Below are 68,325 nucleotides of genomic sequence, written 5' to 3'. Positions count from 1 at the left end.
AAAAATTCTGTTGAAAAGGTTTATCAGTTCCCTGCCTCATCATTGACATTCAAAGAAGTGAGATTGCTAGATTACATTTCCAGTTGCATCCAAGCTCAAGGAAACTCCTGGTATCATTTGTACCATTTTTAAGGTATACACCACCAGCCCCGACCAGGGTCAGACTGTAAATGGTGCAGTTATTGACTGGACTTATGGATGGATTATATCTCAAAACTTTATCAGCCTCATCTTGATCAGTTTCAGATTTTAGTGTTCCGGTTTTCTCCTCACTTTTAGGTTTTGAAGCTGCATGCCACTCCCTTTACAAATGCCTCGCAACTTTGCCTTTTCCTAGACAGAATGAAAATAGAAATGGGAGCATAGGTCAAGTGGATGACATTTACCCTGGGCATCATTATTAGGGACGAATAAGAGATTATGTTTGCAGTTTCAGAGCCTGTGAGATGCGTTTAACAGGTGAAGCCCTAAAGCCATTCTAGTGTTTGCTGTCTTCAAAGTTGACTGGCACGCACAGAATCTTTCATTATCACATTGAGAATATAATACAGAAAATGCCTCCACACATCCTACCTCACTTCCATCCCAGACCCCAAGAAGACTTTCACCCGCACACCTACTAATGTGGTATACTGTATCAGAGATAATGGGAACTGCAGATGCTGGAGAATTCCAAGATAAATGTGCTCCTGAGATGCTGCTTGGCCTGCTGTGTTCATCCAGCCTCACATTTTATTATCTTGGTATACTGTATCTGCTGTTTCTGTTGTGGCCTCCTCTACATCAGGGAAACCAAACAGAGTCTTGGGGACTGATTTGCGGAACACCTCTGCTCGGTTTGCAATAAACAACTGAGCCTCCCAGTCGTGAACCATTTCAACTCCCCCACCCATTCCTCAGACGACATGTCCATCCTGGGCCTCTTGCAGTGCCACAACGATACCACCCGAAGGTTGCAGGAACAGCACCACATATTCTGCTTGGGAACCCTGCAGCCCAATGGTATCAATGTGGATTTCACAAGCTTCCAAATCGTCCCTCCCACTACCGCATCCCAAAACTATCCCAACTTGTCTCGGCCTCCATAAACTGTCCTTCCTCCCACCTATCCCTTCCTCCGATCTCAAGCCCCACCCCCATCTCCAACCTACTATCCTCTTTCCACCCCCTTGACCAGGGGTGAACAGGCTTATAATACTACAAGAACGAACAACTGAAATTTGTCTCTGAAGAAGGGTCCTGACCCAGAACGACAGCTTTCCTGCTCCTCTGATGCTGCTTGGCCTGCTGTGTTAATTCAGTTCTACACCTTGTTATCACAGAAAATGGAATGCTTTTCACAGAAATGTAATGATTGCCAGTACCACCATTCAGAATAAACTGAAATTGACAACAGAAAATGGATGAACCTTCAGCAGCCAGTAGGTTTCATTCATCAGACCATGCAGGCTAGAAACATTTACATTTTATTTGTAGGAGCAAATTACTGCAGATGCTGGAGTCCAAACTGAAAACAAAAAGTGCTAGAGAGCACAGCAGATCAAGAAGCATTCATGGAGAGAAAGCAAGCTAACGTTTTGAGTCCAGGTGACTCTTCAGAACTGGTCAAGTGTGGTTTGGGCAGCATTTATGCAATAAAAGTGGAATGGGGTTGGAGTGCTGGGGGAAGAAAGAATGTTGATAGTTCAGATTAAGTGATTGGACTGGAATGATGGCAGAACAATGGTGTGTCCAACTGCCAGACTGGAAAGAATAGTCCTGCGTTGTGTTCAATCTATTGCCAAGTCCCTTCGAGAAATGCCCACCCTGACAAGTTTTGCTATTCTCTTCAACAGGATTTCCGGTTGTCATTTTCACCATGCACATCTTCATTGCTTTCCATTTCGCTGTTGTGTTTGACAAGGTTTTTGCCAAACTCCCTTACACAGCCACGTAGGAGGCCTAGGATGGACATGTCATCCAAGGAGTGGGAGGGGAACAAAAACAAAATTGCTGGAAAAGTTCAGCAGGTCTGGCAGCATCTGTGGAGGAGAAAACAGAGTTAGTGTTTTGGGTCCGGTGATCCTTCCTCAGAACAGCATCCACACTTCTTTCAGGATTTATTTACCTTGGCTATTCACCCTATCCATGCTTCGTTTCCCTGTTCCACTGATCCCTTCATCCGCGTTCAGTAATCAACCTACACTTGCACCCTTTCCTCTGGCCTCTTACCTGCCCTTGCTTTCTTCATTCAAAACTGCTAATGTGACATCAATAATCTCAATTTCTCTGCTCCTGTCATCCAGTTTAACCTGTCCTGTTCTGAAATTGCTGCAATTTGCTCTCTCATGTCCAACCCTAACTTTGCTATCAAATCCGCTGAAAAAGGTGGTGCAGTAGCAGTCTGGCACACTGATCTTTACTTTGCGGAGGCTCAACGCCAACTGTCGGACACTTCTTCCTATCTCCCCCTGGATAATGACCCCATATCCAAGCATCAAGCCATTGTTGCCAGGACCATGACCGACTTCATTACCTCCAGAGATCTTCTCCCCACTGCATCCAACCCCGTAGTCTCCCAAACCCAGACAACCTGCTTCTATCTCCTTCCCAAAATCTACAAACCAGACTGCCCCAGTAAGCCCATCATATCAGTTTGTCCCTGCGCTACCAAGCTCATTTACTCCTACATTGCCTCCATCGTGATTGCACTGTCAAGATCTTGCCCACCTACATCCGTGATTCCTCTGAAGCCCTCTGCTGTATTGATAATTTCCAGTTCCCTGGCCCTAACTGCCTCCTGTTCACCATAGATGTCCAATCCCTCTATATCTCCATTCCCCACCAGGATGGTCTGAGAACTCTCAGCTTCATCCTTGACCAGAGGCCTGAACAATGCCCATCCACCACCACTCTCCTCCACCTGGTTGACCTCGTTCACTCTTTGAAAAATTTCTCCTTTAACTTATCTCACTTCTGTCAAGTTAAAGAACTGGTTATGGGCACCCATGTGAGTCCTAGTTATGCCCACCTCTTTATGGGGTATGTAGTACAATTCTTGTTCCAGTCCTACACCTGGCCCTGTCCCACAACTCCCTTTCTCAGTACATCAATGACTGTTTTGATACTGCTTCATTCGAAAATTTGTTCATTTTGCCTCTCATTTCCACCCCTCTATAAATTGTACATCATCCCTTTCCAGAACTTCCTGTCCTGTTCTTGACCTCACCAACTTCATTTCGGGGAGTAAACTGTCCACTGCCATTCATTACAAAGCCACTGAATCCCATTACTACCTTCACGACAGCTCTTTCCAACCCAAGTCATGCAAGGATTCCATCCCATCTTCCCAGTTGCTTTGCATGTGTTGTATCTGTTTGGACGATGCCACCTTCCAAAGCAGTGCAGGTGATGTGTCTCAGAAATAGCAAGAACTGCAAATGCTGGAGACAGAGATAGCACAGTATAGAGCTGGAAGAACACAGCAAGCCAGGCAGCATCAGAGAGCAGAAAAGTTGATGTTTCAAGTTGGGACTCTTCTTCAGAAATGGGGAGGAGGAAGTGAGCTCAAAAATAAATAGAGAGGGGGGGCTGAGGCTGGGGAAGGTAGGTAGAATGCTGATAGGTGAGTGCAGGTGGGGAGTGGTGGGGGTTGGTCAGTGGGATGGGAGGGGCAGATAGGTGGGAAAGAAGATGGACAGGTTGCATCAGGTCAAGGAGACAGAGATGAGATGGAGGTTTGGATATGGGATGAGGCTGGAGGTGGGGAGATTTTAAGACTGGTGAAATCCGTGTTTGGGTATACTGATCTTTACTTTGCGGAGGCTCAATTCCAACTGTTGGATACTTCTCCCTATCTCGCCCAGATCATAAGCCTGTCGACTTAGAGACCATTTTGTAGAGCATCAGCGTTCCATATGTGACAAACGACAACACCTTCCTGTCACCAACAATTTTAACTCCCCCTCCCAATATCTGGGTGACATGTCCATCCTTGACATCCTCCAATGTCACAATGACATCAACCACAAACTGGAGGATCAGCACCTCATATTCCGCCCCGGGAGCCGACAGCCCGATGGCCGAGAACATGGATTTCACCAGTTTTAAAATCTTCCCACCTCCGGCCTCATCCCATGTCCAACCCTCCGTCTCATCCCTGCCTCCTTGACTTGACACATATTCTCTTCCACTTATCCGCCCCTCCCACCCCACTGACCACTCCCCACCTGTATTCACCTAGGACCATCCCACCTAACTTCCACAGCAACGCCTCTATTTATTTCTGTGTTCCCTTCCCTCCCCATTTCTGAAGAAGGGTCTCAACCCAAAACGTCAACTTGCCTGCTCCTCTGATGCTGCCTGGCCTGCTGTGTTCTTTCAGCTCCATAATGCAGTTGACATGGCTTCCTTTTTCCATAACCATGGTTTCCCGCCAACTGTGGTTGACAGAGCCTTCAACCGCATCTGACCTATCACCTGTGCTTCTGCCCTTGACCCTTTCCATCACGCAAAACAGCCTGATTGGATCCGCCTTGTTCTCAATTTTCATCCATCGGCCTCTGCATTCAAAGGTTCATTCTCTGCCATTTTGGACAAAACCTGTAGAACGCCACCACCAAACACATTTTCCCATCAGTCTCCAATCTGCATTTCTCAGAGAGCGTTCCCTCTGGGAACCCTAATCCATTGCTCGACCACCAACACCAGCCTCCCTTCCAATGGCACCTACCCATGTAACTGTAGACGATGCAACATCTGCCCCTTCACCTCCTCCGTGCTCACCATCCAAGGATCTAAACTGTCTTTCCAGGCAAAACAGCATTCCACCTGAATCTCCTCCAATCTTATGTGTTGTATTCACTGCACTCAATGTGATCAACCCTACATTGGAGAAACCAAGCACAGGCTGGGTGACCACTTTGCAGAGCACCTCCAGTGCATGCGCAAGTGTAACCCCGATCTTCCTGTAGCCAGTCAGTTTAACAGTCAGTCTGTTCTTGGCATGCTCCAGCGAATCACGGCGAAAACTGGAAGACCAGCATCTTATCTTCAAACTAAGCACTTTACAACCTTCTGGATGTAATATTAAGTCTAAAACCGACAAATTGTGAACCCATTCCTTCCGTTTCTTTTAGCTTTGTTTTCTACATTCTGTGTCACCCTATGTCCCCTGTCCCCATGCCAATGGGACTGTTTGTTCTTCCCAGTCTGACAGTTAGTCACACCATTGTTCTGTCAGTCTCACATTCCGATCACTTAATCTGAACTATCAACATCCTTTCTTCCCAAACACTCCAACACCTTCCCCTCCCTCCCCCCAACTATTGCATAAATGCTTAGACAACAAGGTGTAGAGCTGGATGAACACAGCAGGTCAAACAGCATCATAGGAACAGGAAAGCTGACATTTCGGGCCCAGACCCTTCTTCAGAAATGGGGGAGGGGGAGGAGGTTCTGAAATAAATTGAGAGAGAGGGGGAGGCGAAAAGAAGATGGAGAGAGGAAAAGATAGGCAGAGAGGAGACAGACCGGTCAAAGAGGTGGGGATGGAGCCAGTAAAGGTGAGAGTAGGTGGGGAGTTAGGGAGGAGATAGATCAGTCCAGCGAGGACGGACAGGTCAAGGGGGCGAGATGAGGCTAGTAGTAGGAGATGGGGGTGGGGCTTGAGGTGGGAGGAGGGGATAGATGGAAGGACAGGTTAGGGAGGCGGGGACAAGCTGACAAAGGGTCTAGGCCCGAAACGTCAGCTTTTGTGCTCCTGAGATGCTGCTTGGCCTGCTGTGTTCGTCCAGCCCCACACTTTGTTATCTTGGATTCTCCAGCATCTGCAGTTCCCATTTTTTCCAGGGACGAGCTGGGCTGGTTTTGGGATGCAGTAGAGGGAGGGGGGATTTTGAAGCTTGTGAAGTTTACATTGATGCCATTAGGCTGCAGGGTTCCCAAGCGGAATATGAGGTGCTGTTCCTGCAACCTTCGGGTAGCATCATTGTGGCACTACAGGAGGCCCAGGATGGACATGTCATCTGTGGAATGGTTGGGGGAGTTGAAATGTTTCGGGTCTGGGAGGTGCAATTGTTTAGTGTGAACCGAGAGTAGGTGTTTCGCAAAGCAGTCCCCAAGCTTTCGCTTGGTTTCCCTGATGTACAGCCACAACGGGAACAGCAGATGCAGTATACCACATTAGCAGAAATGCAGGCAAACATCTGCTTGATGTAGAAAGTCTTCTTGGGGCCTGGGATGGGGATGAGGGGGAATGTTTAGGGGCAGGTGTAACTCTTCCTGCGGTTGCAGGGAAATGTGCTGGGTGTGTTGGCCCTGGAGGGGAGTGTGGAGTAGACAAGGGAGTCATGGCGAGAGTGGTCCCTCCAGAAAGCAGATAAGGGTGGGGAGGGAAAAATGTCTTTGGTGGTGGGATCGGATTGTAGATGGCAGAAGTGTCAGAGGATGATGGATTTGGAGGTTGATGGAGTGGTACGTAAGGACGAGGGGGATTCTGTTTTGGTTTTTTTATTATTGCGGGGAGTGGGTGTGAGGGATGAGTTGCGGGAGACATGGTCGAGGGCATTCTCGACTACTGAGGTGGGGAAATGTTGCAGTCCTTGAAAAACGAGGATATCTGAGATGTACGGGAGTGGAATGCCTCATGCTGGGAGCAGATGTGGCAGAGGTGAAGGAATCGGGAATAGGGCTGGCATTTGTGCAGGTGGGTGGCTGGGGGGAGGTGTATTCTAGGTAGCTGTGGGAGTTGTGGACTTGAAATGGATATTGATTTCTAGGTGGTGGCCAGACATGGAGACAGAGAGGTCCAGGAAAGAGAGAAAGGTATTAGAGATGGTCCAGGTGAACTTAAGGTTGGGGTGGAAGGTGTTGGTAAAGTGGACGAACTGTTCGAGCTCTTCGTGGGAGCATGAGGCGGCGCCGATACAGTCATCAATGTAACGGAGGAAGAGATGGGGTTTAGGGCCAGTGTAGCTTTGGAAGAGGGATTGTTCCACGTAACCTACAAAGAGGCAGGCATAGCTTGGGCCCATGCAGGTACCCATGGCCATCCCCCTTGTCTGTAGGAAGTGGGAGGAATTGAAAGAGAAGTTGTTGAGAGTGAGGACGAGTTTGGCTAAGCGGATGAGGGTGTCGATGGAGGGGATTGGTTGGGCCTGCAGGACAGGAAGAAGCGGAGGGCCTTTAGGCCTTTTTTTGTGGAATGCAGATGTACAGGGACTGGACGTCCATGGTAAAGATGAGGTGTTGGGGATCGGGGAATTGGAAGTTCCATAGGAGGTGGAGGGCTTGGCTGGTGTCACAGATAAGGTAGGGAGTTCCTGGACTATGGGGGAGAAAATGGAGTCCGTATAGGTGGAGATAAGTACTACTCTCTTTATACTTCAGCTCTGATGTAAAGTCATCTAGACTCAAAATGTCAGCTTGCTTTCTCTCCATGGATGCTGCCTGACCCACTGTGATTGCCAGCATTTTACATTTTATTTGTCTTGGATTCTAGGATGGGCAGCTGCTGCTTCTGTCCTGCTGAAATGACAAATGATTTGCCTTGCAATAAGCAGATTCGAATCTTCCAGTATAAAGCTCTAAAACAATGTTATTTTTCATGTATTCATTTTCTTGCTTCTCTCCAGTTCTATTAAGTCCAAAAATTAGTATTTTAGAATTAGAATTAGCCTTTATTGTCATGTATACTCAACGGGTAGAGTGAAAAGTTTATATGTCGCCACTTATAGTGCTGATTAAAGTCTGGTGTATAATTCCATCTACAATATGCCACCCAGTACCTACATTTTGGTGTTGAATATTAACTTCAAGTGGGATCAACCGTTCAATGATTGAGCAAATTACTGTTTAGCCCAGTGCAGCTCTCACTCAATATCTGCATATTATTACCTGTTAAAAAAATCTGTTAATATACTTTTAAAAGATCTATTTCACATCTTCTTGAAGCTGATAGTCCTGTGAATTTTTCTTGCCTTTCCTCATAGTCAAAAATTTGAGTTCAATGGCAAAAGTTGCTCCCTCAATTATCCAGAATATTTTACTTTTACTGTCTTTTATTTGCTTTGAAAATAGTGCAACCCAAATGTATAAAAATGAAGAAAGGACCTGAAACATTAACTCTGATCTTTCTACACAGATACTGCCAGAGATTTTCCAGCAATTTCTGTTTTTGTTTGCGTCTAAAAATGACATCCATGTCATTGCCCGAACAGAGCATTGATGTTTTTTGATTATATATTTCTTGAATCTTATAAGGTAGATCAAGTACATTCGTCATCTGGTGAGAAAAGGTCAGGCAGAAATAGCTCTACTGCATTAATTCATGGAGGACTGAATGTATGGAACACCAGGTTTGATCAGACTCGGATAATTTGATCAGTACATATTAATGTTGTGTAATAATGCGAAACAAAGATCCAGCAAAGTCATTCTCTTGGATTCGATGAAAAGTCTTGTGACTTTCGTTTTTAGAAACCTGTTTGATTTCTTTAACCTCTGACTTTTAAAATCCCTTAGTTTATGGCAATCAAGGAATTAAAAACTTTTGAAAATATCAGGACTTGTTTTATTATTGCTGAAGTGTATGAGAATAATATATTTACTATCTACAAAAAGCGTAAGATGTCATTTAACTGGAACTTGTTCCAAAATTCAATTTAGTTACGTCACATTATCAAACTAAAGAATGCTACCAAATGCTAGAAAACTGAAATAAAAACAGAAAATACTGGCAATAACCAGCAAGATTCATGTGCAATGATTATACTCATTTCCATGCATACTCAGAAACTGGCCATGCATACCTATTTTTACTTTCATAACAAAGGCAGCCCTGAAAGTGGTGGGATATTCTCTCTTTAGCGCCATTCCTGAGTGTCATTGCTGTTAATAGATTGTCTCCACATGCCTTGATCACCTTTACTTCCATACTTGCCACTGCTGCTGCGAATAAAAGATTTTCTCATTTCTGGCAGTTGTGAGTGTGAATTCTTCCAAGGTGAGGAGCCATTGTCCCAGATGCAACGTGTCTTCCACTAACAAGAATACTGACAGAAAGCTTGCTGCTTCTATCCATTAGTGCAAGCAGCGAGGTAAAAATTGTCTAAAGGTAGAGGAAATGGATGCCGAAAAAGTGAATGTGACTCTATCAATGAGGAGGAAAAGGAGAAACCAAAATATGAGCGCATTGTTAGAATACTGGAAGAGCTGAAACTAGCCTTCTGATGTGTGAGAGGAAGAAGCATCAACTGAATTGCAGTGGTCAGGGAACCTACCAGTATAAACAAGAAAGCATAGTTGCTAGCATGTGGGAAATCCAGCTTTCCAATTTTTATTTCTGTGAAAAGAATGGCTGTGATGTTTAACAAATTACCCATAAAGAATCAAGGAAGTTTTTCTTTTCACAGAGTTGACATCTAACAATCAAATTAGAACAAAAATGCAAAGTAAATAAATTTTAAAAAGTATTTAATTGTATTTAATGTGCAAATAGCAATAAATATAAGTGCAACTGTTAAGTACATTAACAAAAATTCTAAAATCTTCACATTTTTCAGTTTGGAAACAAAACTTGAAAGGAGATGATTCACATTTGGTAAACTGTTATAAAATATTCTACATAGGTTATAATTTCTCCCATCGTACATCTGGAAGAAAGTGCAATAAAGGCAACTGTTCTGTAAAACTTTGTTCAAAAAAAAAATCAAGACAAGTTTGCATTAAAATCAAATGCAAATAAGTGCTGTTGTTATAACAACTTATACTGTGCTCTCCTTGTCCAGCGTATTTATTTGATCTTCAGTGATGCTGTTCGTATATTGCTTCATTTGTTCCTCTGAATGTATTTGAATTGTGTAATGCTTTGCAAAATTTGGCTCTATATAGGGGCAAAAAAATAGTTTTGACTTAAAAATTGCAAAACTCAACTCACATTTAACAAAGATGAAAATCATCACTCATCACTCTTATCAAGCACTTCTACTGAGACTATTTCAAGTTCGCAAATTTACAGCCGTGCTTTTACCACACTTGTTGAGAATATCGATATGCGCAAACAGAAGCAAAAACCTCGGTCAGAATCTTCTCTTATACACACACTGTCTCTCAAGCACACACACAAACTCTCCCTCTCTCTCTATCTCTCTCTTTCTCTCTCTCTCACACACACACACACACACACACACACACATACACAGACACAAAGAGACAGGCGCATGCACACTCTTTCCCTCCCCCCCTTACACAAACATTCTCTCTCTCTTTCCCTCACACGCACGCACAAATATGTAAATCTTTGGGGTGAATTTGTATCTGCAATTACATTCTATTTTGTTAAAAAAAAGCACACAATGTATGGAGAGCCAGTAAACGTGTCACTTTATACATTCCTACTTTAGAAATAAAACCACTATGACTCCAAACTAAAACACAAACAGATTCTAATCAAGGCCTCAATCTGACATGCATTGTCTGACCTAAAATATCACTTATTTACACTGATGAAACCTTTAGTTCTTTCAGGGCAGTGACCCTTACAAATTCTGTATCTGATACCAGCACTCTCACTAACACCTGAAGAAGGAGCAAGTCTCCGAAAGCTTGAGTTTTCAAATTAACCTTTTGGACTACAGCCTGGTGACATGTGATTTTGACCTTTAACTAACCTGTTCAGAGATGTTATTACATTGCTCTGGAGTAGCTGGGACTTAAGCCTGGCTCTTCTGGCTCAGAGCTAAGGGCACTACAGATTGACTTCAGTCTTACTCAATAAAAATAAAGTTGATTGTGACTTCTTTCAGGATTTAAATTTTATGGAAGTTAATTTTCTCAATTGTATGGGCATGCTATATTCTAATATGTACATAACTGAAACATATTGACTGTACCAGGAGACTATAAACCCTCAAAAGTGATAAGTCTCTTTGTTTCTTATTTCCTTTCCCTTGCTATCTCTCCTTATGCCTACCATACCAGTGTTATATTTGCTGAAATTCAGACCTAGTCTTTAATCTCTTCATTAAACTGTCATCCACTGTAATCATCATCAAGTCACTATTCTTTGCTTCACCTTGCCTTTGCTTTGTTCCTTTCAAACCTTAGTGGTGTTAAAAATAATAAGTGTGATTTGAACAAATCCCATCTCTAACTTTTGAAGAATTTCAAAGAATAATCTTTTGACAAAGAATTGATCATTTGAAACAAGAGAGTAAATTCATAGTTGTTTTGGAATAGATTCCAAATTATGTTATATTTGAAATCCTATCAAAATCCTGAGGAAATAATCTTACTAACCTACCTCGACTATTATTTTCATGTCGAACATTTTCTTCATTACTTGATCTGTTTGATTTGTTACTTTCCACCGTTAAGTCGGAGTCATCATTTTCTGAAAGAAGTGAAAAAAATTGTAAGCAGTGACAGTCTTTAGTGTTATTTTTGTTTCACTATACATAAGAGTAAATTACAGAGTAAATTAACCTGTGCTCTGATTGGGGATCATGCTTGCAAAAGAAGATGGAGAAAAAGCTGCAGTAGTACAGAACTTCAGGACCATTGACTATGATTTCCTACCATCAGTGCAGGATTTATAAATCTATTCGTATACATTGTATTAAGTTTTGACAGCAAGCTGTACAGTTGAATAGTTTATCATTCTCATTGTCAGGGGATGCAGTCAGGGCCAGCAACAGCAGCTGGAGCCAACTACAGGCAGATCTATTTTTCAGCGACTGAGGCAGTAGTTTTGTTAGTGGGGAACAACAGAAAGTAAAAGATCAAAAATGTATTAAAAGCATACTTACGTTTCCTCCATTTTAAATGCTCCTTCCTTATTTTTAGCACAAACAGTTGGAATACTATAAGTAAACCACAGATTAGGAAAGCTACGAGTATCAGTAAAAGGGCACTACTCTGTTTCATTCGTAGTTTCTCTGTTTTTCCATTATTTTCCACTGTAAAGGATACAAACAAGATATAAGTTAATAATGACTAGTTGCAAATAGAAAACGTACAGACAGCTGTTTTTGCTTGTTATTTTTGTTTATGAACATTACTGTAAGCGAGTCAGTAATCCAACACCAGGGTTCTTTTATCCTTTTGTGAGCAAAAATTCAATACATTTGTGTGTACGCACAACCTCTGCAGCTATAGAACATAGAAGAATACAGCGCAGAACAGGCCCTTCGGCCCTCGATGTTGTGCCGAGCTGTGAACTAATCTAAGCCCCTCCCCCTACACTATCCCATCATTATCCATATGCTTATCCAAGGGCTGTTTAAATGACCCTAATGTGGCTGAGTTAACTACATTGGCAGGCAGGACGTTCTACGCCCTTACCACTCTCTGTGTAAAGAACCTGCCTCTGACATCTGTCTTAAATCTATCACCCCTCAATTTGTAGCTATGCCCCCTTGTACAAGCTGAAGTCATCATCCTCAGAAAAAGACTCTCACTGTCCACCCTATCTAATCCTCTGATCATCTTGTACGTCTCTATTAAATCCCTTCTTAGCCTCCTTCTCTCCGGTGAGAACAGACCCAAGTCCCTCAGCCTTTCTTCATACGGCCTGTGCTCCAGACCAGGCAACATCCTGGTAAATCTCCTCTGCACCTTTTCCAAAGCTTCCACATTCTTCCTGTAATGGGGTGACCAGAACTGCACGCAATATTCCAAATGAGGCCGCACTAGTGTTTTGTACAGTTGCATCATGACATCATGGCTCTGGAACTCAATCCCTCAACCAATAAAACCTAAAACACCGTAAGCCTTCTTAACAGCACTATCAACCTGGGTGGCAACTTTCAGGGGTCTATGTGCATGGACACCAAGATCCCTCTGCACAACTACCAAGAATCTTTGCATTGACCCGGTATTCTGCCTTCCTATTATTCCTCCCAAAGTGAATCACCTCACATTTACCTGTATTAAACTCCATTTGCCACCTTTCGGCCCAATTCTACAGTTTATCCAAGTAACTGAAAGTATATGAAATTATTTTTAAAACAATTCAGACACTGTACATTTCCAAAATAAAATTGGATTAAAATATTCAATTTTGTTTGCACATCTGGATTTAATTTAGAACTATATTTGATTAACTTGTCAAATAGTTAAAGCATGTTTGTGTACAGAGCAAAACACATAATATTTGAAGAAAAGCAAGGTATCCAGTTGGTCTATCAGCATTCACCATGTTTTTGCGAACTGCTAGAAAATCCTTTTAACTTTCAGTTTTCAGCTTGGGTGAATGATTTCCCTGAAGTATTGATCTAAGTTTTATTCGTACTCACAAGCCTATATTTTCCAGCATTGTTGGCAAAATATGAAATTTATTGGTGACTGACAAGACTCGCATCCCAATGTTCTTTCTCTAATGCATCAATGTTCTCCATTATAACGCAGCAAGCTTTTTTCAGATAGAGTGCATTCAATGTGAGAAATGGAATTCTTACAAGGCAGGCAGACCAAAAAAAGGCAGCTTTTCTTTTGCATTCATTGTGGTAGAAATGTTGCTGCTGACAACTAGTAAGTTAGACAGTCATATGGGACTGACATTCCTCAAAACCAACAGAAAAGGAGCTTAATCAACAGTTCAACACTGTGTTGTGAATATCTGTGTGATTTAACAAATAATTCTTAATTTTAGGAATTAATAATTAACAGGAAAATGTGATAAATGCAACTGAAATGCATGGATGTCTATCACATTGAAACATTTGAATTTGTGTTGTGTAAAAAGGTTCCCATAATTATTTAACATGGTCAGAAGTGATTTTTCTGGTTTGGGGTTTAAAGCTAAATTAGCTTAAAAGTATTTAGTGAACTCTGAAAAGCTGTTAAACCCAAATGCTCAGAGCTGACAATGCCATGGGGATGGCTGGATCTTCATAAGGTTCTTTGGTTTCAGTGTATCTGTGAGTTTGATGGGACATGTTGATTGCAGTTTGAAACTGCGGGAGGACTGTTTTTAGCAGACTAGGTAATTAGGACAGAAGATACTGGATGCTGTTGATAGTTCAGTGTAACTGGAAATGGGATGAAGGAAGCCCATAGCAGTACTTGCTTGGTGAAGCTGAGAAAGATTGGAGGGGAGAGAAGTTAAATGGTACCACAACAAATCTTGGTTTTTGCAAAAAGCTGAAATTGCACCATTTCATAGATCATAGAATCCCTAGATTGTGGAAACAGACCCCTCGCTCCGACAAGTTCACACCAAACCTCAGAGCATCCCACCCAGACCTATCCCCCTGTAACCACTAATCCACACATCCCTGACCACTATGGGCAATTTAGCATGGCCAATCCACCCAGCCTGCACATCTGTGGACTGTGGGAGGAAGCCGGAGCACCCAGAAGAAGCCCATGCAGACACAGGGAGAATGTGCAAACTCCACGCAGACAGTCACCCAAGAGTGGAATTGAACCTGGGTTGCTTGTGCTATGAGGCAGCTGTGTCTCAAGTTCTTGGGAGCACTCAGTCTTGGGAGAAGAGGCAGAATTACCAAGATATCAACAGGTATTGAGACAGTTTATGTTGACAGGCTGTGACAGCTAGATCTTTATTTTTCTTCATTATTTAATGTGATATGGTGACCCACAATGTCACTAATGTCTGGACGGGACATGTCGCCCTAGTTGACCACTGGAAATGCAATCTGTCAGGTGCTTGACCACAGTTTAAATTCAGCTCACACTTAATACACAATATTCCTCAATATTAGAATGTAAATTTTATATATATTGCAGATTGTTTTACTTGTAATATTTTTATAGTAAAGTTTAGTTTGTTTGTTGAAAATTTTGGAATCTTGTGGCATTTCTGTTGGTAAGTACTTGGGATCTCAATGTTTTCTACTTTCAACAAAAAAGTAATGGGCACAACTAGAGTGTAACATAAAATTTGCACTCTTGTTCAGGCTCATAACATCAGTAGTGAGAAGATTTTTTCTGACAGATAAGTTAAGTTAAGATGAGCCGGAAAGCTTTGCTTTCCAAAACCATCAAGTGAACTAGTGAAGGTGATAATGGGAACTGCAGATGATGGAGAATCCAAATTAACAAAGTGTGGAGCTGGATGAACACAGCAGGCCAAGCAGCATCTCAGGAGCACAAAAGCTGACGTTTTGGGCCTAGACCCTTCATCAGAGAGCTCTGATGAAGGATCCAGGCCCGAAACGTCAGCTTTTGTGCTCCTGAGATGCTGCTTGGCCTGCTGTGTTCATCCAGCTCCAAACTTTGTTATTTTGGATTCTCCAGCATCTGCAGGTCCCACTATCACTGATACAATTTTAACCTCACTGCAAAGCCCTCTCTGATGAAGGGTCTAGGCCCGAAACGTCAGCTTTTGCGCTCCCGAGATGCTGCTTGGCCTGCTTTGTTCATCCAGCTCCACACTTTGTTATCTTAAGTGAACTAGTGAATCCAGGCTTTGCCTAGAACCCTGTTGTGCAGTGCTGAAAGTCAAGACTCAATGAGAATAAAATTGTTCATGAGTGATAGCAAGTAAACAGCATGTTTATATCCTGATTTTATTGGGTCAATGCAAGAGAAAATGGAACTGACTGTAAAACAGATGGCTGATAATCTATTGTGCATTTTGTTTATCAGTTTAAACCAATGCAATACTCACTATAATTTGAGGATACTACAGTGACTTTAAACTCATTGCAAAATTAAATTCATATCTGTTGGTAGACACAATGTACTGTTCCAAGTATTACTCACTGTAATTAGTAGTTCTTTCTTGATCATGAAATTACTTTCAGTGTGGTTTTGCCAATTTCACATTCATGATTCTCGATTTTATAATTATTTTAAAAGTAGTTTGCAGATTGACTTACTGATTTGATTATTTTCACATTTTGCTGTGGCATTTGGGTTTCCTTGTTCTAATGGTGAATTCTTTGTTAAATTCTGTACAGTTGTAGAGTTGATAGTCCATTCTGAAAAAAAATACAAAATACACTTTTCATTAACAAAGTCAACAAAATAAAAGAACTATTGATCAAAAGGCACTTAGAATAAGTGTGACAGTAGTTTTGATTAAGGAGCATTCATGTTATGTGTAATCATGATCTGGTGTGCAAGGTTAAACTTTATTACTTCAGGATGGTATCTATAAAATAGAATTTTAAAAATTTTCCGTGTGTTTTGTGTTTTGGTTTCATTAATTATTCATTTGTTTGAATATAGCAACTTTATAAAATGGGATGGGAGACATGTTATCCAAATTTATATTTGGGTAATAGATTTTTCAATTAAGTTTGAGAAGTAAAATTGAATGTGTTACCTGAAATTGTCAGGCAATATTTACACAAAATGCAATAGCCAATAATGAGTCTTGCATATGTGACTTTTCACTGTAGTTTTCCCAACAGTCAGCAGTTAATTATGAGTAAATTTCAGGAGATATTTTCCTGAAATGAGACAGAACCTCTTAAATATTTTATCATTGATTATTTGAGGAATCAGTATGTTCAAAGGTAAATACAATAACACTTCATGTAATGTAAAGTTTTCAAAGTTTTCTGTGTGTAAGATTCCATGAAAATTTGACACATTACTAATTTGTACAAGGTAAAATCAGAAACTCAAAGAAAGACAGTAAAATATTTGCAGAAAAGGTACGAATCTCAGGCCAGAAGTTGGAATATAATGACTTGCATATGACATGTTTATCCAAAGCAGTTCATAGAGGTGTAATCAGACAAAAATTCTTGCAGAAACAAAGAAAAGATTGGGAGAGGCCAGTCAAAAAAGCGAGTTTTTAAAAGGTACTTAATCTTTACCTGTCTGGTTTGTTTTGAGGAAGGGAATTACAGAACATATGACTTAGATGATTTAAACTATGTCAGCAATGGAGGTGAAAGAGGGAAAAATGCACAAGAGTCCAGTTAGAGAAACAGAAATTTAGAAGGGAGGGCAAGACATCTTGTGATATAAACACTAGACTATAATGGAGTGAGGAAGGAGTGGATGAGTAATGGTAGCCAATGTAGGCCATCAGTGACAGGGATGATAAATGTGTGGGTCTTGATGTGAGCTAAGCTAAAGCAGCAGAATGGAAAGTGAAAATTTGGCGAGGAAAACAGTAAAATAATTGTATTTGCTTATGCCTTCAAGAGAAGGATCAATCTAATTGAGGGGGAGCTGCATTGGGCACGTGAGCATCTGGGTGTTTCCCTACAGATCTGGAGGAGGCAGATTAGATGCTGATTTTCTTTAAAAATTCTGAGTGGAGATTGGAAGAATTCTATAGAATTTCAAGACCAATATACACATTTTCATTTCCTTTGTTAATGCGTGTGGCTGTTAATTTTCACCTGGATTATTGATTTTTTAAAAATCCTCCCCACCATTGACATTAAACTGGGTTGGCATATGATTGCCAGTTTAGATTTATTGACTTTTCTAAAACATGGAGATAAATTTGCAGTTCCTCAGTTTCCGACACGACCCTTGTGTTTGAGGAAGATTGGAAGATTGCGGTCTGCACTTGTGCCGTTTCTACCATGTTTCAGTAATCTGGTACAGATGTTATCCAGGCCAAGTTGATTTACCCCATTTATGTACTGCCAGCTTTTTAAATGTGTCACTTCAGTTAATTTTACAATTACCACAACCTCCTCATTTACTGTAGGTTGTCAAAGTCCTCGTCCTTGGATACAAAGTTCTCATCTGGTACCTCAGTCAGCTGCAGCCCAGCTGGAGTATGGTGCCCAATCCTGGCATTGTACTTTAGGAACAATATGAAGGCTTTGGAGAGGATATGGAAGTGTTTTATCAGAGGGGTTCCAGGGATAAAGGTTGAGAAAAAAAGAAAGTTGAAAGGGAGTTTTGACATCTTTGACAATTTTCCTTCAAGCAGACGAGTAAGGCTAAAAGAGTTTCATAGATGTGCATATAAGCATGAAGGGTTTATGTAATGTATATAAGGATAAATTGATTCGCATGACAGAAAAGGGAGGGAACAGATTTAAGCATCAGATTGAAAGGTTAACAAGTGTAAGTGGAAATGTAGAATTGAGGTTACAATGAGATTGGCCATGATCTTCTGAATAGCAGAGCAGACTTTTGGGGCTGAATGGCTGACTCTCGTTCCTCAGTCATATGTTCACAAGTTAGATGTCAAAAAAATAATTTTACAGTTGTCTACATGTTCAAAATTAGATTAAGGTAGTTATTCACATTTATGAATATTGACAAAGTGTATTCAATCAACATACCATTTGCCTCTGTATAGTTTTCACTTGCATTGTGGGGATTGCCATAAATTGCTAAAAACATTAGAGAATTGGATTAAGTTCTGACCGTAAGAATTACTCATTTAAATTTTTAAAAATATAAACAGATAACATACAATTGAATAACTCTGCTTTATCCTTGGAGGTGTTCTGTTGAATTTCTGTGAGAGATATTTCCATGCTGGGTGTTGAGGTTAGGCTTGATTCGATCTCACTTACTGCTGGTGGGGGAAAATGGAAAAAAAAAAGGTTCAATCATAAAGAAGTGGCTCATAACATTTCTAGTATATCATTCAAGGATTAAAAGTTGTGGATTCATACATAATACTAGGTTTTAGCTCATATTCTTGGCTGTAACCCATGCAACTTAAATATTTTACTGAATTCAGTTTTGTTAAATATGCCATATTTTAGATGCTAAGCCTAAAAACTGTTTGATAAAATTGACTTAAGAGATCTGATTGCACATTCCAAGGAAGACCAAGGACTTCTTCAGTATGTTGCCTAAAACGAATTCCTTGGTCAATGCTAAGAACAGATTATTTGCCATTCATTTCATTTATTGTGCATTAGCTATATTTTGACTAAGCAAGAGCATCTATACTTCAAAAGTCTTTAATTATCCATTGGACTATTTCGGGTCTCTTAAAGATATGAGATACTAAATAAATGCAAACATTTCTTGCCCATATTTAGGTTGATTCTTTAATGCAATGCTGCATTGTTGGAACAGCTGTGCTTTGGAGCAGATACCAACTATTCTGGAAAATGTAAGTGAGGTGTTAATATCTCATTTCCTCTTCAGAACAAAGCATAGTGTTTTTTACAGCATCCACTCCTCAATCAATTGCATCAAAACAGATTTATTAAGAGTTTTTCTCATCAATATTCACAAACCATCCTGATGTGATATGGCCTAAGTAACAACAGTTATCACATTTCAAAAATGTTTGAACATGCAAAATGGTTTGAAGTGTTTAAGCAGAAATGTAAACATTATTATTTTATAACATTGTAAAATTGTTTTTGTTTCTGCTACAACTCCAGTACAGTGAAAAGTGACATCCCCTGATACTGCCAACTGGAACATTACATCAATATTTAATTACTTTGACAGTAGAAAAAACAATGCATTGAACAGATAAATACAACACTGAACACCTACAACCAAATCCAAACTAAGATGATCATCACTAATGGAATAAACAACTAGACACCGATCTTTTAATTTCAACCAAAACCTCTACCTCAACATTAGTAAATTCCTGTAATAAGAAAAAATGGCAGTATTTTTAATGCAGGGAATTAATAAGTCACAGCGTTTCTTTCATGGGATAACATCAAGAATTATGCTATCCTGCATTTAAGATGTTAGCATTCTGTCTAGGTCGTAGTAATTTGGGCATTACTGGAGTTTGCAAATAACGTAAAAAGTAACACTTGCAAGTTCAAAAGCTTAGATATGATGATTATATTCAAACAGGAACAGACATTACAGTCTGAGCACTTCAAATGTCATATCAATTTCAATATGTCCAGTATTGTAGCTCAATGGTTATGTTACTGTGCTAGTAATCCAGAAGCCTGGTTAATTAATGAGACACATAAATTTAAACCACTCAAACTGAGGATAGATGAGTGACACTCATATTGTGTTGAAAAAATTGTAATTGGTTCTGTATTTTATAATTTGTTCCTGATTAAACAATAATCTTTTATAAACTCATCGTAAAAACACTGTTATTTCAGAATCTGAATGAAAAAATATACTGTATAAATAAATCTTATTCTTCTTTTAATTGTTTTACATATGAGATAAAATGACACATCTGCTATTGATATTGGATTGATTTCTGTATGATTGATGTCATAGCTTTCTTGTTTCAGTCAAGATCATTTGATAGCTGTATCACTTTAAGTGAATTTTCCATTATAAGTATAATCCAATCCATACAGAAATAACAAGATGTGGAACTGGATGAACACAGCAGGCCAAGCAGCATCTGAGGAGCAGGAAAGCTGACGTTTCGGGTCTAGACCCTTTTTCAGAAGAACATTGATACATAGTTTATGCTAGCGAGTTTTGAGATACAGTTTATCATTAATGGGGATTTAGGATGCAATTTCAGAATATCAGAGCTGATTTAAAATGATCAGATGATAAAATGCCACATTGCAATGAAATGCCATTATACAGTAGCGTTGCGGTATGGCTTTATCCTTTTTTCATATGGTAAGTAGCTTGCTGACAGGACGAGGCAGTGTACAGAACTGTCAGCAGCCTTCACAAATGGGGGCAATAATGGGAGTGTGATCACTGTGTATGCACCACCTAGTGGTAAGTTATTGAGTAGATATGTAAAATTCTGGTAACAGGTTATCTATTTCTATCAGTAATATGGGCCAGAAAATATACAAAATAAGCATTAAAGGGCTACTGGCAGCAATGAGACAAAACTGGCTAAGTGAAAGCAGAGAAGATTGATCAGGAATTCTTATCAGAACAGAGGAATTAATTGTAGTATGCCCTCAGAGGCACGATTTGTGGCCACTGCTATTTATGTTGTAAAAGGCAAGATGTCAAAGTTTGTGGATGGCTCAAACCTGGAAATTTAGTAAACAATGAGGAGGATTGTAGCGGACTTCAGCAGACGTACATAAAACGGCAAACAGCTTCAACACAATGAATGATACATTTTGCCAGTGAAAACAGGAGAGACATTATCTACTGGGTGGTATAATTTTAAAGGGCCCTATAAATGGAGGTACAGTATAAAGTACATAAAAAAGGAATTTTGTGGAAGGAAAAATGGCCAGGTATGAGAGATTAAAGTTTTGGGAGACAGTGGAATTTGGAGTTATTATTTGAGTACAGAATGTAAGGGGATGATTTAAAAAGAGGTTCTCTAAATAATGACATGTTTTGACGGAGTAGAAACTGATTTGATTAGTAGAGGTTCAATAACTAGAGAACATAGATTTAAAATGGTTGACAAAAAATGATTATGTGTAAAAATATTGAGTTTAGTTTAAAATCTGGGATGTACTGCCTGGAAGAGTAGTAGAAGCGGATTCAGTTGTAACTTTCAAAAAATAATTGGAGATGTACTTTAAAAAGAGACATTTACAGGGCTACAGACAGACAGAAAAAAAGAATGGGACTAGTTGGATACCATCCTGAAAGAACTGGCTCAGGCAGGTGAGCTCAATGGCCACAATCTGCAGGAAAATCTTTAAACTCTTTTGGAACATCAAATGTGAACATTTCCTTGACTCAGTTTTAAACTTGCATAGTGGACATTTTTGGATCATGTTTCATAAATAATCAAAGGACAATGACATTACTGATCAATCATTTTAACAATAAATTTCTTGGTAAATATGTGAAGACTTAAATGAATTATCTGGTTATGGAATCGTTCCACAGATCTTGATAACACAGTTTCAGACAAGTGTTTTACCCATTTACGGACAATATCAACTGAGTTTGGACTGATCCATTTTCTTTGAGCCTATTCAAGTAGTGGTCATAATCTCGATAAGAATATGATTCTCACTGAATAAACCAATTAGCCTTTTTCTTCTAGCAATGCATTTCTGAAAGCTATATGCAGTATAGATTTCAGACCAGTGTCACTGAGTACCTGGTGTCATCGCCACTGGTGCACTTAAAATTAGTATAGTCCATGCCAATGTAAGAATTGCAGAGTAATGGAAAACCAGGAGGAGACTTAGTCCAGGTAATTTACAGTTCAAATCATTGTCTTTAATAGTTGCTTTGTATAACCTGCACACATTGTATATATGTGTTTCACAGTAATAACAAATACATTACCAACAGATTCTGACACAAACTGTCATTGAATAACACCAATGAAATGGGCGAGTGGATAAAGGTGTGTCTTTCCATGAACAAAAATCTCTTTTATGTGATGCTTGTGTCTTACTAAGATTTTTCAGTCAGCAGGGAAGCAATTCACTCATCTCTGTGCTAGAGAAAAGCTGCCCACAATATCTAACATTCTGTGTGGTATAAATTTAATCTTTCCCATAGTTTATTTTGTTCTGACGCAGGAAATATCTCTTATCTAGCAACAGTGATGCTATCAAGTATGTTGAGCAGGCAATAGCATTCAAAAATTCTCATAACCAGGAAGCCAGGACATCAAAAATGCTGATTGACATTCAGTTTTTAAATTATTTTATGGACAATGAAGTAAAGGTTACAATAAACACATGGGGTTAAGCGAGAAGATATCAGATAAACAAACTTTAAAAGGAAAACCTAGGGCATTTTTTTGTTATAGAATTCAAAATTAAATTTTTAAGGCCTAAGTTGTTTCATAACTGTAATTAAGCACTCAATATGCTGTTAAAATTATAGTTACATTTCGTTCAAAAAGACACCGCTTCTTCAAGGATTCTTAGTGAGTGAAATTCACATAACTCATATGATTTCAAAAGGCTTCTATTTGCGTCACTTTTAAACAGCACCTTGCTGAGGAACAGAGGACGACTGACAGCAACTTGTGGATTTCTGCATGCAACTGAGGTGCAGGTTTGGGAAGTTGCTGTCAGTTTCATATTTTTAATGACAGTAACTGCAGGCAATGTGCAGTTTCACCATCATTGCAATGACAACGTGCGGCGTAATTCTTTCAGTAGGAGAACTGGAGCTCTTTTCTTTGGCAGTGCAGTTAGATGATTTTATATTATGAGTCAATTTGCCTCAAGATGTGCAAGTTGCATTTAATCATAGATGGTCACCACACAATCAGTGACATGATATTATTGGGATCCTTTGAACATCTATACATGTGCCATCAGCTTGAGCTTGCCAGTTCTTTGAATTTTCATTGATACAACAGGTAAGCCCTTATATTGCAGACGACTCCAATATGACCCAAATCAGTCTTTAAAAATAAAAGGAACAGAGCAACACATAGAGGCTACTATTTCCATGTAGAGAAATTTATGCCAAATAAAAGCAAAAGGATGTAACAGTTTTTGACGAATACACATAATAAAGCAATTGCTCAATAGAAATGGATGAACGTAATGGCGATTTCTTACATATTTAACATAACATATTTAACAGGTACACATTTAAATGGAGATGATTAAAGAAGTAGATGTTACATTTCTTGTCACCAAGATGCTAGAACTTAGACAGTATGTTATTTCTGGATTACCTTAACATTCAGCTGCCTTTCCAATAAATGCTTTGCCTTTTTAAAGGTTAGGAGGGCATGTTTTGTTAACCTGAAGATTCAAGGAATGACATAACATCTCATTCTGTGGTACCATCAGTCAAACTGTGGGGATTGTTTTTTATGTTTTTAAATATCAGAATTAGGTGATGTCAGAGCAATGAGACAATTGCATTTCTTTCTAAACAATTTTGTTTTACTTACAAGTGGACGACTCTTCTATAATCTGGAAGGTGCTTTGTCCTGTTGTTGTTAACAATACTTCTGTGCTGAATGTTGAGTTTAGATTGGATTCTGTTTCTGTTAATGAAGAAAATGTTAGTTGTTAGAAGTCAAATAGAAGAAACTTACATTCTTTTAACAAATAATAACCTTATTTTGTACAAACATATCATCTAGTGGCTTGGTTTAGTTGCTAGCTGTCATAACTCTTGATCTGAAAGTTATAGTTTGAAGTGTGGCCTCTAGCCTAAAAGTCCTTTGCTGGAATCAGGCAGTCTTTCATTGTAAGAGGAATTAATTTTCAAATGAACTATGAACATGAGGTTTTGTTTCTTAGTTCAGATAGATGCTAAGTACCAATTGGCATGGTTTGAAAAGCAGCAGAGGTTTCAAGCAACAAACATTTGTTCCTTTAATTAGAGATTTCAACCAGTCAATACTGTTACTTCATCTAAACTGTTAGGAAATAGGATGAACGGATATTCATCTCTGCTAGTTGGTGTAATTTTGCAACAGCTGAGTTACTTTCACAATTTGTGCAGTATGTTGAGTCACTTGACATAATAAGATTTGGTATAAATGCAGTTATTGGGTTGGAGCTTCTAAGAAGTGACACTTACATATAGATTGTCCCTCTGGTCGTTCTTAGTTACAAAAGGAGAGAGTTCCACATTTCTGAACGAGGCCACCTTCAGAAATGTTGAATTGCATCACCATTCTGACAGTTTCATCATAATGCAGAACTGTTAGAAGAAGGTAAATGATAATTCCCTTTCCACAGCTGGCACATTTTGAAATTTGAAGGTTCTAATTGCACTTTAGACAGCTTCCGTCAAATTGTATGTACATTAGATAGCTACGATGTTGGGGTTCCAGGAACGTAGAGTGCCATAAAGGTAGGATGCCAAAAATTAGAGCATCAGGTGAGTGGAGTGCCAGCTGAGTAGGGATAGGGTTCCAAATGGGTTGGTATAAGGTCATAAAGGGCCAGGTAGGTGAAGTGTTTTTGGTAGATCAGGATGAAATCAGATACAGGAGAAAATTAGGTGTGGATTGAGGGAATCTGGGGTAGAGTCTGGAGTGGTGCAAGTGGGGAGTCCATCGGCAAGAGAAGAGGGTGTCAAGTCCCTAGGCTGTCAGCTTATTGGGGCGGGGGGGTGGTGGTCAGTGGATGTGGTAATCTAAGGAAGTAGTCTACAGGAGTTGTACTTGGCAGTGTGTGTGAACTGAGTATTGTATCACCAATAGTTACTTAGGGGTGAGGCTGTGTATTTAATCATCTAATACTTACAGAATAATTATTTTGTTTAATTTCATCAGAACCCTACAAATTCTCCAATGTAAATTAATACTTTGGAGTGTTCCGAGCATCGAGGAATTGCTCAGTGGAATCTTTAATTTCCTGTGCAATTCCTTCCAAGCCTGCAATGATGAGGATTTTGCAATGTCCTCAGTGCAATGTCTGTCTATGCTGGAGTGAAGACTATTTAGCCATTGGAAAGTCTGAGCCATTGTCTATAACTAAACAGAAAAGAAAATAGTGAATTATTTGCAAGATTAACTGATTTAAATAAATCCTTTTTATGTAATAATATTTAGTCAAACAAAGGAAAATTAAGATCAATTTAAATTCCATTTCACAATATTCTATTTCATGATATTAGGATTGTAAAATTATATTTGCAGAACTCACAGAAGGAGGCATTTTAAAATATTTTATATTTTTATGCAATTCTTTTTGTATTTGGCTTTAAATGTACACCATATTTTGGACTGAATATTCAGTTCAGACCGAAAATAAATTGACGTAACTTCAACTAAATTTCAGCATTTGAGGAAGATGGCACAGTAGCAGTTTCTCAAAGGCAATTAGATACAGACAATGGACAATTTCAGTCATGCTCACATACCATGAAGATATTAGAGAGAAAGAAACTATTTTATAAAATTAGAACAAAAGGGTTTTTGTTTTTTACAGAATATTTAGAATGGAATAAGCGGAAATGAAAATACTGAAGCAGTCCATGTTCAAATGTGACAAGATCTGGGCAATATCCAGGCTCGGGCAAGTAACATTGGTGGCACAAAATGCCAAGCAATAACTATCTACAATTATAGCGAATCTAACCACTGCCACTTGACATTCAATGGGATTACCATCACTATCCTCCAATATCAACATCTTTAGGATTACCATTGACCGGAAACTGAACTGCAATCGCCACATAAACACAGATGAAAGGTCTAGGTCAGAAACGTCAGCTTTTGTGCTTCTAAGATGCTGCTTGGTCTGTTGTGTTCATCCAGCTCCACACTTTGTTATCTCAGATTCTCCAGCATCTGCACTTCCCATTATCTCTGTGACCTCACTCCTCAAGGCAACATTTTACATTGCTGGTTTGGATCTGAGGCTAAATGGCTAATCTCTCTTTAGTATGAAAAGAATAAATATTTGAGATCAATATACATTGAAGTAACTTTCCCTGGCTTCTTTGACAAAAGTCTCCAAACCCATGGCCTCTACCACCTTGAAGAGGCCCATGAACACAAGAGAATGACACAGTAGGTTTTCATCCAAATAAAACCACCTCAACCTAGAAATGCATTGCTTTTACTTCATTACTTCTGAATCAAATTAGCAGAAATCGTAATGTAATAGACTATACATACAGTACAAGAGCTGCAGTGGTTCAAAAAGGCAGCACGTTCTAAAGAGCAGTAAGGGGTGAGCTTTACAAGTTGGCCTTGCTGGTGATGTTCACGTTCTCAGAATGAAAGAAAAGTCTTAACAGGAATTTCTCTAAAAAAAAACTTCCTGTAAACAACAACGACTAACTGCTAAAACTTAAAACAAAATTACCATTTGTAAGCAGCATTGAATCTTCTGTTGATGTGAGGAAATCATCTGTTAAGTAAAAAAGTAAATTAATGAGCTCACAGTTCTTCAATAAATGTCTATTTCTGCTTAAATTTTGTATTACAAGTTAGATATATACTTTACATTTCCTTTTCCAAACAGACTGCAAAATATTTGTATTTCAGATTTATTCGCGTGTCTCCTTTTTGGATTGCATAATTGCTAGTTTCTAACCATCATTCTGTCATCAACTAATTGATTTCAATAAATTTGACTTGTCAAAGTACATAAATGTTAAATGCACTTGTGTGACAAGAGGAAACATTTACAGTGGATTAAATTTGCTTTTGTGAATTACGTTCAAGACTCAAACACAGAGTTCTTGAACTTGCCTATACTCAAACAACATAGTCACAGTGTAATTTATTTGTAAATACATACAGCAACACACTGCTTATAACTGGTGTTAACAGATTTGTCCACATTTTATTGCGTACAGTTAAAACAATAGTTATGTAATTTCCATTTCGAAACTGCCTTTCCAAATTGTTAGTAGTTGTAATCTCATCTCCAAGGTAATCATATTATAAAGAGGTACAAATAGCTAATGCTGGTCAGGCTTATTAATTCTGAAATGAGTACTTTTTAAAATTGGTAAATATGATGTAAGCATTTATTCAATTGGTCCAAATAATTCAACGTGCTTAATACATAAAATTACATTGAATTGTCTGGAACTGCTATTTGTCTCTTTGGTCCACAAAAATGAAACTGTTCCTCACAACCCTCCCTCAATTCATTCTTTCTCATCCCATCAGCAAATCATACTTCTGCTTCATGTACTCATCTCATTCCTCTGAAAAACATTTTCATGTGGTAGCATGTTGTTTGTCCATGTCAATGCTACAGTCAAGAGAGTGCACCAATGCTTCCAATTCATCAGAAGGCTAAGGAAATTTGGCTTGTTCATAGAACATAGAACATAGAAAAGTACAGCACAGTACAGGCCCTTCGGCCCACGATGTTGTGCCGTGGATTAATCCTAATCCAAATATAAAATAACCTAACCTACATTCCACTCAATTTGCTGCTATCCATGTGCATGTCCAGCAGTCGCTGAAATGTCACTAATGACTCTGCTTCCACGACTACCACTGGCAAAGTATTCCATGCGCTCACAACTCTCTGGGTGAAGAACCTCCCTCTGACATCTCCTCCATAACTTCCTTCTAACACCTTAAAACTATGACCCCTCGTGGCAGTCAATCCTGCCCTGGGGAAAAGTCTCTGGCTATCGCCTCTATCCATGCCTCTCATTACCTTGTACACCTCGATCAGGTCACCTCTCTTCCTCCATCTCTCCAGAGAGAAAAGTCCGAGCTCAGTCAACCTCTCCTCGTAAAATAAGCCCTCCAGTCCAGGCAGCATCCTGGTAAACATCCTTTGCACCCTCTCCAAAGCCTCCACATCTTTCCTATAATAGGGCAACCTGAACTGGACACAATATTCCAAGTGTGGTCTCACCAGGGTTTTGTAGAGCTGCAACAAAACCTTGTGCCTCTTGAACTCGATCCCACTGTTACAGTGTATATGATATTGGTCAGTGTTTGATGGACAACAGGCGACCATTCCAATTTTGTATCTGGCTGTTGATCAACTCATACAGCTCAGGGAAGTCACACATTGGAGCTTCATTGATAAAGCCACATAAGACAGTGTACTTGACAAATAATTGTCAATTCTAGGAGGGAAGAGCATAGTTTTCGGAAGTGACATTGAGCTCCAACTGCACATGGCTGCAGTTGTGCAAAGATTTTATATAGTACCACATGACATCCATTCAGCCATCTGAGCCACAGATAGCCTTGTAGTTTTATTACTAGACTCAATCAAAAGACCTAGGTAATGTTCTATGAACCTGGGTTTGAAGTCCAACATGGCAGATGGTGGCATTTGAATTCAATAAAAACCTGGAATTACAAGTCCAATGTTGACCATAAAATCTTTGTCGATTGTTATGAAAAACTCATTTGGTTCAACAATGCGCAATGAAGGAAATCTGCCATCATTATGTGGTCTGATCGACATGAGACCCCTGCTTCACAGCAATGTTCTTGACTCTTAACTGTCCTCTGGGCAATAAAGGCTGGGCAAAGAATGCAGGCCTAGCTGGTGATGTCCATATCTGTGAATGAATAAGAAGAAGAATTCATACCCAGACCTGGATATCTGAGCCAACCGATGACAATTTCGTTTTGGTGTAGGTAGTTTAGGCCATGACAATGAACAAAGTTTAGATTCACATATGGGCTCACCTAAGAAGAAGCTCCGATGACGAGGAGCCTTTATCTGCTCCAGAAGTTTCTGCACTGCTTGGCTTTGGTCCTTCTGCCTCAATTTAACATCAGCACATTCCTTCCAACTGGATGGAATAGCACAATGACTCTTACCAATTTTTGCACCAATAGGTGCACCATAGAAAGCATTCTTTCTGGATGCATCACAGCTTGGTACAGGAACTGTTTTGCTCAAGACTGCAAGAAGTTACAGAGAGTTGTGAATGCAGCCCAGGCCATCATGCATAGCAGTCTTCTATCCATTGACTCTGCCTACACTTTCCAATGCTTTGGGAAAGCAGCCACATATCAAAGAACCCCATCACACCCTGGTCAACTCTATTCCATGCTCTTCTTCTGGGCAGAACATATAAAAGTTTGAAAACATAGACCAACAGATTCAAGGACAGCTTCTTTCTTGCTCTTATCAGACTTTTGAACAGTCCTCTCATATGTTAAAATTGTAGCTGCATTCTGCTCTATTACCCTGATATACTTATGTAAGGTATGACTTGCCTGGATACTATGCAAAATAAGACTTTTCATTGTATCTTGGTACATGTGTCAATAATGAACCAAATCAAATCAAATCACTCTGTGTATTGTAGAATCATACAGTATATAAGAGGCTCTTTGGCCCATTAAGTCTGTACTACCAAAAAGAAGTTTTCCCTGAAGTTTTTAATCAATACTTTTTAATGGCTACATTTTATATGTAGTCCTGTGATTTGCATTTTCCCATTTTATAAGTGAGATCTTTTTATTAGGTTCCTGTATTAATAGTGAATGGTTAGCAACGTATGATGTGTCATTTTTAAAAAAGAAGTAAACCACAATTGGTTTTTGGACTATCTTGACCTGCTATTTTCCTCTTTGTCTGTTTCTGGTTTCTCAATGTAAGAAGTTCATTATGGAATGAAAGGTGTGGCAATGTCTGATCATACAAAAAATTGGATTCAAATATGAGGAAATCTGAACAAAGACAAAGGAATCTCATTCACAGGATGATTAAAAAGGTGTAACAGTTGCTTGTAAACACAATGAGTTGATGGTCCATATACTATCATTCAAACATGGTTTTGAATCCTGCAATTCAACAATCTGACTGGGGAGGAAAGCATTGGAAGAATAGTGCTCAAACAGAAAATGAACGGATGGGTCCATCTTTTCATCTTGAAGCACTTAGCATGTTAAGAACATCAATGGCACAGTCCTTTATAGACTTCCACTCTCTATTGTGAAATGATATAATGACTTCAAAGTTTCGGGTAAAGACGTAAATAAAATGGGCTATAATTAATATTTTAAAATGTTAACATAATTCCTGGGATTTAGGTTTCGTCAATGAATGGACAGGAAGTGGATGGTATTTGCTGCTCCCTCCCAGCCTGATCGTTAGCAACTCCTTTATCTGTCCAACAGTCTTTCTCTCTCTTTGGGCCCTATCCTACTGTTTACTCCCTACCCCACCCACCTCTCTATATTTTGCATATAAACTGACGCTTTCCCAGCCACCATTAATCCTGAGGAAGGGTCATCGGACCTGAAATGTTAACTCTGTTTTCTCCTTCACAGATGCTGACAGACCTGCTGAGCTTTTCCAGCAACTTTGTTTTTGTTCCTGATTTACAGCATCCTCAGTTCTTTCAGTTTTTATTTAGGAAGTGGATGGTTCCTTCTCATCATAACTACAATGATGGGGCTTAATCTGCTCAACCACTAGGTGGAGCATTTTAGGAGCAGCGTTCGCTTCAGTTCAGGCAACCGTAGTTTAAGTGGGCTGAAATGAAATCTTGTGGCCTGTGGGCGTAGGACTTCTTGTTTTACCTAGGTCACCCTTGCAAACAGGAATAAGTCCACTGTGGGATGTGTGCTACAGAAATGAGAGTACAGAGCATACTAACTCTGTACCCACGAGAATGGCCAGGGCTATTTGCAATTCAGATGCATTGACACAATGGAAAATATGTGCTTTTCATAAAAAAAGTAATTTTAGTTATTGTCAGCCCAAAGAAATATATAGCAGCTGAAGACATAACTTTGTTTCATGATGTTTCATAACCATCTTCACAAGTAAAATTGGTGATACTTTCAACCACCTGCTTGTTTCTGAAAAAATACAAATGTCTGAAGGAAAAGGTGATGATATCAAGTTGCACATTGAAACAGATTGAATCTGATCTCCCATTGCTTTTAGCAAGTATCAGATAGTATCAAATTTTTCATTCCTCAGCCATGAGATGGAATATATGAAACAAATGTCTCAACTCAAAAATGTAGCAACAGTAGCTAAGCAACTGTGCACTTACGGGCACTGAAAAGCAGAGCAGGGCGTGCCATTGTCCCATTCTCTAAAAGGAGGATAATCACTAAGTTGCTGCCATGATAGAACATTTTTGAAAGGTGAAATACAGTATTGTTTTCTGCACTATATATGGCATTGACTTTGATAGCAATGGGCTAAATTGTATTACCAGATAGCTGGATTTCAGATTCCAGTTCATGTACCTTCGCTTGCTATTTTGATGCAGTATGCAGAAAGCTGACAGTCCATGTTCATTATCATTAGTTTCAAATTAGACAATGAAATAATGAAACAATGTGTCAATTGTAAAATCAATACAAGAGAATATTACTTGCACCAGCATTTCTTTAAAAAAAACTTCTGTCCTTTTTTCTTATGTTTTGTGAATTTTATACCTAAAGTGACATTAGTAAACGGGTGCAATTTCTACTTTGTTATCCTGAATAGTCTTAACATGTCATAGAGTCATACAGCACAGAGGTGTGATCTATCCCCACTAATCCAACTTTCCAGTTCTTGGCCCATAGCCTTGAATGTTATGATACTTCAAGTACTCATCTGCATCCTTTTAAAAATGTTGTAAGGTTTTCCACCTCTACTACCTTTCCAGGCAGGCCATGCCAATTTTCCCACCACCTCTGGGTGTATTTTTATTTTCCTTAAATCGTCTCTAAACCTCCTGCCATTCATCTTAAAATTATGCCCCCTCTTTGTTGATCCTTCAACTAAGGGTAATAGCTGTTCCTGTCAACTCTGTCCACAGCCCTCATAATCTTGTACACCACGTTGCTGTCAGGCAGAAGGGTCAGATGGAAGTAAACATCTCTGAGTAAGACTGCCGTTGGTGCCAAATAAGGTGTAGATTGTACTGTGGGTGTAATATCCATTGGGAACTCAAGTGAAATGATCCATTCTAAATTTGCTTTTACAAAATTGGAAATGCACAGTTAACTGTAGAAGTATTTTCTGTGCTGTTATCCAGAGTGACTAATTCAAACGATTCACTGGTAGTTACTGATTCAGGCATGGAGGTTGTGTTTGCTTCTGATCATAAAAGCAAAGGGGCAGAATCAGACATTAATGTAAAGACTTTCATCACTAAAGTCAGGTGTAAACATAAAGTAAAACCTGGAGAAACAAAATGCACCAATATAATATTCTATTCCTTTAACTTAACTAATGAAAGTAATAGTTAAACTATTGGAATTCAATAATTTGTGAAACTTTTTGCCATTATACTACAAAAGAATAAACAAAGTAAGTATAAATTACATGATCATACTTTTCAATTTCATGTTGAAGATATATTTTGCTTAGATTTAAATACTTTTTGATTCTTGTCAGGTCCGGCATCGTTTATCTTGAGCTGAATAAAATGTTTTTGTGATTTGGCACTCGTTATTGTTAAAATTTAGATTCCCCTAGGTGTTACTCTTAAACAGTTATCCTCAATTTCTCCTTCCACTACCACCAGCAGTGATGGATCCAAAATCATAATTATTTCACTCTGCGTTCAGTAGCTTGTGACAACTTGTTCAGTCATCACCCACCACCATAGTTTAGAAGGACGTGGGCCTACGGACCCCACTGGCCTTTGAATAATGAACAGAAGGCTATAGCATATTTGCACTTTCATAGAAATAAAATGGTGTGGATGCTGGAAATCTGAAATAAAAACAGAAAATGATGGAGAAACTCAGCAGGCCCAGCAACATCTTTGCATAAGGAAATAGAGCAGACGTTTTGAGTCATCATATTGGACTCGAAATGTTAACTCTTTCTTTCTTCACCAGACCTGTTGAGGTTTAGACTTTAACCTGCCAATGGGATAGGATTGTTTAAATGGTTAAACCTGTCAAAGGACAGCATACCTTCCAGCTCTGCCTATTTGGGACCGTTCAGTTTGGTCTTTTCATTCAAAGAGCTATTGTAAAGCTCCAATTATACCTTAGTGAGTTTGAAATTTTTTTAAGTTGATGTGGGTTTTGCAAGGATTGCATGATAGGAGTGGATTGTCTCAGTCGATATTTCCCCGGTGTCATCCTTGCAGCCTGTGTCTCTGAGCAACTGAGCTCAGAGTGGGCTGGATGCAATAAAAAGGGTGTGCAGACATATATCTTTAATCTGCACCCACATTACCACAGGTGGTGGAAGAGGAGATGGTGCAAATTCTTCACATTGATATGGGTGGGGGATGGTAGTGAAGAAAGTCTTTGTGCTAAAGTTATATACCATTATTTTAGAATTTGAAGCAAAAACTTACTGTTTGTAGTTTGACTGTATGTTTCAGTTAGTCCAAGAGAATTATCTGTTTTAAAACAAAATATTGATTATATATAGGTTATAGAGATCAAAAGGCTCAAAGGCTGTTTTTGAATTATGTATTTAATGAATATTTAAGTTGCAACACGGAGCTGATGTTTTCATTGCTGCTGGTCTCTTTAACTTTTGAACTTAAACCTCAAAATACTTATGCAAATTGCATCTAGTTCTGGATGTTGGTATATATGTTGCTATCAGAGATAAGGTTTAAAAATGGCCTGAGTGAATCTACTCCCTCACTAATTGCTGCATTTACTCTGTATCAGTTGGTAATGTCAACTATTTTTATGTGCAAATAAATATAAATCTAAGCACTGTGAAAATAACAACGATTTTGAAGATTCTACTCACAATTATTATCAAATCTGTAGGTTACCCGAAGAACGTTGTTCATTAGGCTTTCATGACGAACCAAACAATCAACTCTGGATTCCTGATCATGCGCTTTGATATTCAATGTACTGGTTGTTGTAAACTTTGTCCCTTTATTTTCTGGATTATATTTTGTGTGTCCTGCATATTTTAAAAAAATGTTCAGTGAATTCTGAGAAATTTCAATCCCACATTTTAGATTCTGTCCTTTTGTAGCACCTGCGCTGGACCTGCAGCACCCCCTGGTGCTGTATTCTTCATATTTCAATTCCTGTTATCAACAGGAATTTGTGGTTTGCATCAATTGGAAAATGAAAGTTGCATGCAGGGATATGAAACAGCAGCTGCTTTTAAAGCTCATACTGTGTTTCGGAGAAGTCAAAACATGGCTGAACAAAGATGATGTCTTTGAAATTATTTGAAAACATACTTATTCCAATTACTCTAACAACAGTGGCTCAGTGGTCAACACTACTGCCTCACAGTGCCAGAGACCTTTGGGCAACTACCTGTTTGGTATTTGCACAATCTCCCCGTCTCAACGTGGGTTTCCTCTGGGTGCTCAGGTTTCCTCCCACAGTCCAAAGATGTGCAGGCTAGGTGGATTGGCCATGCTAAATTGTCCGTAATATACAGGGATGTGTATATTAGGTGGGTTATAGGGAGATGGGTTTGGGTGGGTGCTCTGAGGGTCAGTGTGTACTTGTCGGGCCGAATGGCCTGTTCTGAAGGGTTTCTATAATTTATGAACTGAGTTTCAGACAACTGGGATCAGTGACAAAGCTAATTCTCTGAGTCAGAAGTAATTATCAGTGAATGTTGAGCACTCTAGAGTCCTCTTGTCTGGACAATAAAATAATAAAAAGCAATTGGGTTGGAGTCTTTCAATTTGTGAAGTTGGTGGGGGGGGGGGGCGCGGTGGTAGCTGTGGAAAATCTGCTAGAACTTGTGGATGCATCTTCTTCTATATGCTAACCATATCTAACTCTTCATTTTCTATTTTTACGTCAGATTCCCTGTACATGCAGTTATGAAACAAAAATTGACTCAATTTGAATTAGTTGAATTACTACGAAAAAATGTCATTAAGGTTAAGACACAGAATTTATAACTGTGTTGGAAACTGTCACATCACTACACTGCTGAAATCAGGGCGGTCTTTCTGAAAGCATGATTGGACCGAAGAAAAGGGAGATCATGGAAATGAAAGCAAATATATCCTGAAAGGAACATAAATCTATTAAAGCTTCCTTACCACGCAACTCCATTCTGTTGTTCAAGAGCCAGGTTATTTGAGGCTTTGGCTTGCTTCCAGTGGTAATGCAACTAACCACCTTCTCCTCTTTTCCCTTCACTAAACGTGTGGTAATGTTCAGTACAGGAGGAGATGGTGGTGCTGGGGAAGTAAATACGTATTCACAATTAGTTGTGAAATGCTTCCATACAAACTAGATGTCATGCAAAGTCACAGAAAAAAAAAACTGAAAAACTAATTAATTTCCTCAACGCTGGGGTTTATTTCTTTCAATCGAATGATTAAACAATGCTCTCAAAGTCTCATCTCTGCAATGTACATACCCAAAACAGTGAGATGTACTTCTTTGGATACTGTTGGATGGTTATAATATGAACAGGTATACACGCCATCATCTTCCACTGTCGTATTCAGCAGTGTGACAAATAATTTTGCTTCTGAGTAATGCACTAAATTGTATCTTCTGTCCCTTATGCCTGTTGGAAAAATAATTTCTTCATCGTAATCATTGTTATTAATAGGCAAACAGCATTACATGTATCCAATAATGAGGACAACCTGTCCACTCACTGAAAGATGAAACTTGAAGATTGTAAAGAGGAAGAAATGTACTTCTGTTAAATATTTATTCCTTTTGTGTGACATGTGTTCATATTTCTCCTTATTCACAGGAACACACCATCTTGCCATCAGGTCTGGCCTACATCAGAATCCAGGCTCTCAACAATTAGTTGACACATAACTGTCCCAGTAATAACATCATGTAGCGGGCCACTCAGTTCATGGGCAACAAGCATGGACAATAAATGCCGACACAGCCAGTGATGCCCACGTCCCATGAATAAATAAAGAAAAAATATAATCCGGATTAAAATAGTTGATGATCATCTATTTTACTAAATGTGTAACTTTGCTGCATGCTGGTAAACACTCCTACTTGTGGTCTGTTCTTACTTCAACATCAACTCATATAAGTTTTATTTGTGATGTTTTCATTAGGCACTACCAGCAAGGCCATCCTAACTGCTCCTTAAACTGAGTGGCTGCTCAAACACTTCAGAGGTCAGTTAAGAATTAATCACGTTGCGGTGGATTTGGAGCCACATGTAGGCCATGGTTGGTATGGACAGCAAAATTCTTTCCTCAGAAGGAATTAATGTTCTAGACTTTCTTTTTACCACAAATGTTGATCATTATCATAATAACCAGAATTATTAATTGAAGTTTCAAATCCACCAATATCTTTGTCAGGATTTGAACTTATGTCCAGAACATTCATCCGGGCCTCTTGAATTGTGATGTCGTCACTATGCCACCTTGGTCATCATTCAATGGCTTCCTGATTAGTATCTGGTAACTTAGAAATGGTGCTAGATTTGGGTTGTAACATTATGTACACAGGAACAGAAAGACACAAATTGTGTATTAGTGGTATATAGAAATCAGCAAACTATTATTTTTGCAACAAATAATGAAACAAACCTGGAAGTCTGAAGAAAATCATGAATGTTGGAAAGATTCAGCAGCCTAGTCAACATCAGTAGAGAGAGAAGTCAAGTTGTGACATTTCAGATAAATAACCTTTATTAGAACAATGAAGGGTCAACTTCTGAAAATAAATTGATCTGTTCCCTTGAAAAATGTTGGAATGACCTGTTAAGTATTTCTAGCATTTTCTGTTTTTTTCTCATGGCAATTAATGAAGAAAATAGTTTAGCATATCTTGCCAATACTTTGAACATTATCTATAAACATTCAGATGGAATTATTGTCATTCATTTTAATGGTATTTTAAAGTCAAAAAACCTTACTGACGGTATACTCTGTGTAATATTAGTAAGAAAGTGACTTCTAAATAGTCTGACTTGGTCATTTTTTAATGGTAGCAACGTGAATTCAAGTTACTACTCTCTTTTAATGGATCACAACTGAGATAGATAAAGAAACATTGCGAGAACAGGAAAGCCCATGTTGGTCCCGATGATCTAGGTTCAGACCAGTATTTGATTCTAAAATGATCAATTTAAATAAGGTTGTAGACATGCTCACCTAGCCGGTCGGTTTGGTTTTACACGTTTTGTCGCTCTGTTAGGTTACAACGTCAGTGCACCTTCAGTGAAGCGTCGGTCTTCTGCCCCGCTTGTAATTTATATGCCTCAGTTTGCTGGGATGGTTGGTATTACTTCCAATTCTGTTTCTTAATGGGTTGTACACAGGGTCTAATTCAGTGTGTTTGTTGATGGAGTTCCAATTGGAATACCAGGCCTCCATGAATTCTCTGGTGTATCTCTGTTTGGCTTGTGTGATTATGGATGTGTTTGCCTAGTCAATGTTGTGCCCCCCATTGTCCATGTGCATTGAGACGAGTGTAAATTGGTTATGTCCCTTGGTGACTAGTTGGTGTTCATGTATCCATATTGTCAGTTTTCTTCTGGTTTGGTCTATTTTGTGTTTCATGGTATTTTGTTTATTTCACTGGTTTTGTCGGTTTTGGTATGGGATCCTTTAACCAAAACTGGCAAAACTGGGGTAATATACAAAATGCAAGGACTGAGAGAAACACTACACAGGCCACACTGAAAGAAAATCGACAATACAGATACACAAACACCAACCAGCCACCAAGAGGCGTGACCAATTCTCACTTGTCTCACCACACATGGACAACGAGGGACACAGATTTGACTGGGACAAAACATTCATAATCGTGTGAGCCAAACAGAGACATGCAAAAGAACTGAAGGCTGGGTATTCCAATAGGAACTCCAACAACAAACACATTGAATTAGACCCAGTACACAAACCACTGAGAAACAAAGCCAGAAGTACTAACAACCACACCAGCAAACTGAGGCATATAAATAATAAGCTGGACAGAACACTGACGCTTCACCGGAGGCACACTGATGATGTTACCTAGCAGGGTGACAAAACGCCTGCAACCAAACCCACTGGCTCAAAGAGAATGTCTATAACCTCATCCACAATCCCAGCTGCAAATCTTCTTGAAAACTTAAAAGATCAATTTAAATGTTTGTATGTTTTAAAAATAAATATCAACAATATCTGGTTTATATTCATGCCTCTTGTTAAATATAAACTTCATTGCTAAATTTCCTTACCGTTAGTTTGCAGTACAAAGGAGAAGACACTAGTAACAAATAAAGGGGAAATAGTGATTAAGGTATAAAGGGTTAAGTCGATAATCATTTAACTACATCTAGAAACACTAAAGTGTTTCAGACTACAGCCAAGTCTGTACAGTTCAGGCATTTGTTTCTCAGTCTGTCACAGGAACAGCTTAATCAAACCACTGCATTCACTGCCTCTGTGCAAAGTCTGCAAGCTAAAGTAGTGGTCGCACCACACAAATATCTAATGTAACTTGAGAAACACTTCCACATGATCTTGCCTTCAAACCCTCTGTCTTTTGTCAAATATATGGTCACTAGCACTAATATATCCCAAATGTGGTCTGGTGTTGACTTGCATCTGAGAGTACTTCTGCCTTGTTATGCTTGGCTAATTAAAGATGCAATTTAAATGCTGGCATTTAGTGTTAGGGTAATTTCATCAATAAATTCAGTACAGACCAAGGACTGAACTCTGAAATTCCTTATTCTCTGTACATTTCAGTCCTAAGGCTTGCTCTATTACATAGGTTCATGTCCAATTATCTTCTGTGTTAAAACCAAACTCCATTGTTTTGTTAAGATAATAAAATGTGAGACTGGATGAACACAGCAGGCCAAGCAGCATCTCAGGAGCACAAAAGCTGACGTTCGGGCCTAGACCCTTCATCAGAGAGGGGGATGGGGTGAGGGTTCTGGAATAAACAGGGAGAGAGGGGGAGGCAGACCAAAGATGGAGAGAAAAGAAGATAGGTGGAGAGAGTATAGGTGGGGAGATAGGGAGAGGATAGGTCAGTCCAGGGAAGACGGACAGGCCAAGGAAGTGGGATGGGATTAGTAGGTAGGAGATGGGGGTGTGGCTTGGGGTGGGAGGAAGGGATGGGTGAGAGGAAGAACAGGTTAGGGAGGCAGAGACAGGTTGGACTGGTTTTGGGATGCAGTGGGTGGAGGGGAAGAGCTGGGCTGGTTGTGTGGTGAAGTGGGGGGAGGGGACGAATTGGGCTGGTTTAGGGATGCGACTTTTATTCACTGATGAAGTACTCTTTTTTCCCGATCTACTTTATCAAAATCCTTTGTAATCTTTAACATTTCTCTCTCTGCTTTGGTGAAATGAACTCCAGTTTATCCAATTCTTCTATTTTAGTAGAACAGTCTTTGTAAATCTTTCAGTGAAATTCAGAACTGTGGTTTAATTGCATAAAGAGTAAAATGCTGAGAGAAATTATTAGATATGGTACTCATGATAACTTAGTCAGAGAGGTAACCAGCTGGATACCCAGGCTGCTTTTTGGAAAATAAATACTTATTGCATAAATTTGATAGATTCTTTGAATTAACATATAATGTTAACCCAGTAAAGTCATTGTCCACCTGGACGTTCAGAAAGCCTTTGATAAAGATGTCTCTCAATAGGTTCCTCTACGGTGTAGAATCTTGTGAAATGTATCGTCAAAAGGGTGAAATTTTGCTTCAAGGCAGAAGTTGATGGATTTTTGAAAGACAAGGATATAAATGGATAGGTACCATTAAGCCATGATCCAGATAAATAGTGGAATCGGCTCAAGGGGCTGAATAGCCTACTCATGCTTTTCTGAATAATTACACTTTTGCTTACCTCGGATATCGTTAAAGTATATAACGTGCCACTTTGGATTTGACCACTCAATAGATGAATTCTCAATTCTATCCATTGTACAATTGAGAACTATCGATTCCCCTTCGAGTACAGTGATGTTTTCTCTTTTCAGGGTAGCTGAGCTTGCTGAAAGAGGAAAATATTTTATTTCAAACAAGCACTTGAATTACATGCATTTCACTGGAAATGTAATGTTTCAAACTCACAACTGATTCTTCCAATATACTTTAAAAAGCCTCGTGGGCCAGCAATCTAATCAAGGTGGTACAATTGTCTGTGTATAAGAAAGTTCTCTGAAGATTTTCAAAAGTATTGAGCTGCATAGAAATGAAAGCGAACAGTTGATTTAATATTGTGCATTTTAAATGGTTGAATGTGCATTGCTGAAACATAACATTCCTGTATAATGTATTCTGCCAAAAGATAAAATTCCATCTCTGTATAAATCTTCGAATCACTGAGCTATTTTTGAATTAATCATGATTTGAAGAATTCCTGGCTTAGAACCATAAGTTATTATTGGTAATATCCCTTTCACACTTACAACTATTGTTAAAGGACAGCTATTTTTGATTTTACCACATGTACAGAACATGGTAATTTCCCCTGTGCATTCTAACCATGGAACTTCCATCAACATTCAGTAAATCCTCACATAATGAAGGATTGCAAAATGTGCTCAATAACGTTTTTTTCTGAAGTACCTGAGGTAATTCTGAACATTGGTTTGTCACCAGAATGATGAAAATCATAGTTTGTCCCTTTCAGGCTCCAAAGAGATTATGATAGGCATATATTAATGTTCTTTATCTGTAAGTGAAACATGGAGACATTCTACCCTGACGGTAACAATAGCTGGGTCTAGGTAAAAATTTCAAGGCAGGCTGTTCAACAACTGTATGCTATGTGGAGATGCTAGGTAACATGCAGATTCACATTGCATTTGCATCACTACAGTTTTTCAACTTTTACCCAATGATTTCCTGTGCTGTCTTGAACCCATTGTATCACATACTTCCCAACTGGTCATTCTATATGAATGACACTGATTTAATTTTACAGGTAACACTCACCATAGGGCAATGGTTGTGTAATGGTAATGCCATTGGGCTTGTAATCAAGAAAAATAGACTGACATTCTGGGGACATCAGCTCAAATCACTCCCTAAAAATTTGTTTTAACAAAATGTGCGATCAAAAGTTACTTTCAGTAATGCTGACCATGACAGCTATATAAATGCTATAAACCCCAGCTTGTCACTAATGTCCTTTAAGAGAAGAAATCTGCTGTCTTTACCTGATCCTGCCTATGTGTAACTCCAGACTCACTGCCCTCTGATGTGGCTGAATAACCCACTCAGTCCAAGGACAAAATATAATGCCTACATCCCAAGAAAAAAACGAAGGAAAAATGAATTAATTCCCTGGACCCAGGTAAGGAAACTTAGAGCCCTCCAGTATGTAAACAGCTGAACAGAGAATTGATCTAGGAGCCCTACTTACCTACACAATTAAACCATTGGGAAAATAACACAGTTATTGTATCTGCAATTAGTTGCACAATTAACAGGCAAGAAAGGATTTGAACATTTTTCTGGAAAATTAAATTTTTGGTGAATTTATGCCTTTTGTTCCATTTGAGAAATAATCTATTTGAAGGCTCTTATTGGGTATTTTGGACATCTCAAATTGTGCTTTCCCAGGTTTTTGTGAAGTACCAAAATTCAGTGAAGGCAGATGACAGAACTTACAATTTGCCAACTGAAATACAAACTGTGGAACTTGTTGAAAGGAAGTGAGAGAAAAAGACTGCCTGTTTATGGTCATACAAGTATAGCAGAGATCACATGTGTGGAAAGTTTGTAAAATGACCAGTGTGTAAACTGTGACTTTCCAACAGTTCTCTCGTCTGCAAAACCAAAAGAAAAAGACATTTAAGAAAAACTTTGGTTTTATAAGGTCTTAACCAACATGACAAAACATGGAAAGGAAAAGAAATGTAAAATAATTCAAGGATTCAAAGTTTAAACTTTGATACTTTCTAAAATAAAGTCACTGTAATGTTCCCAATCCCCCGTCCTACCCAACCTTCCTACATCACTGACCACAGTGGCCTTTCTAGTGTAAAGGCAATTGCAAGAAGATGTGAATCATTACTGACACTTAAAAAGCCCCCTCTGGAAAGTTATTTAGATGCTATTCAACAAGCTTGTAAAGCTATGTCATCTATAACCTTTCTATTATTCACTTTTCTATTTTAAACACATCAGGAGGCAGACTATTTTCATTTTGCAATGATTCACGCTGAGTTGAAGACAAGTGTGTCAATGATGTTGGTTTAACCACAAGTCATACTGTAACTTCAGTAGAGGACAACTGATAGGCAAAACTCAAGTTACAAATATCCAAATTCACTGAAGCAACATTTATTACTCTTTAAACACATTTGCGATATAAGAATTAACATCTTTATCCCAAATAGTGGTTTTATTGTCAGGGACAGTTTCCTCTAGGAAATGGAGCAATATGATCACACAGTATCCTGATAAATTTCTTTATGTAAGTTTGCAAACATTTCGCAATTGCTTAGAGACAGTATAGGACAGAAGCCAACTGCCCATTAATATCACTGGATGAGACATGATCTTTGTACCGTCAGATGGCCAATCATATCCCAAATGTAGTCACATGAAAATGACCCAAAGAACGGTCTCATGAATTGAGAAGTGGGAGGAAATTACTTAAAGTCATAGGGTCATATAGCTTGAAACAACCACTTTGGTCCAACCAGGCCATGCTGACCATAATGCCAAGTGAAACTAATCCCATCTGACGATGCTTGTGCCATATCCCTCCAAACATTTCCTATTCATGTGCTTATCTAAATGTCTTTCAAACATTGTAACCGTATCCACATCCACCATCATTCCACACACGAACCACTCTGTGTTAAAAAAATTGCTCCTCATGTCTTTTTTAAATCTTTCTCCTCTCACCTTAAAATTATGCCCCTTACTCTCAAAATCACCCAGCCCAGGGAAAAAAAACACCTGTTATTCACCTTATCTATAGCTCTCATCATTTTTTAAACCAGTATAAGATCACTCCTCAATCTCCTATGTTCCAGTGAAAAACGTCCCAGCCTATCCAGCCTCTCCTTATAACTCAAACCCTCCATTCCTGGAAACATCCTAGTAAATCTTTTTTGAACCCTCTGTAACTTAATAATATCCTTCCTATAGCAGGGCAACCAAAAAGACTCAGTGCTCCAGAAGAGGCATCACCAATGTCCTGTAAGCCTCAACTTGATGTCCCAACTCCAAACTCAAAAATCTGAGCAAGGAAGGTAAACATGTTAAATGCCTTCTTAACCACCCTGTCTACATGTGACTCAGAGAATTATGTACCTGAACTCCAAGGTCTCTCTGTTCTACAATATTATCCAAGGCCCTACTTTTATTGTATAAGTCCTGCCCTTTTTTAAATTGTACCAAAATGCACCACCCTGTTGTCTATATCTAACACATGATTCTTTTTTATCCTTGACTAGAACCTCAACATCTTTATTCATCTATTTTTCTCTCATCCCACCAACCTTACCCTTTAATCTGAATACCTCTGAACTCTCATTATCACACTTTTGAAAGCCTCCTAATTATCAGTCATCCCTTTACCTACGAAAAGTCTACTCCAGTCAACTTTTGAAAGTTCTGGTCTCATACCATTAAAATGTGTCTTATGCCAATTAAAAGCTTTAATTTTTATGTAAGGCTTATCCTTTTCCACAACTATTTTAAACCAAATAGAGTTATGATCACTAGACTCAAAATGTTCTCCTACTATCATTTAGTTGCTTGCCCTGCCTTATTAGCCAAAAGAAGGTTGAATTTTGCTCCTTGTCTAGTAGGAACACTTACATATTGATAAAGAAAAATTTCTTGAATACATTTAACAAAAACTTCACCATCCAAACCTTTAACGCTATGATAGTCTCAATCAATGTTTGAAAAATTAAAAAAAACTTGCTATTATAAATAAGTATTCTTACATGTATCTGAGAGCTCTCTATATGGTTCTTTCTTAATTACTCTCTGATATTGTGGGGCCTATAGTGCAATCCCTTCAAGGTGATCATTCTTTCCTATTTCTAATTTCAACCAATATATTTTCACTGGGCCATTCTTTTACAAATATCTTCTCTAGTTACAGCAGTAATATTTTCTTTAATCAAAACCGTCACGCACCCCCCCCTCCTCTTCTACTTCCTTTTCTATCCATCCCAAAGCAGCTGAAACCTAGAACATTGAGCTGCCAATCCTATCCATTCCTTAGTCAAGTTTCTGTAAAAGCTATGCTGTCCCAATCCCATGTTCGAAAAACGTGTCCTGAGTTCATCAACTTGCCAGTAATTAATTGAAAATATTATGCAACTTTATGACTTCTCAACATAACTCCAATTTTCAAATCCCCCAAAACCAGATACATGCTGGGGGATTTGAGTCATTGTGTTTGTTCATATTTTCTGGATGAATTCAACTGTGCAGAAATAGAATCAAGGCCACTACTCAAATATGGGTCAGGTGCATAAAATTTACCAAAATCTTGACAATATGAAGGAAAGATAGATGGTTTTGGATTGAAATCTGAAGTCTTTGCTGATGAACTGAAGACTGCCATCAGCCTTTCCTCCTAGTTTTCAGTTCAGTTGTATTAATCTACACCACACAGCTGTTTGCAGTGCATATTTGGTGTTTCTGGGTTACAGCTGAGGCCCATTAATGAAAAATAAATTGCTGCAAGAGGATGTCTCTATTAATCAAAATTAATTAGTGAATTTTTAGGGTGTCATTATTTTTCTATTTTGGTCTCACTGGAAGGCAGATTTAAACTTCTTTGATTTTAACACTGTGCAAATTATAACTGAGACATACTTTGAACTAGATTTAAAACTAGCACTATCAGAAACACACGAACCAGCTGTATGATCTATTCCTGCTCTGGGAACTTGTGCACAAATTGTTTGAGTGTTAACAACCATTGCTTTTCACTGTTTGGGAAATGCATGAGAAAATTTAGAAAGCTGGATGTAAGTGTGATCATCACAAAACTGACCATATTTTCTTCTCAGAATTTAGCTGGTTCACTTTCGAATTTGACACTAACTTCCTGTGTGGCGAGTATTTAAATCCTACAGCCATTAACAGATTCTTGTGTTAGAATGCGTTTGAATTTCATACTATAAATTTGAGGCAGAGCCGTTCAAAATATTCTTCCAATTTAGAAATACGTTATTTTTGTAAGGAGGGATACAGCAAAATTGATAATTGAATAGGTGAGAGTGAGCAATTTAACAGGTGTGGTGAGATTACTTCCTGTTCCAAGAAGGGAAGTAAAAATGATTGCTGTATCCTCTCTTCCTGTCATACTTTCTTGCACTAATGTGAATAGACATAGCAAAACATGAATTGTCACAAGATAAGAATCAAAATCTAGATATGAGAAATTCTATAATAAAACTTGAATTGACTATTTTTGTTTCAGCAGATAACATCTAGTTTGTCACAGTTTGTAGTAAAATTGTAGTAAATATCTAAAATTTAAAGTACTCTAATAAATTATTGCAATTCGTGTCAGCATCATGTTAGAAGCTTTATGACCTCTATGACTATAGTAAATCACTGGCACAGAAATGATTTGCTGTTGTAAATATATTACTATTTTATGTTGTCCTTACACCAAAATGATAGCATTTAGCAACAGTATTAATGGCATTGTTAAATACTTATGTTTAAGAAAAGACATGGGACCTATGAAGGTTTGTTAGGTTGTTATGTACTAGTGCATAAATTATGAATAATGCATTTAAATAAACTTTGTGAAATTATTTACAACCATCAGTCATTTCCACAAAATCTCCATATTTAATTTAAAGTTTACCAATTTCAAAGTAAAATAATAAAAGGAAAATCAGTGTTAAAAAGCTTTTCTGACCTGGGAGACATCACATGCAAATGTTTTTAGTTCATTCAGTGATAGAAATCAAAGTTAGGGCTTCAGTACCGCCTGTTTATCCATTTCACTTTCGACACTCGCAGTTGAATGTCCAGGGAATAGTGGTATATGTTGTTACTTCATGGAAACCAGTCATGATTTACTGATATACTATGTCCTGATTAATATTTTTAATTAAACAAATCATTTTTTATTCAAGTTGATTCTTCAGTTCACAGTTTTGGTAATTATAGTTATTTTTATGTAAATTGTACTGTTTATAAATATTGCCTCATTTATGGATATAAACACATTACATTGATACTTTTTTATTATTTGTGCACTTTATGGTCTCATTCCTTTAAGTCCTTGTATTTATAGCAATTGTTCAGCAGATTAATACCAGTTCATTCTGTTAGGCCTTAGTGAGTGAAATTCAACTTCAACTGCACATTAACAGGGGATAGCAAATTGAACATCCATTATATAGCACGTCTGATTATCTTTTTTTCTCAATTTGTTAACTTCCGTTTTTGCTCTTCTCCTGGGATTCACCTGTTGAGCATTTTAATCTGTTAGTAAACCCAGTTGTGGGATCTATCCCCACTTTTGAAAGAGCAAACTTTTTTCCCTTGTTGTATTTCTTAACATTTTGTGTCAACAGAGGTAGTACGTAGCACTCTCACAACATCCTGAATTCAAACACTACAGAGATAATATGCACCTAATCTGTATCTTCAGTGCAGTACTGAATGTTGTCAGGCACATATATAAGGTCTGAAGCCACAATTTGAAGAACAGCAGTGGAATTCTTTCAGCTGTTCTGGTACATATTTATCCTTCAATCTACATCAACAGAACAGATTTATCTCATTACTGTTTCTGGAATCTTGCGGTGTATAAATTGTTCAGCAGAGTTCCTGCAGTATAACAGTGGCAACAAGTGCTTCATTGGCTGATTCCACTCAGACATCAGGACCATGGTTCTTTTTCTTGTGTAAGCTTTGACAGTGAGTATCAAAAGACTGTTTAAATATGAGGGGACATGACAGCTCACCTGCAATTCATACATTATCTTAGGCACTGCAGAACATTAATCAAAGATAATAATTCTATTTGTTTCAGAGATAGTAGGAACTGCAGATGCTAGAGAATCTGAGATAACAAGCTGTAGAGCTGGATGAATACAGCATGCCCAGCAGCACCAGAGGAGCAGGAAAGCTGATGTTTCAAAGAATTACATTTAATTGTTTTGATTAGGATTCAAGAGTGTTGAGCACAATAATAGTATATCTAATAATTAGGCTAATTTAACACCGACAAGAGAGGGCATTTGTATTGCAGTGGGAAGGTTCCTACTACTAGGTCAAAAACTCAGGGTTCAAGTCCACGTCTGGGGCCTGCCAATGATCTGTGTCACAACAATTCCAAACAGATTGTGTTTTTAAAAACAAATTCTGTCGTAGAACCCTAGTATATATACTGGAAATACTCAATTGATATACCATGAGAGGCAGCTGCATTTATCTTTTCAATGCACTAGAAGACAAGTTCAGTTGGAAGAGCATGTTGAGGAAAATGTGATCAGAAAGATGCTACAGGAAGGAAACATGGTATATGCAGGAATTACAAAATATATTAGGTGTTTGATATAGATTACTTTTACAGTATCTTTAAAAATACAACAATCAAAGTTACTGAGCTGCGACTTGAATTATTACCATAATTTAGAAAATGTTACAGTATACTCAATGATTCTGCCTCATCCTCTCAGTTTTCTGAACTGGTTGGGAATAATAACAATAATAATGTTTCCACAATATGCACAGATTAATGCCAATCACTGAAGGCAAACAAGACTTGTGTTTTGAAAATACCTGGTGGAAACAATGTCACAGTTGAAAATAAAAATGCTCACAAATTCAGTGTCTATCAATGCTACATGAGGAGCATCATTAGGTTTTAAACTTAACTATTTTTCTAGTCTTTTCGCAAAAGTGTTCATTCATCCTGGGATGCTGTTCCACGATTAAATTGGCGAGTTTGGTAACCTCGCTCAAGAAACCAATATTGCACCGTGAGCTCTGATCCTGAGAGACAGTGGAATATTTTTTAATGGGAGGGATATATCTGAACCTGTGCTTGATCCTGTGCTCACCTGATGTGCCCACATGTGGTTAGTTTAGAACCAAAACAGACATTTCTAGAAAAACTCAGCAGGTAGTATCTGTGAAGAGGAAACAAAGTTATTGCTTTTGGGTCGTGTAATCCTTCTTCAGACCTGGTGAGCTTTTCCCGTAATTTCTGTTTTTGTTTCTGATTTACAGAATCCACAGTTTGTTTGGTTTTTACTTTATTGACTAGCTATTGAGAATGACAATTATACTTTGCTGATTTTTCTCAGCCCTAACTTGGGCATGACTACCAGTTGCAACACTGTTGTTGCCTCTCCAGCTGGTACTAACCAATGCAGCACAGACTAAATACTGAACTTCCTTGACAGCAGGGTTAGTCACTCTGCAAGCTTATCATACCCTCCGCGAATGTGCATAAGTACTTTATCCCTCTGTGGAGAATTTTCTTGACAGATAAGCTGAATACTTAGGCTGGCATTAATCAGAGTGAAACACTACTTTCAATTATCAATAGGTACCATAGATACAAATGTGCAACTCATAAATTATTAATATTAGCGATGTAGCACTGAATTTAACCTTCTTTTGCATCTAAAATGAAATAATGTTTTCATTGTAACAAGCGTACGATTCACAAACAGGATACTGGTTAACTGCATCCACTCCTCAGTTTCATTACACATGTTATGTTGTGGTTTTCCAGCATAGTTAAAAATAAAATTATTTTCATTTTACTTTTGAGAAGTAAAGATTTTGACTTACCTTGCAGTCCTAAGAAGGCTAGTAAATACAATACTGAAGGAACAGTCATGGTAATCTTTCACCAGATGTACACTGTCTGGTTTCTTCCTCTGCTACTGTATTTAGTAAAGTACCCTCGCTCTGTGCAAAACACGACGTGGGTTCCCGTGACATCACAAGACCATATGTGGTAATGGACTTTCCACCCAGTGTCAAATGCATGTAAAGTGCAGAGATCTGGCTGATTAATCATTGTGTTTCAAATGTAGTTGTTTATTCAAAAAGAATGGAGCATACTTTACTACACAGAATGCGTACAAACGTCCTTAAATTGTTCAGTGCAGGAATGGAGTGAGCTCAGCAAGGAAAACCAATTCAAAACGTTGAGGAAATTTGTGTGTAAGCAATTTAAATCCCTTCTGACATAATGCCCAAGTTTCTTCCATCTTCAGTAAAACCTCAAATGCATCCCCTTTGCTTTTAATGCCACAATGTGGAGGTATTTGTGTTGGACTGGGGTGGACAAGGTCAGAAATCACACAACACCAGGTTATAGTCCAACAGGTCTATTTGAAGACACAAGCTTTCAGAGCCTCAGTCCTTCTTCATGTGTTAGTGAGAGATGTAGTATCAGATGCAGAATTTAAAGTAAAAGCTCAAAGGCTCACACCATTGATGAGGATGTATTAAATAAATCTAAGATGTTGTTAAACCTTTAATCAGTTAGAAGGTTCAAACTAACCAATATTTATATGTAAATCCTCAAATTCCTTTCAAATCATGAATTTGAGAGAACTAAAGGTTTTATCTGTGTAAAGAAGAGGTGACAGTTTAGATCAGACAATGCACGTTGGGTATGAGACTTCGTTTGGAATCTGTTTGTGTTTAAATTTGCAGTCAGGCTGGTTTTATTTCTAAAGTCAGAAATTTATAACACACCATATTGACTGACTGTCTATAAATTGTGTGCTTTTTGAATGAAATAAAATGCATATGCAAATAGAAATTCACTCCACAGATTCACACGTGCGCGCGCGTGTGTGTGTGAGTGATACACACATTGCAGACACACACACAGTCTCTCTCCACCACCCCCCCCCCAACACACACACACACACACACACACACATACTCTCTCTCTCTCTCTCTCTTCCCTCCTTACACATACATACACACTCTCTCTCCACCTCTCACATACATATACAAGCATATTCTCTGTCCCAGATAATAAAATGTGAGGCTGGATGAACACAGCAGGCCAAGCAGCATCTCAGGAGCACAAAAGCTGATGTTTCGGGCCTAGACCCTTCTTCAGAGAGGGGGATGGGGTGAGGGTTCTGGAATAAATAGGGAGAGAGGGGGAGGTGGACCGAAGATGGAGAGAAAAGAAGATAGGTGGAGAGGAGAGTATAGGTGGTGAGGTAGTGAAGGGATAGGTCAGTCCAGGGAAGACGGATAGGTCAAGGAGGTGGGATGAGGTTAGTAGGTAGGAGATGGAGGTGCGGCTTGGGGTGGGAGGAAGGGATGGGTGAGAGGAAGAACAGGTTAGGGAGGCAGAGACAGGCTGGACTGGTTTTGCATTGCAGTGGGTGGAGGGGAAGAGATGGGCTGGTTGTGTGATGCAGTGGGGGGAGGGGACGAACTGGGCTGGTTTTGGGATGCGGTGGGGGAAGGGGAGATTTTGAAGCTGGTGAAGTCCACATTGATACCATTGGGCTGCAGGGTTCACAAGCGGAATATGAGTTGCTGTTCCTGCAACCTTCGGGTGGCATCATTGTGGCACTGCAGGAGGCCCATGATGGACATGTCATCTAAAGAATGGGAGGGGGAGTGGAAATGGTTTGCGACTGGGAGGTGCAGTTGTTTATTGCGAACCGAGCGGAGGTGTTCTGCAAAGCGGTCCCCAAGCCTCCGCTTGGTTTCCCCAATGTAGAGGAAGCCACACGGGGTACAGTGGGTGCAGTATACCACATTGGCAGATGTGCAGGTGAACCTCTGCTTAATATGGAAAGTCATCTTGGGGCCTGGGATAGGGGTGAGGGAGGAGGTGTGGGGTCAAGTGTAGCATTTCCTGCCGTTGCAGGGGAAGGTGCCGGGTGTGGTGGGGTTGGAGGGCAGTGTGGAGCGAACAAGGGAGTCACGGAGAGAGTGGTCTCTCCGGAAAGCAGACAGGGGTGGGGATGGAAGAATGTCTTGGGTAGTCTATCCCGCTCTCTCTGTCTCTCTCACTCACACACACACACAAACACACATGCGCACACACACACACATACACACATACACACACACACACAAACACACACACATGCACGCACGCACACACGGACAGTCAGTCAATATGGTGCTTTATGAATTCCTACTTTAGAAATAAAACCAGTCTGACTCCAAAGTAAAACACAAACGGATTTTAATGTTGGCCTCACATCTAACATGCATTGTTTGATCTAAATTATCACCTCTTCTTTACACGAATAAAGGCTTTAGTTCTCTCAGGGCCATGACTTGAAGGGAGTTTGGGGATTTACATAAATCTTAATCAATTGAAAACTTCTAACTGATTAAAGATTTAAAAGCATCTTAGGTTTGTTTAGTACATTCTCATCAATGTTGTGAACCTTTGAGCTTTTACTTATAAATTTTGAGCCTGATACTACCTCTCTCACCAAAGCCTGAAGAAGGACTTAGCCTCCGAAAGCTTGTGTTTTCAAATAAACCTGTTGGACTATAACCTGGTGTCATGTGTTTAATGCCACAGGCATTCCCCAATACAAATAAACAGAGCAGAGAATGAATTTCCCTGTACCTATACTTGTTTTGATTAGAATTTAAATGTATACCTGAAATTTTGAGTATAGCCAAAGTCATGTTTCTAATGTTTTAAAGTAATCTTTTTAAAGGACTTTAATTTTTGGCTCAATAAATCTGACACTTCCCAAATTTCTGTTTCTGTAAACAAGATTTCAGAATGAATTAAGTTAACGATTGGTAAAGCTTTCAGGTGTTTTCTTAAAAAAATACATGTCCGGCTTGCACAATTGCCTCATTATTTTGTTTTTCATTCATAAAGAGTGATTAAGGGGAGGTGATGGCGTTTTGGTGATGTTAATGCAGTGGATGTTCTCTACATGGATTTTAGTAAGGCATTTGACAAGGTGCCACATGGCAGACTGGTCAAAAAGTAAAACCCCAGAAATTAGATCACCACCATCTTCTCGAAGAGGCAGCTCAGGACGGGCAATAAATGCTGGGCCTAGCCAGTGATGTCTACATCTCACAAGTGAATAAAAAAAACAGGGTAATGTGTTGAATTGGATCCAAAGTTATCTTCATGACAAGAAACAAAGGATAATCTTCGATGGCTGCCCTTGAAATGGAAAGATGTTTCAAGTGATCTTCCGCAGGGCTCAATGTTAGGACCCCTATTGTTTGTTTTATACATTAATGATTTAGAGTTGAACATGCAGTTTGCAATTGAGAAATTTTCAGACGACACAAAATTCAGCTATCATACCAATGGGTTGGTGGAATGGGCAGGAAAACGGCAGATGGGGTTCAACTTTGATGAGTGTGAAGTTAAGGTATTTTGGAAGGTCAAACAGTAGATGGGAATAAACAATAAATGGGAATGTACTAAGAGGGGTAGATGAAATAAGAGATTTTGGTGTGCAGGTCCCTAAATGCAGGTAGATAAAGTTGTAAAGAAGGCATATGGAATACTCTCCTTCATTAGCAGAGATGCAGAATAGATAAATAGGGATATAATGTACAAGACACTGATGAGGCCCTAACTGGAGTATTGTGTGCAATTCTGGTCTCCTCATTACGGGAAGGATGTAATTATTCTGGACAAGGAGCAGAGAGGATTTACTAGAACGTTGCAGAGCTGAAGAATTGTAGCTGTGAGGAGAGATTAGAGAGGTTGAAGTTGTTTTTCTTGGAACTGAGAAGGCTGAGGGATGACATGATTGAGATATACAAAATTATGAAAGGTAGAGATAAAGTAAAAAGGAGGAACCTGTTTCCGCTAGCATTGAGGACAAAAGCCAGGGATCATAGATTCAAGCTATGTCCAGAAGGATTAGAGGGGATGTGAAGAAAACCTTTTTATGCAGAGAGTGATGGGTAGCTGGAATTTGCTACAGAGTTGGTGGTAGAAGCAGAGACCCTGAATCTTTTAAAAAATACCTGGATCTCTGCATGAATTGGGGTAAGCTGCAGGACAATGGGCCATGTGCTGGAGATAGGATGAGAAAGGATATCTGGGTATCTTTGGGTCAGCATGGATAGGATGGGCTAAATTGCTCCCTTCTGAGCTGTATCATGTCTGTGGCATTGTCACTGGTCTGGTAATCCATACATGTGCGTAATGTTCTGGGGATCAGGGTTTGAATCCTACCACAGCAGATGATGGAATTTGCATTTTATAAAACAAAATATGGCATTAAAAAACATCAATTGTTGTAAAGACTCATCTGATTCACTAACATCCATTTGGAAAACAAACTGCAATCCTCAAATGTTCTGCCTGTATATGAGTCCAGGTCCACCATATTGTGGTTGACTCTTTACTCTGAACTGACCATAGCAAGCCATTTGGCCTGAAGGCAAGCCCTTCCCCAGAGGTTCTCACAAATACAATGTCAGTTTTTAGCCAATATGATTCACTCTACATGATGTCAAGAAGTAGCTCACAGCAATGTATCCTCCAACTCTTGTGTGAACATACTCACAATAGGACTGAAGATAGAGGCTCCAGAACGTACTGTGCCCCCAAATGAGAGCGCCAGAACAGCTACAACAGTGCATCTGTGTGACAATGTCGAACATTGAGTAGGTGTGTCCTGTACACAAAAAGCAGGATAAATCAAATCTGGCCAATTACAACAAATCAGCTGTCTCTCAATCATCACTAAAGTAATGGAAGGTGTCAAAAACAGTGCAATCAAGTTGTACTAACTCAACCAGAACCTGCTCACTGATATTCAATTTGGGTTCCATTAAGGTCACTCAGCTCCTTACCTCATGTTGGTTCAAACATGGACAAAAGAGCTAAATTCCACAGGTGAGGTGAAAGAGATTGCCCTTGTCATTGAAGTTGCGTTTGTTCAAGGAGCTATAGTAAAACCTAAAGTGAATGGAAATCAGGGGACAACATTGAACTGGTTGGAATCTGGCACAAAGGAAGAAGGTTGTGGTTGGAGATGAGTCATGTCAGCTCCAGGACATTGCTGCAGGGGTCCCTCAGGGCGGTGTCCTTGGCTCAACCATCTTTAGCTGTTTCATCAATGACCTTCGCTCCATCATAAGATCAGAAGTGGGGATGTTCACTGATGATTACACAATGTTCAGCTCCATTCATGACTCATCAGACTTTGGAGGAATGCATGTCCCAAAGCAGCAAATGTAGGCAATATTCAGACGTGGGGTGACAAGTGACAAGTAACTTCCATGCCACACAAGTTCAGGAGATGGCCATCGCTAAGATGAGAAAATAGAACCATCACCCCTCACAGGGGTAGGTGGCATGACTATCGACATCAGGGAATGTCAGCACTACTTTCAGGTCCCAGTGGATGGAGTATATGCCATCACCACTCATCCCATTATGTATTTTGACATAGAACAGCATAACTCACAATAGTGAAGATGCTGGAAAAATAATATTTGTCCTGGGCTCAGAAAAAAATATCAAAGCTACTAGCAGCCATGATGTGGAGGTGCCAGTGTTGTATTGGGCTGGACAAAGTCAGAAGTCACACGACACCAGGTTATAGTCCAACAGGTTTATTTGAGATCACAAATCTTTGCAGCTCTGCTCCTTCATCACTTCACCTGACGAAGGAACAGCTCTCTGAAAGCTTGTGATTTCAAGTAAAGAAAGTTTCTTTACAACCTGGTGTCATATGACTTCAGACTGCAAGCACTGGTAGTCCTTCCATGGATCAATAGGCTGAGGAGTGGCAGATGGAGTTTAATTTCGGTAAATGCGAGATATTGTGTTTTGCTAAAACAAACAAAGGCAGGACTTACATAATTAAAGGTCGGGGCCAGGGTAGTGTTGTAGAACAGAAAGACCTCAGGGTTCAGGTACATAGTTGTTTGAAATTTGCATCTCGGGTAGAGAGGGTGGTTAAGAAAGGATTTAGCATACTTGCCATCAATACTCATACCTTTGAGCATAGGATTTGTGTCATGATGAGGTTGTACAGGATATTGGTGAGGTCACTTCTGAAGTACTGTGTGCAGTTCTGATTGCCCTGTTATAGGAAGGATATCATTAAATTGAAGAGGGTTCAGAAAAGATATACCAGGATGTGGCTGAGAATGGAGGTTTTGGGTTATAAAAATAAGCCAAATAGGCTAGGACTTTTGTCACTGAAGAGTAGGAAGTTGAGGGGGTGATCTTATAGATGTTTATCAAATCATGAGGGGCACAGATAAGATGAATAGCCAAAAGTCTTTTCCTTAAGGTAGAAGATTTCAAATATAGTGGGCATATTTTTAAGATGAGAGGAGAAAGATTTAAAAAGGACCTGAGGGGTAACTTTTTTTACACAGAGAGTGGTTCCTGTATGAAATGAGCTGCCAGAGGAAGTGATGGATACGGATACAAAGTTTAGAAGACATTTGAATAAGTAGTTGAATAGAACAGGTTTGGAGAGAATTGGGCCAAATGCAGGCAGGTGGCAACAGCTTGCTTTGGGAACATGGTCAGCGTGGACTATTTGGACTGAAGATTCTGTTTCCATGCTCTATGAATCTCTGAATCCATGCCACCTCAGAGAGTGTTTACACTGCTTCAAACTTGGCTGAAAAGAATGACAGGATTTTGCTTTGTCCTTAAATAGTAAACTGCTTTGTTTTTGGACTCTTTGCTTAGAATGTTATTCCAATGCTGCATACTTGACTTACTGGTGGAGCAGTGGGCTCCACTAGATTTGGACAATTTTCAATATTTTAGAACAATGAGGGAAACAAAATCATTTTTAGGACTAAGTAAAATTGGAGGTTACTCAATTTCGGCATCAGATTTTGCTGAATTTCCCACAGATGGAAACTGGACCAAAGTAAATTGCCCACACTGTCACTTGTAGCGTACTGAGGTCTGGAAACAACAAAAAAAGTGACAGCCTGTGCAGAATGATTTTGAAACTAACCTAAATGTTGGTGGTGAGAACCACTGTCCGATGAAGACCTTAATTTGTGCCCACAAGCGAGTGGTTCAGAGTTGAGCTGCTATAGCTCATAAACAAGAGTGGAAGAAATCTTCACACCCCCCCACTGCTTCTCACTGTAAGATCTTTAGCCCACAAGGGAAAAAAGACACAATCAAGTAGCCACAGGGTTACTCATAAGTGGGGGAAACCTCTCCATAGCAGACTATTTCCTTTTCTACCATTCGATTATAATGCGTAGAATGTATTTGTTGGTTTTAAAGAAATACGCATTTTCCAAAAAAAGTTTGATAAATGTATGTTTGACTTTAGTTGAAAGCTAATGCTTGAATCTGAGTTTGACTGGCTTCTTTTATATGAGTCTTTATTCATTTCTCTGTACCATGATTGGGGTATTTGTCTTTCACCAAACCTCACAATTTTGGTTGTAAATAAATTGGTTAGGCAAGACAAAGTCATCAATTTTTCACAGAATTCTGAAGGTTATTTGGGAACAGATATCAAGGGCGAATACTACTTCCTCTTTATGAACATTGTTGACACGGCCAACATTGGCTGCCATACCAAATTTCCCCTCAAATTGAATGGCTTGTGATGTCACGTCAGAAGGCAGGAAAAAGTTATGGCTCTGGAGTAGGCCAAATGGTAGATTTTCTTCCCTAAAGGATATTAACAGACATTTTGGATTTTTATGGCAATTGTTGATAAAACGGAAAGAAAATTACTACATGCCTGGTATGAAGAATTAAAGAAGCGAGGAGAGTTGAGAAGGTGGGAGACAGATAAATGTCAACTTCCTTAGGTCTGTATTCAGACCGAAAATGGGAACAGAGCACAAGTGTCAATCAGGAGTCAGCCCAAAATTAATCCTTGGACTTAATTGACATGATCTGATTGAGTCTCCAACGCCTGTCACACTTTGCTTAAATAGAGTAATTTAGCTCATTTAACTTGCATGCAATAGCCCAAAGTTAGCTCTGACTGGAGTTTTGGGGAATGTGAAGAGAATTTGAGTGTTGAAGAGATTGATCATAAGCAAACAGTGGGAGTGCTGTTGAACTGGAAAGAGTATTCCTGATGCTTCTGGCTCTATGTGAAATCAACAAAACATACTTTTTTAACAGGATCCACTTCTTTGGCTGTCATTCCCAGAATATGGGAGGAGACAAGGTTTTATTTATCTTTCACAGAGATGTTCAATTTGTGTGTGGGAACCTAAAACAAGTTTTGATGTCCTCAAGGTCTAATGCATAATTTAGGTACATATCTTAGAAGCTTGTAAAATGGTCTGCCCCAATGGTCTGATGCACTTGGGCTACAAGCTTTAATTTCTGAAATTGACCCTACTTGCATTCACTTTTGCCCTTAAAATGAGTGAGATCCTGTTGTCAAAATATTGAGTTATGCAATAATAATATGAAGTTCCAAGTCTGAATATCGCTTTAATTCTAATCATAGTTATGCCTTTATAGTATTTTGATATTAAGAATTAAGCACGACTGTACTCAATGTGAACTTTAATCTCTTGCACGCTCACAGCAAAAACTTTCTGGGTAAACTGGAAGCTCATGATATCAGAGGGATATTAACAATGTACAACCAAACAGTATCAAATGGAGTACAGAAGATGTAATCAGGGTCTCCTGCAAGATGTAAGGGTAGGAACAATTTAATTGAAGCTCTACAGGGTCAGCTGAGGTCACATCTCGAATACAGTGTGCAGGCATGGTCTCTATATCATAATCAGATGGTATGATAGTTGAAAGTACAGCAGGTAATAAGGAAGGCAAACGGAATTTTGGCATTTATTGCAAAAGTATTGAGCACAAAAGTAGAAAAATGTTGTTGCAACTGCATAAGACATTACGGAGATGTCATCTATGTTGTCAAACACAGAAACCTGGTGAAGCTTAAAAGTGCCATCTGGATTTAGCATTTTTGAAAGAAATTTAGTACTTATCCCTGGAAAACAGGACTTTGCCACTGCCACATCTGCACACTGAATCAACATCAGTGGGGGATAAGTTGTTGTAGGGGGTTCTGAGAACCGGGATCTCCATGCATTTGGAAAGGCAAGGACTGATTATGGATAGTCACATAGGATTGAGCAAAATCCCTATATCCTGAGATATTGGGCCAAAATCCTGGGCTTTTTAAATAGTTTTTAAAAGGTAAAACCAAAGAACAGTTGGGCTGACGGCTCTGGGAAAAATACAGACACAAAAAAGCTGCTTGGACCCATTGTTCAGCCCAAAAATCCAATTCCCACATCCACTCTAAAAAACAACAATCAGCCAGGCTCTGCAGATAACAAACATTCAACTTCGATCAATATTCATGCAGAGAGCTATCAGACATTACAATTAATCAAAGTACATTTTACTTTCATTTTCTGAAGAAACATCAGCTTTCCTGCTCCTCTGATGCTGCTTGGTCTGCTGTGTTCATCCAGCTCTACATCTTGTTACCTTACATTTTAACCTACTTTTAACTATCAGGAAGCCAACTGCCTCAAAAGGGAACGGCAGTAACACAATGAGAAACCCAGATTTGGTGCGAAAATAAGATACCTGCAATTAATTTAATTGCAGGCCTTGACTCACCTGGGACAGCTACAGCCTGAGAAGTTTCTGCACGGCTATCTCCGGAAGATCCTGAAATCTACTGACACAGGTCTGTACTGTACTGGGGAACCAAAGGCAACGGGCCACAATCAGCAGACCTGACAACCACCGAGCTGACTGACAGGCCTTCAGACAGATCCTGAGGTGAAAACTGGCTCGTGAAACCACCACAAAGTAAGGAAAACAAAGTAATCACCTGACAAATCCAGCTACATCAGCAGACTCAACCCAGACTGAAGGCCTATTCTGTCTGAAGTGTTCATTGAACCACTAGCTACGGCAATTGGGATGACCAGCTGTATTTCAAAATTGTGTTTATCCCCAGTGGTGAGCTTAGATCCTCAATTCCCCAAAGTATCCAACCTTGTTAGCAGAGAGGGGAAGGTGGGCCATGACAGTGCGGGGAACCCCAAAGTTAGGAAGCCTGATTAAAGTGTCTGTGATTAAAATGACTGTTTAGCTTCTAATAATGTTTAATCTGTGTTTAATTGAACTGCGTATTTAAGTACTGTCCTCTGTATATTTGATGGTGTCAATTTCTCTGTTTTGTATTCGTCTTTATTTCTAGTAATATACTCATCCTTTGCATTTAATAAAAACAGAAGTTCTTTTGCCCTGAAACAGCTGTCTACTGCCTTCTTTATTTCACATTCCCTAAATAAGCCCAATGTCAGAACCGGGGATCAGATGGTGATTCAACCTTCTGTGACATCTCCTAATCCTTGACCTACAATCGTATCCAGGATGCCACTGATGCCATTTTTGCTGGATCATGGCTCTTCACATCCTACCCTGTGGTGAGGAGAGTGAAACAGCTTGGGCAATGGGGTTCTACACTGTTACTGGCTTCCCTGAGGTGCGGGGTGCTCGAGACTGCTACCAGGCTCCATTGAGAGCTTGGCTTCAGAGTTTGTCAACTGGAAAGGCTTCAGTTCCATAAATGTTCACCATCATTGCCAGGTTTTGGAGGTTGATGCTAGATATTTGGGAAACTGGCATAATGCGCACAGACTTGAGAACTCACAGGTTTCTACCTCCTTCCCAGTGCTTGGCCCCATTCAGAGCTAATGGCTGGGAGCCAAAGGCTGCAAACATGGCTTATGATATGTCTATGAAAGCCTCAGACTAAAGCCATAACACCATAAGGAATAGGAGCAGGAGTAAGGCAAATGATGATTCAATGCTCCTCTTGCCCATAACTTTGTTTGTCTGAATAAAATGTTTAAATTGTCAAATTAATTAAGGGGGTATTGCATTTTAAATTGCCCTCGCCCCAGTTTCTACCTGATGGGAGAAGTTAAAATTCCTTTGTCATTAAAAGTAAATATGTTTCATCACAGTCCGTAGGCCTCTTTCAGATGAGGTTTCGATGCCTGGACCTCTTCAGTGGGGCCTTGCAGTTTATCCAATACAAGGTGAGCCCCATCATTGTTGCAAGTTATGTTGTTTATTACTGCGGCCAACAAAGTTGAGGGGTTGGTGGGGGTGGGGGCATATTCTTGTTACGGAAGAAAGGGAGATCAACAGCAATCTTCTGAGAATGAAGATAAGAATGGGGAAACAGGACATTGCCAGAGCAAAGCATATTGAAGTCCCCTTCCAGAAGGAATGAGCTGGTCATAGACTTCCTATAATTGTTGAATATTCTGTAGATAATACGGCAAGCAACCCCTGCTTAGTGCAAAGCTGGCATGGACCTGGTTATTGCTGCAGTCATTCACCTTTCTGTTGCAGAATACATCGTTCCTCTCATGTCTGATTGGGTATGTCACATATTTGGGTGATAGCAAGAACTGCAGAGTCACAGTCAATGCCAATGTGGAGCTGGAGGAAAACAGCAGGTCAGGCAGCATCAGAGGAGCAGGAAAGCTGACGTTTTGGGTTTACACCCTTCATCAAGACTTGGGTTGGGTGGGGTAAGGGAGCTTGGAAATAAATGGAGTGGGGGTTGGGTCTGGGGGAAGGTAGGTGGGATGATGATAGGTGGATGCAGGTGGATCACATACCACCCCACCAACCTCCACATCCAGCACATCATCCTCAGCCATTTCTGCCACCTACAACTGACCCTACTACCAATGTGATTTCCCTCCAAACATCTATCAAATGATTGCTGTTGATCTCCCTTTCTTCTATCACAAGAACATGCCCACACCCCCTCCAATCCCTCAACTTTGTTGGCCCCAGTAATAAATGACATACTTGCTACAATGATGGGGGACACCTTGTCTGGGATAAACTGCAAGGCCCCACTTTCGTAGGGAGCGCTCAGTCTGCAACTTTCTCATCTGCTCCACATTCCCCACGAACCCCAACATACACAGCACCTTTCCCTGCAACCACAGGAGGTGCTACACCTGCCCCTACACTTCCCTCCTCACCTCCATTCAAGGCCCCAGATAATCTGTCCAAAATTTTACAGGGATTCACCTGTACATTCTTCAACCTGGTCTACTGTATCTGTTGCTCCTGATTTAGTCGCCTCTACATCAGTGAGACCAAATGCAGACTTGGTGACCAGTTCGCAGAGCATCTGCACTCTGTGTGCTATAATCAACAACACTGTCCAGTCACCACCCATTTTAACTCCCCCTCCCATTCCCTGGGTGACATGTCTATCCTGGGCCTCCTCCAGTGTCACAATAAAACCAACCGCAAACTGGAGGAACACCTCATATTCCACTTCGTGACCCTACAGCTCAATGACCTCAACATGGAATTCACCAGTTTCAAAATCTCCCCACCACTGTTCTCATCCCATATCCAACCCTCCCTCTCATGCCCATCTTCTTTCCCACCTTCCCAACCCACCCTTTCCACTGACTAATCCCCTCTAACCACTACCTGCAACCACCTATCACCATCGCACCTATCTTCCCTGAGCCCCACCCCACCTATTTATTTCTGAGCTCCCTTCCCCCTCCACAGTTCTGATGAATGGTGTAGACCCAAAATGTCAGCTTGTCTGCTCCTCTGATGCTGCTTGACCTGTTGTGTTCCTCCAGCTCCACACTGTACATATCTTCGGCTGATCCAACTTTCATGCATCTACAGGTTACAAGTTTTACTGACAGTCCGGGAATAAATAGCACAGCGAAACAGTGCATTAACATTGCATGGTGTGAGGTTATGTAGCTCTTAAGAATTCAGTCAGCATGTAATACCCAAGCCTTTTGCAGTGAAGTCTCTCAGGTTAAGCAGTAAGTTGAGGGGAATGCAGAGACATCTCCTTTTGCACCTTTTACCATTGGTTAGCCTTCAATATTTCAGAGCGTACAGAAACTGCTGAGCTGCCCTGAAATGCTTGACTGTCCTCCAGGGCAGCTTTGAATGTATGAGATGCAGCTCTTAGCACAGACTGTCTCAGCAAGCCCATGCACTAGGAGGGGAATTGTACTTCTTCCAACCTTGCGTCCATTTGAAAAGCTGCTCTAAAGATGAAACATTCCCCCAGAGATGTGGGAAATCAGTGATTCTGTACCCTTACTCATAAGGTGGGTGTAAGTGTGAAAAATGCATGCAGGCTATGCCCTTCATGTTGTGTTTAGCCTTCTTGTTATCCACATTTAAGTGCAAGACCTTTGATGCAGCTATCCATTTCACAATTCCAGGAAATTTTTTTATTCATTCAGTGGCTGCTGATCCCTGCTTATGACGAGAGGTGGAATTAATTGTGTGAGAAGAGTAAAAACTTGCACAGGTTAAGATTGACCCAGTATTGTGTGAATGTGAGAGCAGCAGAGCAGAGCAGGGCGCAATGAAATTACTGGAATGGTTGGACATTGAGACTCCCCAATTTCCACATGAGCAGTCGTGCTCTTCCCCAGCTAATTCAAGAATTTTCTTTTCATGTGTAGTGAGGAAGCTTTTGTTCACCACCACCACCTCCCCCCGCCCCTAGCTCCCTGAATCCCCCTTTCTCCTCCACTCTTGGCCCAATCGTCGACTGATTTTTCCAGTAATGTGGCGAAGGGAGGCAATGAATTCAATGGCAGTGGTTGGGAGAGCTGTTAGTTGTGATTTGGGTACAGGGGAGGTGGTGAAGTGTGCTCAGTAAATGAGTAGGACGCACAGAGGGCAGGCAGCGTTAGTAGTTTGGGAACAAAAACAAAGTTGTTTGAAAAGCTTCTGAAGAAGGGTCACCGGAACTGAAATGTTAACTCTGTTTACTCCTTCACAGATGCTGCCAGACCTGCTGAGCTTTTCCAGCAATTTTGTTTTTGTTCCTGATTTACAGCATCCGCAGTTCTTTCGGATTTTATTTAATTGTTTGAGAAGTTGGTTGAGAACCAATCAGTCAATATGATGCGTGCTAGGATGAGAGTTGAGTTGTTATCCATTAGCCTTAGTGTCAAGGGTTGCTGTAGCAGAGTTAATACGAGTAGTTGTACCGAGAGTGTGAGGTAGCAGAGAGAAGATAGTGGCATTTTTCCCTTGTACATCACAGAAGATCATTGACCTTTTTCTTGCAGTTTCTCTGATTTACCCAGGTCACAGTGTCATCCTGGGTTGTTTTATTCCAGCCTGGCTGCTTCTGGCAGCAAAGCCCCCTTTGTTGGTCAGCAGGATTAAGCACTACTCTCCTCTCTACCCCTCATCCAACAGCACCTTCAGCTGAAGTAGAGTGCCAGCTTCCCTTCCTGGGCCATCTCCTCTGTTGGAATTGCTGATCATTCTGGTGCAAAGGTGGTGTCCTGGCTTGCTCTGTCTGAAATGAAGAGTAACTGGGGCCTTCAAAATGGAAGAAGCAGCATAAATGCTGGAATGGGTTGGAAATGGCAAACCCTAGCATCAGCACTGCCGTGTGATTCCATGAGATGACTGGCACAGAACCCAGATGCATCACAATAAGGTGAAGAACGGGAACGTTATTTGAGAAAGGTTGCTCCCGGTCCTGCGGACTAGATACTATTAATCCCACTCAACAAAACTCAAGTGGAACACATAGCCACAGAAGGCGGTAGAGGCCAAGTCATTGAGTGTAGTTAGGACAGAGATAGATAGGCTCTTGATTAGTACAGGGATCAAGGGCTTAAGGGGAAAAGGCAGGAGAATGAAGTTGAAAAATATTTCAGCCATAATTGAATGGTAGAGCAGGCTTAATGGGTGAATGTCCTAATTCTGCTCCTGTGTCTTATGATCTAAGATTGGAAAATTCTGCCCTCAGTTTTCACTCTGCCTCCCTCATCTGTCAAAAATCATGAATTCTAGCCCATTATAAACTTAGGAGAACTACTGGTTGCAGGAAATCTGTCCAGAAAACTTCTTTTGACCTGGGTGTGTGATTTGAGAAATGTTCAGCCTTGTGATGTGAAAGTCATTCAGAAACATGGAAAGGGGAAGTGTAGATATGAGCTTGTAGCTCAAGAGAAACATGTAGATGTGTGGCAATTAAAAATGACTTAACTGATTGCATTACCTCGTAGTTAGGTGTTGAGGTGGAAAAGTATTCTGGGCTTCAGTTTAAATTATTTTGATGTTTACCTCTGCAGAAAAAAAGCTTTTAAGAAGAGTTTTGTAAAAGAACTAATCAATTACACTGGTCTCTGAAAGCTGAAGACCATTAATTCCCAAATGCACGACTTGTGTAAAGTTATAATCATACAATTGATTAGAGACTTGCATGAACAAAAACTAAAATTTGTTGGAACTTTTTGTTAAATTTGCAAAGTTTAATAAAAATTTAATAGGCATTTTCAAAATTATGAAAAGGCAAGTGATGAAAGATTGTTTCCTTTGGGACAAATCAATAACAAGCAGCATAAGTTTAGTGTTATCGCAAAGGAGGTACAAAGGAGGTAATTGGATACTTCCTAAGTTGTTGAGAAATAGAATACTTCACCACAACTTGCTTTTCGGACATGAACTATAAGAAAATTTAAAATGAAAGTAAGGCATATATAAATTTGAAAAGGGTGTAAAATAAATAAGGAAATTGTATGTTAATAGGTTTTGAATTGAGAAGAGGTGGTTGATTCAGTTTGTTGAGTTACTCTTGCAGAGAACCAGCATTGACCCAAAGGACTGAATGGCTTCCTTTTGTATCCTAACCATTCTCTGATTCAATGATAATGGGAGATGAAGCATCTTCACTGGACCAGTGAACCAAAATGGATTTTTCCTGTGCCATTATTCTCAATGCTCTGTGATACCACATAAGGAGTTATATTTCTCAGAGGAGTATGTGAGTTCCTGATAAGAACCCACTTTCCATAACACTTTGGCTTTTGCCTGGCACCTGAAATAACTCCATGAAAGCTGGTGCCCTGTCACCTAGTCACCCTTTATTTACACATGCATTCTATGTGACACTGACCCAGCTATCACAGAAATTGTTCCTAGATGGATCAGAAAGCCCAACATTCCTGTTTATATCTATCAGCCAGGACTCCCTGATTAGACTAGGTTAACAGCCCCAATCAGGGAACTCATATTCTATGAGGTCCATCTGGCTGACTTCATTCCAATCACTACAGCACCCTGCATGTCTCAATGAAATGCTTAAATTTCAGGCAATAATTAAAGAAGGGGGTATTTTACCGCTTTATTTGAACTGTCTCTCATCTCCATTTCCTCCTGAAGGAGAAGTTAAAATTCTTTCTTCAACGAAAGTTGGCGCTTTTCATTATAGTTCCTGGTTTGATAATGACAATATCAAGTTCTTGTGATTGACCAAAAACTCATGATTACCTTTGGGGTTAAAAATCCATCCAAGATGTTTGGTCTCTTGTCTCAGGTGTTTTTTTTACTCTGATAAGTGCTGATAATGGCTTGAAGCAGTTCTCTGACTACTTATCAAGCATTCAGCATTGTAAGGTCCATAAGGACCAATTTTAATCAGGAGTGGGAATTGTGTAAGCAGCTCTGTAAGTGAGGTGGGGCATGTAATATCCAAGCCTTTTGCAGTGAAGTTTCTCATGTTAAGCAGTAAGTTGAGGGAATCCAGAGACATCTCCTTTTGCACCTTTTAACATATTAAAATATTAAAATACCGCCCCCCCCCCCCGCCCCCCCACCGTGGAGACAAGACAACTGACGAGCCTACTGAGCCTGGCAGAGTGAACACCAGTGATAAATTAAGCTCTGAACCTTATTTATGTGCAGCTTCCTGGTCCAAATGGATAGTGCTGGCAGCTGATAAGTGTGTTTGGTCAAATTTGTGACATCATTAACATTAAAGGAACAATCACCATTGAATACATAATGGTAGGTGAGTTTCAGTCAGGACTGTCTTCAACTTTTCTTAAGTGAACTGTCAGTGTGTTATGGACTTAGCCTCCATCAGAGTGTTTGCTCCTGATGCAGTAATGTTTATGTCAGCTACCTTAATAAAACCAATCAATGTGGGTAACATTTAGAGGTTTATAAGATCATGAGGGGCATAAATCAGGCCAATGGAAAGGGTCTTTTCACTAGGGTAGGGCAGTTCAAACTAGGGGGGCCTATTTTTAAGATGAGTGGAGAAAGTCTTATAAAGGACATGGGGGCAATATTTTTATACAGAGAGTGATTGTTAAGAGGAATAAACTGCCAGAGGAAGTGATGGAGGCAGGTACAGTTACAACATTTAAAGGGCATTTGGATAGCCACGTGAATAGGAAAGGTTTGGAGGATATGGCCAAATGCAGGCATGTGGGACTAGTTTAGTTCGGGAACATGGTTGGTGTGGATTAATTGAACTGAAGGGTCTGTTTCCGTGCTGTATAACTCTATGACTGTATGAGTCTCTCCATATCTCTCTGTCACAGTCTTACTCACACTGTCTTACAGTCACAGACAATTCAGTGTCTGCTTCAAGTGGCTTTGGTTAAGATGAAATGTGAAGTCTTTTTACCATCAGATCACATGCTAACATATACTGATAATATCATGAGCATGCCTTTGAAAGGTGTATTGCAGACTAACTGTGAGCCATATTGCAACAGAGGTTTTGATGCTCAGGTGTCTACAAGGAAAATAAAATTGAGTATGAGCTTGATTTATTGTTATCACATGTCCTGACATACTGTGAAAACTGTTGTTTTGCATGCCGTACAGGCAGATTGTACCATACAAAGTGCAGAACAAACTGCAGAATAGTTGTAGAGAGAGACAGAGAGAGAGGTCAGAATGAACATTTGAGAGTTCTGTTCAAATGTCTGATAACAACAAGGAAGAAGCTGTTCTTGTATTTGTTCATATGTGTATGCAAATTTTAGTATATTCTGCTGAATGGAAAAGGGCGTAAAGAGCATAATTAGGGTGGGAAGGGTCTTTGATGATACTCATTGCTTTCCTGAGGCAGCAGGAGGTATAAGTTTAATGGATAGGAGGCTGGCTTATATGATGGACTGGGCTGTGCTGATGACTCTGTTGTTTCTCGTGATCTTGGGAAGAACTGTGGCCATACCACACTGTGATGCACCTATAAACATTACTAAGGGTCCCCAGGGATATGCTGAATTTCCTTAGCCTCTTGAGGAAGTAGAGATGTTGTTGTGCTTTCTTGACCGTTGTGTTGATGTGGTGGACCAGGACAGATTGATGGTGATCATCACTCCCAGGGACTTGACGCTCTCGACCACCTCCACCTCAGCAACATTGGTGCAGACAGGGGCATGTCCTGCACCCCACTTCCTGAAGTCAACGCCTAGCTCCTTCATTTTGCTGATATTGATGGAGAGATTGTTGTCTTTATGCCATGCTGCTAAGCACCCAATGTTTTTCTCGTATTCTATCTCATCATTGTTTGAGATCCAACCTACAATGGTGGTGTCATCAGCAATCTTGTAGATGGAGTTGGGGCAGAGTTTGGCCAGACAGTTCGTGAATGCATAAGGAGTATAGTCGGGGCTGAGTATGCAGCCTTACGGGGCACCAGTGTTGAGGATTATGATTGAAGAGGTGTTGTTGTCTGTTCTCACTGATTGCAGTCTATTGGTCAGGAAATTGAAGATCCAAATGCAAAGGTGGAAAGCCGAGACCCTAACCCTATCGCAGGCTCAGAGTTTAGAGATGAGTTTGTTTAGAATTATGGTGTTGAAGGAAGAACTGTAGTCAATAAACAGGAACCTGACATAGGTATCCTTGTTATCCAGATGTTCCAGGGATGGATGTGGGGCCAGGATCATTTGTAGTCATCAAGGCAATCTGCGTGATTTTACTTTGGTACTGGCATGATGGTGGTTTTATTGAAGCAGGTGGGGGCTTCGGATTGTTCGGAGAGTTTAAAGATGTCTGTGAATACTCCTGCCAGCTGGTCCATACAGTGTAGGGCTGGGGATGCCACTGACTTGTATGGTGTCATCTGGCCAGATATCCCAACTCTGCCCTCTTTACCCGGTAGAAAAACCATGCCGCTCACTTTAAACAGTTAACATAAGCAGTAGAAACTGGAATATGTCTTGGGCATTGACCTGCACATTTAACAAAGGACCCCTTGGATTCACTTTTCAGAATAGCATGTTAAAATAGAAAACAGCATGCTACCTGTTGTGCAGGTAGGGTGAAAATTTTTCCTTGCTTGAATGATCAAATTAACCTCAAGAGAAACTTGTTTTATCATTTGCTAAAATTTTATTGTGATTAGTACAATTACATAGTGTTCATTTTGCATGTTTGTTCTTGAGCACAAATATCTTGAGTCAAGAAATAAGTAGTAACCCGTTTTCAGATTAGCTGCAGATTCTGCTTTAAAACAGGTAGGAATTTATTAGTACCCTATAAGAAACAACAAATCCATGACAATCTTCGCAATGCTTGAAGTGCAGTGTACAGTGTGGTGTCTCAACACTTCAGAAAAAATGC

At 39.6% G+C, this 68,325-nt stretch overlaps 1 protein-coding gene across 2 annotated transcripts; it reads right to left on the bottom strand.

The window, feature by feature from the left end:
* Positions 1-9,498: 9,498 nt before the first annotated feature.
* Positions 9,499-48,849, bottom strand: LOC125467034 (cytotoxic and regulatory T-cell molecule). Of its 2 annotated transcripts, none has more exons than XM_048562366.1 (14): positions 48,762-48,849; positions 39,853-39,999; positions 35,430-35,582; positions 35,107-35,247; positions 33,831-33,992; positions 33,421-33,465; positions 26,520-26,564; positions 23,642-23,737; positions 18,344-18,448; positions 18,210-18,260; positions 15,825-15,926; positions 11,787-11,936; positions 11,282-11,371; positions 9,499-9,862 (listed from the first exon to the last, which is right to left on the bottom strand). In XM_048562366.1, the coding sequence occupies exons 1-14, from the start codon at positions 48,808-48,810 to the stop codon at positions 9,744-9,746; spliced, it is 1,455 nt and encodes a 484-aa protein (XP_048418323.1). In that variant the 5' UTR covers positions 48,811-48,849; the 3' UTR covers positions 9,499-9,743. The 2 variants fall into 2 exon arrangements, with proteins under 2 accessions (XP_048418323.1, XP_048418324.1); XM_048562367.1 differs by having other exon boundaries at positions 18,344-18,445.
* Positions 48,850-68,325: the final 19,476 nt, after the last annotated feature.

Source organism: Stegostoma tigrinum, chromosome 32 (assembly GCF_030684315.1).
Source record: "Stegostoma tigrinum isolate sSteTig4 chromosome 32, sSteTig4.hap1, whole genome shotgun sequence".
Lineage (NCBI taxonomy): Eukaryota > Metazoa > Chordata > Chondrichthyes > Orectolobiformes > Stegostomatidae > Stegostoma > Stegostoma tigrinum.
Note: the sequence above shows the minus strand (reverse complement) of the source record. Positions and strands in the feature narration are given on the sequence as shown.

Excerpts from the sequence above, each read along its gene's own strand:
- LOC125467034 (XM_048562366.1), bottom strand. The coding sequence starts at position 48,810 with ATGACTGTTCCTTCAGTATTGTATTTACTAGCCTTCTTAGGACTGCAA. Across the intron at positions 35,248-35,429 it reads AGTACATCTCACTGTTTTGG|CACCACCATCTCCTCCTGTA; the intron begins GTATGTACATTG and ends TTACTTCCCCAG. Across the intron at positions 15,927-18,209 it reads AAACTATACAGAGGCAAATG|AATGGACTATCAACTCTACA; the intron begins GTATGTTGATTG and ends ATTTTTTTTCAG.